Here is a 70,830-nt window from a genome sequence, read left to right as displayed (position 1 = left end):
GAGGCATTACATGCCACACACCCCAAAAGCGACGTATCACTGAAGTGTGGAATTTCTCAAAGTTTTGAAGAAATACACCACCACTAACCCTCTCTCTGTGAAAGCACGGGGAATGGTTGTTGTTGTTGTTTTTAAAACCCCAGGTTGATTTAAGCTGTAGGGCTGCCAGTTTAAATAAGAGTTTGCAGCTTAGTGATAGATCATCTGCTTGTCATGCAAAAGGAAATAGGTTCAATCCTGACATATCCAGTTAGAGCTTGGAGAGATCCCAGTTTTAAATCTTTTGAGAGCCATTGCCAGACAGTGTAGACTGCTGAGCTAGATAGACCAAAGATCTGACTGTGTAAGGCAGCTTCCAGCATTCCTGTTTAATTCAGCCTCTGTATTCAGAACCATGAGTAGTAGAATCTTGATTTATTTTTAAATGAAATGCAGCAACAGAGCACATGATTTGCACACAGAAGATCATAGATTCAATCCCTGGTATCTCAGGGTATGGCTAGGAGAGAACCCCATCTGACACCCTGGAGAGCTAATGACACTTAATGTAGACAATACAGAACTAGATGGACTTGTGGTTTGACACATTATACAGTGGTATCTCGGGTTAAGTACTTAATTTGTTGAAGAGGTCCGTTCTTAACCTGAAACTGTTCTTAACCTGAAGCACCACTTTAGCTAATGGGGCCTCCTGCTGCTGCCGCGCCCCCAGAGCACGATTTCTGTTCTTAACCCGAGGTTCTGTTCTTAACCTGAGGTACCCGAGCAAAGTTCTTAACCCGAGGTACTATTTCTGGGTTAGAGGAGTCTGTAACCTGAAGCGTATGTAACCCGAGGTACCACTGTAAAGGCAGCTTCCTTTGTTGTCATGTGTCAGATAAATTGGTTCTACAGGGCCAGATATAACGAGCTGGCTACCCTTCTCACAATGGATGAAGACTATCATGTGTGAAGACTATCTGGGACAGTTCTAGGGTAGAGAGAGCCCAGGCAAAGTACCCAGTGGTGGACCCTTCCTGCCTGAGCCACAGGTCAGCAACATCTGGAGGGCCAAAGGTTCCCCACACCTTAGACTGAATTCTAATCTACACTCAGCAGAACAAGTAAAAATATATATTTCTTAATCTTTTTTAAAAAATTCAAGAGTATTTTAAAATAACTAGATTTAATTTTTGCAAAACATGTTAAAAGTATATACTTGCAACATCTAAAAACTGAATCACATATGACTCTAAGGTCCAACAAATTCCTTCATTGACTCACTGACAATTTAATTTCCCTAAAGGTGGAAGTACCAACAAGGGGTTCATCTATCTTGGACCTGGTCCTCACTAACATAGAGGAACTGATTGATGAAGTGGAAGTACTTGGAAACTTGGGAGGAAGTGATCATGTCCTCGTGGGTTTCATGATACAGAGGCAAGGAAAAACTGAGTGTACTCAGACATGCACTCTGGACTTTAGGGAGGTCAATTTCAAAAGGCTTAAGGAGCCACTGAGTGAAATCCCATGGTCAGAAATACTCAATGAATAGGGAATCCAAGATGGATGGGATTTTCTTACGGATGAAATATTGAGGGCCCAAATGCAGACAATTCCAACAAAAAAGAAAAGTGGGAGACATCTAAAGAAACCAGTGTGGCTGCATAAGGAGCTTAAAGATGAGCTGAGATTTAAGAAGGGCATGTATAAGAAATGAAAGAAAGTAGAAATCACAACGGAAGAATATACAGAAGTAGTCAACAGCTGCTGGGAGGTCAGGCAGGCCCAAACTCAGAATGAACTGAGGCTTGCAAGACAGATTAAAAATAACTAAGTTTCCTTGACTATGTTCAAAGCAAGAGGAAGAACAAGCAAGTAGTAGGTCCTCTGTGTGGAAAGATGGAGAAATGCTATTGGGTGACAGAGAGAAGGCGGAACTGCTCAATACCTACTTTACCTCTGTCTTCACCCAAAAGGAAAGCAGTGCCCAATCTGATGATAACAGAATAAACAATACGAGAAAGAGCTGCAGCCCAAACAAGGAAAAGAGGTGGTAAGGGAACACCCAGCTACTTTCAAAGAATTCAAATCTCTAGGACCTGATTATCTGCACCCAAGGGTACTAAAGGAGCTTGCAGATGTAATATCAGAGCCTCTGTTTATAATCTTTGAGAATTTTTGGAGAACAGGGAAGGTTCCTGTAGACTGGAGGCAAGCAAATATTGTCCCCATCTTCAAAAAGGAGAGAAAAGAAGACTCAGGAAACTACCAACCATGAGATTGACATTGATATCAGGAAAGGTCCTAGAATAGATAATTCAAGAGTTGGTCTGTGAGCTCTTAGAAAAGGATGCTGTGATTACAAAAACCCAGCATGGGTTTCTCAAAAACAAGTCATGCCACACAAATCTCATTTCTTTTTTTGATGGGAGTTACAAGCTTGGTGGATCAGGGGAATTCTGTGGACACAGTGTATCTTGACTTTATTAAGGCTTTTGACAAAGAGTCCCATATATTCTTGCAAGGAAGCTGGTAAAATGAGGGTTAGACGAGATAACTGTTAGGTGGTTTTGTAGCTGGTTGTCTGACCAAACCCAATGAGTGCTCCCTAATGGTTCCTCGTCATCCTGGAAAAAAGTGTCAAGTGGGGTGTCACAGCCTACCTAGTGGCAGTGAAGGCAGCAAAGAAGGCATATATTGCTGCCTCCATTGCATCCTCATTATGTCATCTGGCAGAGTTTTTCCAGGTTGTACAGGGCCTTTTGTCTGGAGCACAATCTAGTCCTGTTGTGTTGGATTAGTTTTAGTTGGTAAGGCTTCAGGAGGTAGACAAGGTGCCTTCTCTGCAGTGGTTCCCCGTCTGTGGAATGCTCTCCCAAGCGAAGTTCGCCTGGCGCCTTCATTATACACCTTTAGGCGCCATTGTTGTTCAACATCTTTATAAATGACTTGGAATTGAGGTGGTGCTCATCAAACGACAACAAACTGGGAGGGGTAGTGCCCCGGAAGACAGAATCAAAATTCAAAATGGTTTTAACAGATTGGAGAACGAGGCCCAAAGTAACAAAATAAATTTGATTAGAGACAAATGTAAGGTTCTGTACTTAGGCAGGAAGAACCAGATGCACAAATATTCAATGGGGGACACCTGGCTTACACTGTTCGAAATTAACTAGTCGCCAGTCATTTTTTGTGACTCAAGAGAGCCATCTAGCAACCAAATTAAGATTTGCAGTCACCTTGTTTGCCAGTGAAATAAATCTCCCCTGCAGGTGAGCAACTAAGCTTTTCCATGCTACTCCCCTGAAGATTTTTGATGTGCTAAAGAGACTCCAATGTGGCACTGTTTGCATAAGTAAACAAACAACATGCAAGGCTCTCTTGGGGGTAGGGAGCAGGAGGGGAGATTAAAATCCTAAACAGGAGACAAAGCAAACTGCCATACAGCCCACCCACCCCCACTGCTCCCTCTGTCTCTTTTTGCTTTTGTTCCACTGTTAATGAGGCACCAGGTTTCAGCTTACTTTATTTGACAACAAGTTTACTTTGTTTGTTTGTTTGTAGACATTTCATTCTTGTTTACATAATGAGGTGCTGGAAGGCTCCTTGGGAGAGGTTTGGGACCTCCTTTCTTCCCCCAATATTTAGTAGAAATATTATGGCATTTTAAAACTTAAAACATTTAAACCCACTTGGTAAGTCTGGCATCTCGTTGTCCCATTGGCTGGGACAAGAAAACACTCTTGAGAGGACATGGGCACCCATCAAGGGAGAGGGGGAGGAAGGTGCTTACATTAATCTTTTAATGTTTTAAAAGATTCTCAGATTCTGGATATTAAAAGGAAGGCCTTCAAAATGCACTAATGTTTACACAGTTAGTTTGCCACAGTAAATGTGGCATCCCAGGTACCCAGAACCTTTCATGTAACAGAACTTTGAAGGCTCGGGTATACAGGCAGTCCTGCAAAAAAAGAAGTTTTTTTAAAAAGTTATCTTGTGAATGGAGACTACTGCTCAAAAATAATGAACCCCAATCTCATTTGCTTGGATCTATTTCAGGAAGATCTATTTCAGTGTAGAAATGGTTAGGATTGTGCTGTTAGGCCTGTTCTTCTAAGAAGTTTGGTTATAACAGACATATTTAACTGTGACTGCAGTACTTGCTGAAGCTGCGACACATATTGAGCGCTCTCTCTCTCTCTCACACACACACACATAAGTATTTATAAATGCTTACGGTTAGCCACTATTGCTGAGGCTGAGCCCCATTTATTTCTGTGGTGTCAAATTAAGAACTGCTATTAAAAATGTGTTATTAACAACCTGTCACTGATATAAATTGTGTATTGGTTTATGTGCTTCAAAAAAATAAATAGAAAGTGGTGCTGCAATGGGGGGGGGGACTAGCCATTCTGCTTTTACCCCTGTAACCCAGGTTCCAGGAGCCATTTGGCTCCTAGCTTTTCTATCTCAGTTTCTAACACTTCTGGCTTACTAGTACTACATGTGAATCAGATCTAGGAGTCTTAATGGACCACAAGCTTAAGTCAACAGTGTAATGCAGCAGCAAAAAATACTAATGCTATTCTAGACTGCATCAACAAAAGTATAGTGTCCAGATCAAGTGATAGTACCTCTCTATTCTGCTTTGGTCAGCCCAACCAGATGATCAAGGGTCTGGAAACAAAGCCTTATGATGAATGGTTGAAAGAATTGGTAAGTTTAGCCTGAATAAAAGGAGACGGAGGGGAGATATGATAACCATCTTCAAATATCTTAAGGGTTGTCACATGGAAGAGGGAACAAGCTTGTTTTATTCAGCTCCAGAGGGTAGGACATGAATCAATGGCTTCAAGTTACAAGTTACAAGAAAAAAGATTCCGATTAAACATCAGGAAGAACTTTCTGACAGTAAAAGCTGACTGACAATGGAACAGACACCCTCGGGAGATGGTGGGCTCTCCTTCCTTAGAGGTTTTTAAGCAGAGGTTGTATGGCCATCTGTCAGGAATGCTTTAGTTGAGATTCCTGCAATGCAAGGGGTTGGACTAGATGACCCTTGGGGTCCCTTCCAACTCTACAATTCTATAACTATTGCTCTACCATTGAGATTTTCCACACCACCAACATCCTATAATGCACTGCAGGTGAGCTACATGGCCAGAGGTTTAGGATTATGATCTTAGGCTGTACAAAAGCTCAATTAATTGCACATCAGGCAATATACAAATTTCAGAATGGGAAACCTGACCAGGTACAGAAAAACAGAGCCCAGTGTCTTAGGAAAACTCCAGAACACAGACCTGCCTGCATTCCCATGTAATTCACTGGGCAATCTGTTTTTTCACAACAGAATTCACAAGATGGCCTCTTGGAGTTCTGCTTGGGCCACATGTAAATGGGCCCAAACCTCAAAACTATAAATTGCACCTGCAAAACTACAGGAGGTTCAGCTCAGTTCTTGGGGCACCAGCACAGCACAGCTCCCAATAGTCATAATCTTAACAATTTTGCCCAAAGAGAATTTTCAACCTGACAGTGCTGGAAAACTGCTAGTAACATTACACAGCAAACACTTGAAAGAAAATAAGATGCAGAAACCCGAGCCACTTGTAGAATCAATAATGCCATCAAGCAGAGGTGGGTAAAGGAGCCAGAGAAGGAGAGTGGCAGCTAGGAATCCATGCAAAACATCTGCTTAATAATGAAACCTTCAAAAAGCATCTACTGCATTTTCCCCCACCCCATTGCTGCCTCCTCCTCCAGAGGAGTCAGTGTGTGCTCTCTCTCTCTCTCTCTCTCTCTCTCACACACACACACACACACACACAAACTCACCTGCAAACCCTTCGGGATTCCCTTTGCTTTCTACACCTTTGTGGATACACAGAGAGAGCATCCTGCTCAAATGGCGGTGGGGTGGGAGGGAACACAAACCTGCTACCTAAAGCTCTTCAGCTATGGCAGAGCACTCCAGGAATGCAAGGCAAGGTCTCTTGACAAATAGCAGAGACTAGGGGGGAGGGGGGTTGCAAACTTCTCAAGCCTTTCCACAGCATACACTGCCCAACAGACTTTCCTACCACAGTTCACAACAGCATGCATCACACACAATTTTTTCAGGTAATATTTTTCAGCCATTGCCCACAGTTGCCTCTCTTCTTCTTCTTTTGCAAAGCAATCCAGACACCAACAAAAAGGGCAAGTCTGTGAGTGCAGCCAGCCAGCAGACCAGCGTTCAGCAGAGAACTCACATAGGAAGTGTTGATTCACATGCATGCATGCATGCAAGGAGCTGATGTCATTTCAGTAACTGGGGTGGAAGGTATGTTTTTCCAGCAGTAGGTAAGGGGGGGAGGGAGGGAGACTCCAGAACACTCAAGAGTCTTACATGCCAGAGGCTGTTTACAACAGGTATTTTAAAGGGGGGGGGCAGATAAAACCTGTGGAATAAGCCCATTGCTACACACCAGGGAGTGATGCTTCGGTACAGAAATTAAAACCCTAGACTGAAGAATGGGAAGCCAACAGGAAGTGCAGCCAATATGACTGCAGTGTACATTTCCAGACAAGGCTCTTCTAAGTCAAAGAGAGATGCAGAAATGAGTGTACATAAACACTGAGAAACACACTCCCTTGTGTGTTTTCTTTTTTTTGGGGGGGGGGAAGCATACATCCAAGAAGATGGATTGTTCCCTCTTAAGAGATTCCTCCTCAAGATTTGAGGGGTGAGGCAATTAATTACCTTCCTGTAACTAGCACTAAGTAAAATCTCTCTCTGCAGTTACAACCCCGTTTAGAATTAAGAGCCAGTCAAGGGGTGCAGTTCCATCTTTATCTTCTCCAGGGCAACGGCAACAGGAAAATAAACAGAATCTGTTCACCTATCAGTTCAATTTTTCAAACCAATCCCAAACATCTTTTCTGTGCCCCTCCCCCCCAACCACACACACACACACACACACACACAAACAAACAAACAAACAAACACAGACACACACACACAAAGGCACTACTACAGTAACAGGGAAAGCAAGATCAATAGAGGCTACTGAATCTGTCAGCACTAAATTGGGGAAGGGTCTGGAGGATAGATACCCATCCTCTTACCTGCTTTTGCGTCTGCGATGGGGCTTCTCTGCCAGGCCTGTGGTTCTGGAGCGGGGGCAGGGAGAGAGAGAAGGCAGTGACAGAGGGCTGCGGGGACAAACAAGGACAGGACGACAACCCCACTCCACCCAAGACGAGCACACATCAACAGCCACCTCCATAATCACAGCTTACATACTTGCCTGCGTTTGACAGAACATTACATTCAAAGACATCTTAAGCATTGGAGAGCAATGGGGATCAATGGGTGCAAAGCAAAAGGCTTCTCTCCTTAGGAGATCATACGACTCCCACATGAGACAGGTGTCACCCTTATTTGGAGTCTTTTTTCCCCTATACACACAGAAGCAAAGAACAGATCACTTACACCTTTCCTAGCCCACAAGAACATTGCCCCTATTTTGTAGTGACTTTGCTCCAGGTGGCACTGGGTAACAGCCATGCCACCCCCTCTTGAGGACTCCAAGCTCTTTACCCGTCAGTGCCCATACCTATTCATAGGTCACTTCACCTTGCACCCAGTGCAACAATATCCCTCCACTCAATATATGTCACACACCTTTAACCCAAAGATGAGCTGTTCCTTGGCCAATGAGACTGACACCTAAAGCAGTATCCTCCACAGCTCAGCACCCATCCTACACCTATTCAAGGTCAACGACAGCCCACCAACCATACCTATGACCCAAATCTATCTCTTGACCATCACCTTACCAACACCACCAGCATCCACATGAAGCCTGTATCTTCAATGGTCCCATCCCAAGCCTCCTGTTCCCACAACATCCTACAAAGCAAACTGTCTATATCCTCTGCACCCCAAATTCAGGATAATTCATTGCATAAATTCCACCTGTCACATACAGTGCACCTACAAGCAACACCCAAACATTAAACTCTCAATCCAAATCCCTCACAGTACAGTTATTCCAACACCTCAAACACCTCTGCCCCCAACTTCCAACCCCACTCACCCATATCCAGAGTTCTCATACCACAAATCTCTGAAGTAACCTTACATTGCCCCACTCCCCCACACCTTTCTACCCCAATCCCCTAACTCTTCCCAGCACCCTCATGCTTCTCTAATTCCCAACATTACACAACCCAAACAAACCTCCAAGGCAGCCTCAACCCCTTAAAAATGTACTTCCCTTTCAACTCAGCCTCTACTCACCCTTTAGACCCCAAACCCATAAAACAACTCTATCCCTTCTGGTGCCTTCTCCCCTTCCTACCCCTGGCTCCTCAACCCCCAATTCTCTCTAGGCTCCAACCCATCACTTCTCTACCAACATCCCTTCATACCCCAAACCCTTCCTAATTCTGCAGACAGACTCCAAATGTGAGGGCCATATTCTCTCATAAGCCACCCTTTTGGGGCAATGTTCCTGTTATGCCTGGGGCCATAGGAAAAAGTGGAATGCAATCATCAACCTACCACACTCTTTTACTTCTAACTCGCACACAACCCCCCTCAAAGGAACCTCACCACCCCAAGTCATGCTCCCCCAAGTCATGCACATTTTTCCAGACACCCCACAACTCAGCCCCTCAAGGTGAAGGCCTCTCTTATTGCCCCTATCCTTCACTCCTCTACCCCTGTTCATGCCTAAGCCAAGTCCCTCCATACTTCAGCATATAAACCCTCAGCACAGCCCGCAAACCAACTCAACCCCTAATTCACACATCCCAAGACAACCCTCAATCCATCCAATAGCCCTTCGCCCCTCATGCATCTCGTACCCCAAAACTCCTCACTATACCCCTTTTCCCCCAACCCCCCACATCTCAGCCTTCAGTTGCAATTCACTCTATAGACCCCAAGCTTCCTTTCAGTAACCCTGGACCCCTCCCCATGCCCCCATGTTAGCATACAATCCCCTAACATAGTCCACAGCCGATGATAATGTTCCACTCCTTACTCTCACGTATCTAACCCCATCCCACTAGGCAACACCCCTCAAATCAGATGACCCTCCCATACCCCCAAAGCCCTCCCCATACCCACAATACCCCTCCCCATGCCCGCTCTCTCCTCCAGCCTCCTCATGCCCAACTCCGGCGCCCCAATCCCTGCCCAGACGACTCCCAGTCCATCCATGCTCACCCTTCTCATGCCCCGGACCCTTCGCCATCTCCCTTTCTCAGCCCCCCAACTTCCACACGCCCTGCGCCCCACAAGCTCCCAGCAGACCCTCAAGGCATCGGGAAGCCCTCCCCCCCCCGCACATCCTTTCCCCTCCTCAGCCCCACCACGTCCACACGACCGAGACGCCCCCAATGCACCAGAAATCCCACTGCCCCTCACCATCGCCCCCATCTTACACACGCCAAAAAAAAAACCTCGCTGGAAGGGACGCTTCCCACAACCAACCCCACACCCGCTCCACCTTCGGCCCCTCCCACGCGTCGCTTACCTGGAGGCCGGGCCGGTGCGGGGCTGGCGAGCCGCCCCTCTCACCATCCGCGCTCCCGAGCGAGGATGGAGCTGCGGCAGCGGCGGCGGCGGCGGCGGAGCCTCCTCGCTCCCTCCCTCGCTCGCTCGCTCTCGGCTGGAAGGGAGCGATTCCTCCACCTCAGCCTAACCTGGGCACGGCCTCGCTCGGCCCGCCCCCGCCGCGCCACTCCGGCGCCCTCATTGGCCTGGCGGCCCAGGAGGAAGCGTCCGATTGGCTGGGCTCGCCGCCGCTCTCGCCTCTGAGTCTCCAGGCACTCGCCTTCAGAAGGGAGAAGCGGGAGGGGGGACGGGGGGGTGAGGGGTGTCACAGAGCGCCATCTTGAGGGCAAAGCGAGGCGTTGCTCTGAAAGGAGAGGCAGGTTTAACGTATCCTGCTAATCTGTTTTAACGGGTGTGTTTTTTCTTTCAATTTTGATATCTAACTTTTGATATTTTAAAAAGTTGTTGTAACCCGCCCTGGGACAAGCTGGTGAAGGGCGGGTAATAAATGAATATGATGGAGGTGGTGGTGGTGATCATTCCTGCGAACAGCAGGGAGGAATGGCTGAGTGGGATGGGTGTGGGATTTTCCATATACAGTATAATCTGATATCTTTATAATCATGATATGCTAATATAGTGAACTCAGTTATCCCAAGTGTAAGTCCATTTGCAGCCGAAACGTAAACCACCATGCACAAGAACAGGCATGAGGGGGGACCCTCAAATTTTGCAGAAGTATAAAAAAATTATCTGGGGGTTGGGGGGGGCGAGAAACCCCAAAACAGCACAAAGAGGTGTGAGTATGCTCGGTGGCAGATAATGTTGAGGCATGCACACTTTGGTGGGGGGAAGAAAACCAAGGGGAAGTTGAATGGAGTACCCTGGACCCCTTAGCCAACCCAGAATGAAACCACTGGAAGAAGTAAGAAGCCAAGTTACTGACCGGCTACAGTATCACCAATTACATGATATGTTAAATTAGATAAGAAAAAATGTTTTTTGGACCAAAGCTCCTCAATCTGAAAAAGAGCTATTGATGAACATGGAAAAAATATTGTCCAAAATGTATAAACTAATGTTGTTGTTGTTTAGTTATGTCCGACTCTTCGTGACCCCATGGACCAGAGCACGCCAGGCACTCCTGTCTTCCATTGCCTCCCGCAGTTTGGTCAGACTCATGTTTGTAGCTTCGAGAACACTGTCCAGTCATCTCGTCCTCCGTCATCCCCTTGTCCTTGTGCCCTCCATCTTACCCAACATCAGGATCTTTTCCAGGGAGTCTTCTCTTCTCATGAGGTGGCCAAAGTATTGGAGCCTCAGCTTCAGGATCTGTCCTTCCAGTGAGCACTCAGGGCTGATTTCCTTCAGAATGGATAGGTTTGATCTTCTTGCAGTCCATGGGACTCTCAAGAGTCTCCTCCAGCACCATAATTCAAAAGCATCAATTCTTCGGCGATCAGCCTTCTTTATGGTCCAGCTCTCACTTCCATTCATCATTACTGGGAAAGCCATAGCTTAACAACTATTATAGTAATGGGAAACAAAAGATGAGCTGGTTAAAGTGTTGAATACCCACTGGGCAGTGGATATAGGATATAATATAGACTTAAACCTCTGGGAGAAACTTTGGAAGAATGATCTGAAATTTACTGCATGCCACACACTGAAAAAGAATTATATGAAAATTATCCATAGATGGTATTTAGCTCAGATTGGCTAAGGTGTATTATGTGGAATCGGACTTATGTTGGAAATGCAAAGAAGTAGAAGGAACTTTCTCCCAGGTGTGGTGGACATGCAAAAAAGTTAAAGTATATTGGGAAATGATATATAATGAGATGAAAAAAATGTTTAAAACAACTCCCCCCCAAAAAAAAAAACCCCAGAGGCATTTCTGTTAGGAATTGTTCAGACAGCTGTTCCCAGGAGTCAGAAGAACTTAATTCATGTTTGCTACAACAGCGGCTCAGAATTTGTTAGCCCAAAATTGGAAAGTGAGATTGGTCCCTAGTAAGGAAGATTGGCAACTTAAGATAATAGAATATGCAGAATTAGCAGATGTAACAAGTAGAACCAGAGAACAAGAAGAACAGGTATTTAAAGAGTATAAAAATTTTGTCGAGTATATTGAAAATAATTGTGCACAGTTAAAAACGCTGGCAGTATTAAAGTAATTCGACAGTATAAATATTTTGAACTGATGTAAGATAGAAAAATTAAATTAGAAGGATATATTTAAATGTGCAGGAATGGTGGATAAGTTAAATGAACCTTGGAAGGTGTGGGAAGTCAATGAACTCATGGTATAATAAAATATGTTTAATTTAAAATGTAAAATTTGAAAAATTAATAAACATTATTATAAATAAATAAATTCATAATGCATCTCCATGTCCAGAAGATTGTCCCAAACATTAAGAAAGGAGGGAAACAGAGAAAGAAAAAAACTAGGAACAGAGGAATGTAGAAAAAAATCCTTATATTGAGTCAGTCAAGCCATTGGCTCGTTTAGCTTAGTTTAGTGGTTAAAAGGTAAAGGACCCATGACAGTTAAGTCCAGTCGCGAACGACTCTGGGGTTGCGGTGCTCATCTCGCTTTATTGGCTGAGGGAGCCGACGTTTGTCTGCAGACAGTTTTTCCGGGTCATGTAGCCAGCATGACAAAGCCGCTTCTGGCAAAACCAGAGCAGTGCCCGGAAACACCGTTTCCCTTCATTTTGATGTGCTTTCGAACTGCTAGGTTGACAGGAGCTGGGACTGAGCAATAGGAGCTCACCCCATCGCGGGGATTCCGATTGGCAAGCCCAAGAGGCTCAGTGGTTTTGACCACAGCGCCACCCGGGTCCCTAGTTTAGTGGTTAGACACAGCCATTCTCAAACTTGGATTTGTATGTTGTTGAACTACAGCTCCCACCATTCCCAGCCAGTATGGCCAGGGATGATGGGAGTTGTAATTCAAGAACATACAGGGACCCAAGGTTGAGAAAGTCTGAGTTAAAGGATTGGACTAGGAGCTTGGAGATGAAATCCCCACCTGGCCAATATGAAGCTCACTGGGTACCCACTGGCCAGTCATCAACTCTTAGCCAAACCTACATCACAGGGTTGTTGTGAGCATATTTTACAGAGTGGAAGAGCTATGTATACACCTGGAGCTTCTTGAAGGAAAGGTGAGCTATAAATAAATAAGTAAACAATACATGTCCCTTACCCTGACTGGCAGCAGCTGTCCAGGGTTTCAGACAGGTTTATCTCCTAACCCTAACTGCAGATGCCAGGCATGATAATGATTCATTCAATTTCTTACCCTTGCTTCACCAAAAGGTCCCAGAGCAAGTTACAGCAATTGAAAAATACAATAATTAAAACTGTTTAAAACAAATCAGTCACCAGAATTTTACCTGGAATCTTCTGCATGCAAAGCTGATGCTGTATAGTCAAGCTGCAGCCCTTCCTCTAAAGTAGCCGTTTGTCCTGCTGTACAGAGGGTAGTCCTCTATTTGAAAGACTGGCAAGGAACAGTTCTCTATTTTCCAGGCTGCCCAGTGCAAGTCCAGTTTAAAGGATCATAAGAAAGGAATGCAGCATTGGTCTTTGTTTTAAATTTTTTGGGTCCACGCACATAGCAGACACACCACAGAAAACCAATCATTCACCCTTCAAATTTAAGAAAAATTAATTGAGGAGAATTACACATTATTTTAGCACACAGAACAATCCCAAAAGCCATCTTGGCTTTTCAAATTATGGTACTCTAAATATTTCCTATGAAGAAGGAGATATATTGGAGAAACCTTTCCCAGTACAGTAGTTATTTTCACTTAAGAATCCTTCAAATCCTGTCTTAAAGGCATATTTGTGTATGAACAGGGTGGGCTTGTGAACTGGATTCAAGAACTAAAGTATTTACAATCACAAAAGAATGGCCAGGCTGCCCAGGCATAGCTGTCAAAGTTTCCCATTTTTTAAGGGAAATTCCCTTATTCCGAATAGGATTCCTCGCAAGAAAACGGAAAAGTTGACAGCTATGTGCCCAGGTAATGCAATCAGCAAAACATTATCAGGTATCCTGGCAGCCAGGAGAGAAGTCGCACTCAAATTTCTGTTGCAGACTGCCTCCTGTGGTGTATGTCCCCTGGGGAGTTGGGCAGCAAAAGCCACCCCCCCCCCCATTTTCCTACAACACCTTGGTTACCCATTGACAGTGAGCACTAGCAGTGTTGCATTAATGCAGCCTAGAGATGCAGCCTCAGTGCAACATCTTGTGTGCATCCATGCCACAGTGTTGTCCACATCATAATGATCTTGCATTTCTATGTTGTAAACAGCCCTGAGAGCCTTTGATGAAGTGTGGAATATAAAGCTAACGAATAAAATTATAAATAAATGACTTATGATGTTATCCACAAGGATTGGGCTGTGAGAAAGCTCATGTAGTCTTCCTGTTAGAATCCTCAATGCTAAGCAAATTTGCTCAAGCAGAGGTGGAATTTATTTATTATTAAATTTCTTGACCGCCTGCCATCCAAGGATCACAGGGCATTTTACAATATAAAAACACAAAAATACATAATGTTACAGATTTGGGGGTATCAGGCTGTTCTTATGTTCTTAAGGTCATATTCCAGCCAGGCCAAATAACTCAATGAGGCTGGTAAGAGGTCCAGCCTGGTGAGAGCTGTGCTTTGAATAGGGTGTGTGGTCTGAGAGGCCTGAGGAGCAGAGAGAGAGGCCCAGAGGGCCACATTTCCCCACTCCATGCCTGAGGTCCCGTCCCCCCCCCCACATACCCATGTAAAGAGTAATGTTCAGGAGAACTCAATTCCAATGAAACAACACACACAGCATCAGACTCCACATTGCCATTTTAGATGTTCCTGCTAAGTATATCATAACCGATGCATGACAAATTCCCAAGGAGACAATGATCCCAAGATGCATGTCAACAGTTGCTAGTTGAAAAATGCTAAATCTTGGTTTCTGAAGATAATATTCATGACTGCATTGTATCATTGTGTTTTTTATGAGACCATCTCCAGAAGAGTAGCAGTACTGTAAAAGGTAAAGGTAAAGGGACCCCTGACCATTAGGTCCAGTCGGGGCCGACTCTGGGGTTGCGGCGCTCATCTCGCTTTTTTGGCCAAGGGAGCCGGCATACAGCTTCCAGGTCATGTGGCCAGCATGACTAAGCCGCTTCTGCCGAACCAGAGCAGCACACGGAAATGCTGTTTACCTTCCCGCCGGAGCGGTACCTATTTATCTACTTGCACTTTGACGTGCTTTCGAACTGCTAGGTTGGCAGGAGCAGGGACCAAGCAATGGGAGCTCACCAAATAACAGGGCCTTCTAGTACCTTGGAGCTCAGGATGAAGAACCTACCTGCCGATGAGGTAAGGTGAAGCAGAAGAGGAAAAGGTGGAGTCCTGCTTGCCGCACCACTTCTGCCACTGCCAGAATGCCCCCCTCTTGCGGGTGAGACCAAGGCGTTCTGGTGCGCATCATTGTCACTTGTCATACCCCCCCTGCCACCATGGGGCAAAGAAGATGAACAGCAACACCTTGAGGAGCACCCTAGTTCTCCCTGAGCTGAGTGAGAGGGGGAGATGGCCTTCCAGTGGCATTGGAAGTGGTGGGGGCAGCAGTGGGGGGCAGGGAGCAGCATATTCCCGTTTCACCAAAAGGCGAAATGGGATGGGCCGCCCCTGTCAGGATGGAAACGCCTGTGAAGAAGTGTGGTCAGCGTGGTTGGAGTTGTAGTCCAAAACATCTGGATGCAGCCCTACACATATCTTTTCAGAAGCTCCATTGAGTTCAATGGGCCTCACTCCCTGAAAATATGATATCAAAGCCCACTTTTTTAAGGTGCCACAACACTATTTGGTAGCAGTCCAAGTACCTGCTTGCCTGGGAGTAAACTCCATTCATCTCACTGGGACTTAGATAAAGGTAAAGGGACCCCTGACCATTAGGTCCAGTCGTGGCTGACTCTGGGGTTGCAGCGCTCATCTTGCTTTACTGGCCGAGGGAGCTTCCGGGTCACGTGGCCAGCATGACTAAGCCGCTTCTGGCGAACCAGAGCAGTGCACGGAAACGCCATTTACCTTCCCGCTGGAGCGGTACCTATTTATCTACTTGCACTTTGACGTACTTTCGAACTGCTAGGTTGGCAGGAGCTGGAACCGAGCAACAGGAGCTCACCCCGTCGAGGGGATTCGAACCGCCGAAAGGTTGGCAAATCCTAGGCTCTGTTGTTTAACCCACAGTGCCACCAGGATTGCACTAGTTTCTCTTTCTCTTTTTTGTGAGTAGTCTTGAGCATTTTCGTGCAATTGTTGGTATATAAATAATGTAAAGAAAACAATTAATCCTTGGTTGCATCCATTAATTGTGGAGATTACTCTTATCTGGTAAAAGACAGCAGTATGCTCTCTTTTTAAATAATGATTTATAATAATAAAAAATGTAAAAAAGCCCACATCACCAGATAGCAAATGTAACAAACCAACCACAACCATCAAAACCAACAATTTTTATTAATATGCCTCCGTTATCAGGAGGTTTTCATTTCATTTCATTTGCAATTAGTTGATTGAATTGCGCTGCTTTCTAATTGCTAAATAATTCGATTACTATATTGATCATCCCTTTAATGCTCTTTATATAAATGCTTAACATAAGCCCCAGGAGAGGGGAGCAGGCGAACAGAATTCACAAACTGCAGCTGAGCCACTCATCTGGTTACATAGGCTAAACCATTACGAGAGGGGGAGACGAGAATAAGACCTTTTACTCTCCTCCCAGTCCCCCCCGCGCACTATGCGTTCATTGGTTGAGTCCGCCTTACCGGCTTCCTGACCCTTGCAGGCTTCCGTTCTTTCTTTTCGCTTTGGTAGCCTGGGATCGTAGTGGACGCCATGGTGAGTGTGGGGCTGTGGGGGCCGTTTTAATCCGCTTGCATCAGTCCCTAGAATGAGGTTTTGGGCAACGGGGATGGATGGGACGGGACGAGGGAAAGCTGGAAGATTTAGGCGGCACGAAGAGCTCGGGTTTGGGTGGCTTTTAAGCGGAAGAAAAATGGCCGTTTGTCTTGGGTGGTTTTGTTGGGATTATTGCATTGTAGGGGGTTGGACTAGATGACCCTTGGATGCTTTTCCAATTTGTGATCCTACGAAATGGGGAGCTACGTCGGGGGCGGTATTGCGATACGGAGGTCCGGTTTGAGTAGGCGCGCCGAGTCAGGCTTAAGGGAAGAAAGAGCCCCGATGTGGGGAGGAAAATAATAGTTTACAGGGTATCGGACTGCGCAGCTTGTTTTCTTGATTGTCTGGGTGAAATGTCAGTGGATTATTATTTTATTGTTGGAAGCTGGAGAGCTCCTGGTTGGGTACGTGAAGTCTTTTCTCACGTTACATCGTGGCACATCTGGGTTTGTTGTGACAAGCATCCTTGTTAATGGTTCCCCAATAAACTTAACCCGCCTTTGCACGTGCACGTGATCCTTCTGATGTCTGTAGCATCAATTCAAAGCGTGTGTGGCCCAACACTGAGCGGTGGAACAGAGGTGCTGCTTGCAGGTGGTCTCAGGTTCAGTTACCCAACCTTTCCAGCTTTTCCAGGTCTCTGGTGTCTACCTGGTGTCTGTATAGACCCCTAACAAAAGAGATTCCATCACTTTCCAAGGATGTTACAAAGTTCTGCCACATCTGTGGGCTGATTTTTCACTCTGGCTGAGATGTAAGAGCAGGATGTGTTGTGTTATAGGTAGCCTAGAGTATATCTATGTTCTGCAGTTATTATTTTTAATGTTAATGCCTTTCGGTTTTTTGCACATCTCTTATCCAAACCTTGTTCCTCACTGAGTGTTACTAATGCATGTTAAGAGAATATTGTTTCAAATCTTATCTGGTGTCTTTAAGTGGGTGCTGTGCCAGTTATCCTAAGCTAGGCCTTCTAATGCAGATGTAGCCACTGTGATGCCCTGAAGATATTCTGGGGCAACTCCTGTAATGCCAGGCCATTGGGCATGTTTGGTAGGGTTGGTGGTAGTGAAACATTGGGAGGGCACCACAATGTGTAACTGGGAGCACAGAATGCTTCCTTTGGAAATGCATGTATTCCCCACCCCATATACAGGGGGGACCACAGAATTCATGTCCTGTATGCCTGAGACAGCAGAATGAGCTGCCTTGAAAGCCCCTCACTGATTTGGATGCCAGGGATCAGTAATACTAATGTGTAGTTTGGCCCCATATGCAGTACAGTGGTACCTCGGGTTAAGTACTTAATTTGTTCTGGAGGTCTGTTCTTAACCTGAAACTGTTCTTAACCTGAAGCACCACTTTAGCTAATGGGGCCTGCCGCTGCACGATTTCTGTTCTGATCCTGAAGCAAAGTTCTTAACCCAAGGTAATATTTCTGGGTTAGTGGAGTCTGTAACCTGAAGCGTATGTAACCCGAGGTACCACTGTACTGTATACTTTTAAAGCCACTTTAAACAGTCATGCCTTTCCCCAAAGAACCCTGGAAGCTGTAGTATGTTAAGTGTTCTTAGCGCTGTTAGGCCTGTTTCCTCTTGGAGCTACAATTCCCAAAGTGGTTTAACAGTCCCTCTTGCCCTGGGGAGCAGTGAGAGTTTTAACTCTGTGATGGGAATAGGCATTTTCTTACAACTCCATGGAAATAGCACCACTGATCTCAGATCATTCCCAACAACTTGAGGGTTAAAAAAAATAAAAAAATTGAAAGGGCTTTTAATATATTTTTTTTATTGTGGTATGCAGGTTAACTTTGGTCCTCAAGAAGATTTTATACAGTGGTATTTCAAGGACAAAACAGAGAGCGGCCTTAATTGACTGGGTTTTATCCAGCTGCATTCTACTTACAGTATACCATTGAAATGAATGGACCTTAGTTAATCACATCCTGATCTGAGTAGAACTGGGTACAACCCAGTGAATTCCTTTGTCTTGCTCTGATTCCATGTTCAATCTTGTTCCTAGGCCAAAATCAAAGCCCGTGACCTACGAGGGAAGAAAAAGGAAGAGCTGCTGAAGCAGCTAGATGACCTCAAGGTGGAACTCTCTCAGCTGCGGGTCGCCAAGGTGACCGGTGGAGCAGCCTCCAAACTTTCAAAGATGTGAGTTCACCACCACAGCTGTGCTACAAGCCCTGACATTTTGGGGACCTGAGTGCCTGATATTTGTAGGCAGAGCCTTTCACTGTTGGAAGCTTGCAGCCCTCCCTTTGTCGTTTTTACGCAGAGATTAAATTTGCTGCCTCCCCCCACCCCAAACTGCCAAGCTTTTAATGTTTCTATGCATAACTGGCAGCCTCTCAGAGCAGCAGGGAGAGTGCCTGTTTCAGACTGGTACAAATTGATGGGTCACATCCATACAATACATATAAATCACTCTTACACCGCTCCAAAGAATCCTGGGAACTGCAGTTCATTAAGGCTCTTTCAACAACTCTCAGAATCCATAACAGACTACTGTTCCCAGGATTATTGAGGGAAAGGGAAGCGACCATTAAAGTGGCATTATATGCACGATGTATCTGCATCTATGGAGACAGACCTCTGCTTAGTGAGTAACTCTGACTGCTAAATTTATCTTCTGTATTCAGGAGCAGTACACCTTTGATTACCAGACATTGAGGGCAAACACTCACCTTGCTTTTGATTTCTCTCTATGGAGATGGGTTGGTCACTGCTGAATAAAGGAGATTGCTAAATGGATCATTGGATTCACTCATTTCTTAAGCTGAATAGGGCGGGTTGGGCCACCCAAGTAACTGACACCACAGCTCATTAGTATAGCACTACTTTGTTCACTTGAAGCCATTTTACCCACTTACATTTTTAGCTGACAAGGCTAACACGGGCTTATAGAAGTTCCTGCCCTAGGCTTACAGTCTAAAAGACACAACACAAAAGAAAAATGGATGAGTTTGGAAAGAGGAAAAATAAGCAGATACACTCTTCTGACTGTGTGTTATCCTTCAGCAGTAATGAATTTTAAGTGTCCAGTATGTTGGAAAAACTAATGAATTCAAGTGCCGGCTTTTGGCTGCGCTTTGCACTGAACCGTAAGTCTCTCTTTCTGCCCCTTGCAGCCGGGTGGTTCGCAAATCCATTGCCAGAGTGCTGACAGTCATTAACCAGACCCAGAAGGAAAACCTCAGGAAGTTCTACAAAGTGAGTCTGGAGTTTCATTTAAAGTTTATTTTTCTGTGGCCCACCCTTTTTCTTTGCTTTTGGTGGATCAAGAGGGGGGTTGGCAGCATGTTCATAATGGGTTGCATCAAATGTTGGTAATACTCAAAAGAGCAAACCCATTGAAATGAGTGCACACGTCTTATGTTAGGCCCATTAATTCCAGTGGTTCTGTTATGAGTAGACCTTGGTTGGATGCAACCTATTAACTCTGGGAGGAGCCTTAAGTGGAAGGCAAGTTGGATAATCTCAATATTGGGGGGACGGGGACGTCTTTCCAAAGTGCCAGAGATTGCAAGGCTAACACCCAGCACTGCTCGAAACTCCATGGATGCAGTGTGAATCTGTACTTGCTAAAGCAGCCTCCTGCTGGATAACTTTGGCTGGGCCATGTGGTCTAAGCAGTTGTCTAGTAGGTACACAATGCACTGAGGGTGTCGTACTTCTGAGCAATGGTCTGGGCCTCTGGGTAACCTTTCTATGGGCCGATGGCCAGTGATGTAGCTCTTCTGGAAATCTTTCATCAAAACACATTTTGGGTGGTGCGGAGATACGATTTTTGTAAGCAAAATTTTAAAAACTAGACAAGCGTCATTAATTTTACTGTGTATGAGTATCTGAAGATTTTCAGGCCACAGCTCTTCAGATTATGCATGGAGAGCATCTACTCTGCCTGCATAAGGTCCCAGGTTCAATCCCCTGCATCTCCAGGTATGGTTGGTAATGTTCCCATTTGAAACCCTGGACATCCACTCAGTGTAAACAATGCTGAGCTAGAGGTATCATTGGACTGACTGAGTATAAGGCAACTCTCTCTGTGCCAGTTTGAGTTGACCAGGCATGAAGAACTTTTGGCTCTCCAGGTGCTGCTGAACTACAACTCCCGTCATTCCCAATGAGCACAGCCCAGTGGTCAGGTACGATGAGGGTTGTAGTTAAGCAACATTTGGAGGACCCAAGGTTCTCCATCCCTGGATTAGACATGCACTGTTCTTCAGCAGTTGGTATTGAGAGGCTTAGTGCCTCTGATCCTGGAGAGAGCATATAGCCATTACAATGGCTAGTCCTTTTGTAGTGTTTGTATTTGCCATAGGCAGCCAGGCAAGTAGCCTTCACCAAGCCTTACTGACACAAAAGTGGTCACATTTTTGTGTACCCAGAATTTCAAACTGCAGCTGCCTCTGTTTTTGTTCATGAGGTCTCCTGTGTCTCTTCTAAAAGTCCATTCTGAGCCTAGCTTCTCTGTTCTGCAAACAGGGCAAGAAATACAAGCCTCTAGACTTGCGGCCGAAGAAGACACGTGCCATGCGGCGCAGGCTAAACAAACACGAAGAAGGTCTGAAGACCAAAAAGCAGCAACGAAAAGAACGCCTGTACCCGCCTCGGAAATATGCTGTGAAGGCATGAGCCCTAACTGCAGCATTTTGATCCTCTGGCCAGCATTTTCCTATTAAAAGTGTTTTGGCTGTAATTGCATCTCGTTGACGTGGTTTCTTGCAGCTCTGGGAGGGTAACACAGGGTTTTTTGAAAGATGGTCAGATTTCAAAGATATGCTTTTGATGATAATACCATTCATGTAGAAAATCTTGACAGTGCGGGGGGGACGGGACACTTGGGAGCAGTGCTTCCTGCATTGTATGAAGTTACATCAAAAAATGATCAGAGTGCTATTTCTTCCCTTTCTCACGAGCCAAGGCTTGTCTGTTATAAGATCTAACTTGTGTGGAATTTCCACACAAGCAGCAAAGGACCTGCTTTGCATTCAGTAGGACCCAGGTTCAAACCCCAGCTTTTCTTGGTGAGGCTGGGAAACACTGTCTGCCTGAAACCTTGCGGAGACCCTGCCAATCAAAAAATAAGGTCACATCCTCTCCATACATTTAAAGCACGTGGCTTTCCCTAAAAACCCTCAGAACTGTAGTTTGCCCTTTCATGGAGCTACAATTCCCAGCACCCTTAGCAGACTACCATTCCCAATTTTAAGGCAAGCCATGTGTTTTCACTGCAGTGTGGATGTCTCTACAGCCACAGCAGGCACTTCAACCATCCAACAGTTTGACGTTGCCCCCAAAGGCACAACAAGGATGTGATCTAAGTCTAGGTAGACCAGTAACAGTGCTTAAGGATAACGTTTAATGAGTACCTAACAAGTCATGAATGAGACAAAGGGAGTAGAGAGAATTAAATATTCAAATCGACAATTGGTTTTCGGTCCTAGAGAACTACAGCAAGCCCACAGTAATTGAAGACATGACAATATTAAGTAGATGCATGGTTTAGAAGACAATATCAAGGCAATTTATATAGAGATGCTTAGAAGAATTTAAGCTTAATAGTATCTCCAGTGCAAAAAGCCTGATTTTTTACATGGGCGGTGAGGGAAGTAGGTTGGGAGGTGGGTATGCTCCCCCCCCTTTTTTTTTACCAAAACTCCCAAGGAAAAGAAAATGTTCAGGAAAAAGAATGAGATTCATGGACTGTTTCCTATCTCACCATCCAAACCCAAGAGAAGGGATAGTCCATTGAACCTAATGGCTAGTAAAGGGGTCTCAACTGAAACATTTAACACCCAAACTTGACACTTGAGCTGCAAACCCACCCACCCTGATGGGAAGAGAGACATAGGCTGTGGTGTGATGTCTCTTGTCCATTTACACCACTAGGTTTTTCTATTAACAAATTTATCTGTTGCCACAGGGAGGGTAAGTACTTTCCTGTGGAAGCAAATAATGCATATGAGGCAACCTTAGAGTGAGTCGCCCTATAGGCCCATATACCCTGGGGATGGACCAAGTATCTAAACAGCAGCTCTCATCGGCTGTGGCCATGGGCCATGCTGTCCTGGGCTGATTTTATAGTCCACAACATTTGGAGGTACCATGTTTACTGCTTGATCTGGGTCGCTTGGCATTGTCTCCTCTCCTCTGGTTGATGGTTGCTTGTGGAGGATCTTCCTCAGCTCCTTGAAACATTGTCACTGGAACCTGAATTGCTGGCACATGAATTTGTAGTTCATTTCCTTTATGTTATGAACTGCTGTGTGACTCCAGTCCTGTTTTATCAAACTTTTATCTTAAATTTCCAAAGGATTTGGTAAGGAACTCTACTTTTAAGTCAGGAGACTTGTCCTCCAGCTGTTGAGATACCCACCTAATGTGCATGGTCTGTAACATCTGGAGGCCAGAGGTTCCTTGTCACAACCTCTACCCTATTTACTATTCACCACAACAACTCACAACTGCACAGATATTTCTCATTTATAACCTCTATATTCCAACGTTCCTTTCAGGAACTTAACGTGACATACAGAAGTTTTCCCTTCATTTTACTTTCAGAACAACCCTGTGAGGTGGTTAAATTATATTAAATTTATTTGCTGCAATTACATCCCACCTTTTTCTCCAAGGAGCATACATGGTTCTCCCCTTCCTCATTTTATCCCCACAACAACCGTGTGAGGTAGGTCAGACCGGGAGCCCAAGTGACTGGCCCAAGGTCGTTGAGTGAGTTTCATGGCCGAGTGGGGATTTGAACCCTGGTCTCCCAGGTGGTAGTCCAGTACTCTTATCCACTGCAACAAACTTAACTTGAAACCCAAGAGTCCTTGCATCGTAAGTATCTACGCTTGTGGATGTTTTAAAAAAGGATGCCATTGAGTAGTGTTAAAAAGAGTTAAGAGCAAAAAGGGTGCCTGGTAGAGAGAAGACAACAGTGAGCCTGAGTGGGCGCAGGCACATGGCTGCATGCACACACACATAGTGATGTCAAATTCTCGAGAATAATGTTTTGGAGAATATTCTCGATTAATGAGAATATTAGAGAATTTTCATTTAAAATAGAGCATTCATTTTAATGCACTGAAAATGATATGATTTTAATGCATTGAAAATGATATAATTACGGTAGTTAATATACAGTACATGTTTATTCATGGGGAAACTTGTTCAGATGGCAACCAAAAACTATACAGGTACTTTTATTCAATGGGGCATTCTTTGATTTTTTTGCACCAAACTTGAAATTGAAAATTCAGCGTGAATGACTCAAGTTAATCACTAAGCCTGCTGTTTTGGTGACTAAAACACAGCTTGATAAACAAAACTATATGCATACATATAAGAAGGAAGCCATTAAATATATTATCATTATATGATAATATATTTCAGTATGTCAATCTCTGGTAAATGGCACGTTGTACCCCTGCAAAATCCATGTTACAGTACTGGCACTAAATAAAAATATAGAAATGTCAACTGTTTAAATCAAGGCCACCTCACATGCTGTTACACATAATTGTATAGGCCTAGGTACTTTAAGTGTATAATGCATTAAAGCTACTTTATGTTAAAAATATCATACTGTATGGCCAAGGGTATAGAATTGCTAAGAATAAGGTCACACCAAAATAGAAAAAAGGCTATTACATATACAGTGGTACCTTTGGTTACGCACTTAATTCATTCCAGAGGTCTGTTCTTAACCTGAAACTGTTATTAACCTGAAGCACCACTTTAGCTAATGGGTCCTCCTGCTGCTGCCTCGTGATTTCTGTTCTCATTCTGAAACAAAGTTCTTAACCCGAGGTATTTTTGGGTTACCAGAGACTGTAACCTGAAGCATATGTAACCCAAGGTACCACTGTACAGTGGTACCTCGGGTTACAGATGCTTCAGGTTACAGACTCTGCTAACCCAGAAATAGTACCTCGGATTAAGAACTTTGCTTCAGGATGAGAACAGAAATCGTGCAGCGGTGGTGCGGCGGCAGCAGGAGGCCCCATTAGGTTAAGAACAGTTTCAGGTTAAGAACGGACCTCCAGAATGAATTACCGGTAAGTTCTTAGCCCGAGGTACCACTGTAGTTGAAATACATACGAATTCAAATGTTCATCAAATTAAATGAATAGCATTTTTAAAACTTTAAAGAAAAAATTTTCTGTAGCTCACATTTCAGAACTGCCAATGGTGAATGACACAATGCCCAGTAATATAACTGGATAAAAAAAAAAAAACATTATTCATTACTTACACTGGCAATATAACAGTTTGACTCATTATTTACTAAATTTTTAAATGTGACTTGTAAAACTGGTTCTTACATTAGAATTTACAGTTTGTGGAGAATATTCTCTGGAGAATTTCCTATCAGAGAATATTCTCACCTCATCTCACTACGCCCACCCACACACCCTCTGTATTCATTGCTGCAGGTGCAGCTCTTTCCTGCTCCACCCTGAGCAAACTTTAGTTGGGTCACATCAACTTTTTGGCAGTGCCGCACATGGCAGCATGGGGTCAAAAGCGGGTGGGAGTGTGGCAGGAGGTAGCTGCTGGGCAGGTTAGGTCTGAGCATCCTGTTTATTCAGTTGCAACTGGGTTCCTACAGGTAGGCAGCAAAGAACCCAGGACAAAGAGATATTTTAACCTTGATGCTTTAGGTCAGTGGCTTCCAACCTTTTCGAGTCCATGGCTCCCTTGACCAACCACATTCTTTCTCTGGCTCCCCTGAGGGAGCTGCTTACACTGGGGTTCCATTATAGCGCTTAAGTGGAGTGTTCCTGTGTTCTTCTGCCCTGCTACATTCCGCCCCGCTCCTTTTCGGCACCATTTTTGGAATGCATGTAAGTAGTAGCTCATGTGCCGGCTCAATGAATGCCATTGCTCTTTAGGGCAAAGCTGACACACTACATGAGAGCTCCAGCCTGCCTTTTCCAAAATTAGTGTGCACATGGGGGTGGAAAGGGAAAACAAGATTAAGATCAGAAGCAGAAAAGCAAAATAATATTAAGATCAAGCTGCTTTGCTATTTTCTTGCATTTCTCGAGCCCTTTGTGCAAAACTAAGGAACTATTAGTTACTGAAGCTGGGGAGGATTTTTGTTTGTGTGTGTGGGGGGGAAGATTTAAAGAAGATAAATAGTGGTGCGAACACGTTGCCCCATTTCTTCTAATGCTGTTTTATTTCAGGTGTCATTTATGGCCTTATGAAAAAATGGAAGCAATTAACCATTCAAAAAAGATAGCTTCTCGAAGCTACCAGCATGAGTTTGACCAAACTGCGGGAGGCACTGGAAGACAGAAGTGCCTGGCGTGCTCTGGTCCAGGTGGTCATGAAGAGTTGGACACGACTGAACAACAACAACAAAATACCTTTGTATTTTGGGCAAATTAATCTAGACATTTCCTGATTCTGTACTAAACAACAACAATTAACATTTGTTATAGGCCTATGCAACTGATGGCAGAGATGTCTAATTTATTTATTTATTTATTTATTTATTTGAATGGGTGGTGGGAGAGAGAGATGCAGGAAGATAATGGGCTGCAATTAGTGAAAGGATCCTGTGTCTCCCCTGACTGTTCAGGGTGCCATGACACTTTGGTTAACAACCAATGCCTTAGCTTTTGGGGCAGTATGTAACGTCACAAACTGCCAAATTACACAGAAAGGAAGGAGGGATTTAGGTACAGTGGTCAGGGGTGCAGAGGTGCAAAGACTGTGGTGCTGGGTGCAGATATAGTTACATTTGATACAGTTACACAGGTATGGCAACTTTGGGTGATTCAGACAAAAGGCTTGCAATCAGAGTGGTACCATAGGTGTCGGAAGCAAGGCATTCAGATGCAGTGAGATCTCCTGTTGACATTTACCGGTAGGCTTTGCCTTTCTCCATAAGGGAAATAAATTACAAGTCAAAGCAAGTTCCTTTGGGACAAACAGGTTGCTGACAATTTCAGAGCTTTCAAGGTTAAAAAGGAATGTAGCCTCAGGGTGGAACAATAGAAGGGCCTTTGCCCCAGAAAAGAGTTTGCAACAGTTTTGTCTTTGTACCCCAATAAGGTTATTCTGATTCAAAGTCATTTGTCCTTGTTACATTATTTGTGACATTCATAAAGGTTACAATTTGTTTATATATTTGTTTCAGTTTCATGCAAGTATCATGTCAGAAAATAGTTTAAGAGTTGACAGGGTTTTCATTACAACCACAGGGTCATAGGAAAACAATTTCAGCTCAGAGGATTCAAGTACAGTGGTACCTTGGTTCCCAAACTTAATCTGTTCCAAAACCAAAGTGTTCTAAAACCAAGGCGTGCTTTCCCATAGAAAGTAATGCAAAATGGATTAATCTGTTCCAGGCATTTAAAAACAACCCCTGAACAGTGGGGGAGGAAGGGGGCGGTGGGGGTGGTGCGCCCTGGGTATCATCCCTGAAGGGGTGTGTGATATCGCCGTGCCCCCCCGGGACACGCCACTTGCCACAGGCGGCGCCCCCCTGGAATACTCTCCACTCTCCACGTCCCCATGGGCGGCTAGCCCAGCCCCGGGTGCACAGCACGTGCGCTGCTCCAAGTGCCAGAGCAGCTAGCTCTGCCTCTGCTCTTAAAACAGCAATTTAACAAAAAAAATTCTATCTAATGAGATCATTGATCCATAAAATGAAAGCAATAATCAATGTACTGTACTATAAAATAAAAGACAGTATTGTAGATGATAAAAATTAAAATTATTTTTTTTTTCCTTATGTGCACTGATGATAGTCAATGTTTGGATGGAGGGCTTTTATCCATTTCTCCAGTCACACAATCAATCAATCAGTAGCTGAACTGGGTTCCACACAGTCACAAAAACAAGTTACAAGCCACAGTCACAAGTCAGTCCCATAAAATGAAGAACAAGTCACAGTCAAAAAACTGAAAAAGCCACACAAACAAAAATGCAAAAAATAGCAAAAACAAAAGCTCCCAATATCACCTCTGTGTTGTGTGGGTGCTCAGGACTCAGCAGCCGACAGACTCAACAGGGAGCAGTGGGGGACTCAATTTACAAATGGAACACACTCAACAGTAAGCGGAACATGTTCCGCTTCCAAGGCAAACCTACTTCTGGGTTTGCAGTGCTCTATTTCCAAGTTGTTCATAAACTAAGCTGTTCTAAAACCAAAGTACCACTGCAAAAAGGTGGTTTCTGGTAGGTTTTACTGTATTATAAAAAACAATGAAAACCTGGTATAAATAGGACTTCTTTGTAAATTGGAGACTTCCTCTTTCAACTGACTCCCTGCTGTGCAGACTGACAGGCAAATTTAGCTTGTTAGCGCAGTTTTGGGTGCATTTATCTGAAGGCACCATTAGGTGAATGTGTTTGTGTGGGACACACTTATTTACATGCACCCCTATGCATGTGTGTTCTCTGTGTGTATGTTTTTCTTTTTTTTACAACAATACATGCATGCAAGCTCCCATTAGGGTTGCCACCTTTGGCTGGGCAAAATAAATAGCAAGATGGGGGGGGGGATAAAAATTACTTTACCTGGTACAGAATGAAATGACTATAAAGCAATCCATTACAATGGGTTGTTTCCAATGCTGGTCATAATCATAGAGTAGACTCAATGAAATTTATGGATTTAAGTTAGCAATGCACATTAATTTCAATGACTCACATCCTCTCCCCTTGTTGAATTTCTGTCTGCCCGAAGAAAACCCAGCCAAAAAGAAATAAAGAAAGAGGTGGAGATAGCAACAAATTCTGTTTCACTTCCTAACAGAGCTTTGCCTCCAACATCCCTTTCCATATAACTGCTAAGGTCAATTCACACACACACACCCCACACATCTTAGTCAGACAAGTTCATTCGACCACTAGGGTTACATCTTTTCTTGTCACATATTTGAGACATTTTAAAAAAGAATTGGAAAGGACCCTGAGGGTCATCTAGTCCAACCCCCTGCAATATTAACTGTAATAAATGAAAATCTGCCCTTATTCCCTTATGGGGGACACAAGAGCCCTTTCAGAGTCCTTTGCACGTTCTCCATCGGTCGGAGAAAATAACAGAGGCCAACCAGAGAATATTGAGAAGCAAAGCAGCTAGTAAGCCTGATCTTTATTGAACTGTTGCAACAGGGTGCCCCCTTCACACGCAGGAGAAAAAAGAGGACCCCGAACAAAGGAGTGCCCGCCCTTATATAGACATTTTAAATTGCCTGCCCTGGAGTCCAAAACCACCCCCAGAAACATCATACCTACATCACAGAAAGGGGTGTAGCTCAAGAGAAATCTGAATATGTTGTTTACCTCCTGTCATTGTTTATCTCCTGTCTGGCAGGTTACCTGTTAATGCTTATGGTATTTGTTTGGATGGACGCGGGTGGCGCTGTGGGTAAAAGCCTCAGCGCCTAGGGCTTGCCGATCGAAAGGTCGGCGGTTCGAATCCCCGCGGCGGGGTGCGCTCCCATTGTTAGGTCCCAGCGCCTGCCAACCTAGCAGTTTGAAAGCACCCCCGGGTGCAAGTAGATAAATAGGTACCGCTTACCAGCGGGAAGGTAAACGGCGTTCCGTGTGCTGCGCTGGCTCGCCAGATGCAGCTTTGTCACGCTGGCCACGTGACCCGGAAGTGTCTCCGGACAGCGCTGGTTCGGGCAGGGGTACTTTTACCTTTACCTTTATTTGTTTGGATACCCTGGGGAGTCTGGCCAGTCTTTTGTAATGATAAATACTTACCGTATTTTTTGCACCATAACACTCACTTTTTTCCTCCTAAAAAGTAAGGGGAAATGTCTGTGCGTGTTATGGAGGGAATGCCTACAGGTGGCATGCCTACGGATTTTCCTCCTCTAAAAACTATGTGCGTGTTATGGTTGGGTGCGTGTTATAGAGCGAAAAATACGGTAATTCCTGAGCCTAGTCAAGTTGTTGTTCAGTCGTGTCCTACTCTTCGTGACCCCATGGACCAGAGCACAACAGGCACTCCTGTCTTCCACTGCCTCCCGCAGTTTGGTCAAACTCATGCTGGTACCTTCGAGAACACTGTCCAACCATCTCATCCTCTGTCGTCCCCTTCTCCTTGTGCCCTCCATCTTTCCCAACATCGGGGTCTTTTCCAGGGAGCCTTCTCTTCTCATGAGGTGGCCAAAGTATTGGCACCTCAGCTTCAGGATCTGTCCTTCCAGTGAGCACTCAGGGCTGATTTCCTTCAGAATGGAGAGCCAGGTCACAGGCTCACCCTATTCATACACAGACATAACCTTAAGACAGGATTTGTGAATGAAAAGACAATGGGGAGACTTTTCCATTTTCCTTTGACCTTGCAGAAAAAAAACATTTGGTCAGTTTGGGAGTCAAAATGATTTCTGGGCTGTTTCCCTGTGCTGCTTCAGACATGTGGTTTATATATTTATGTATGTGTTTGCTTGGTACATTTATGAACATTTATTATATATATATAAGACCTTAATTTATTTATTTCATAACTAAAGCATCATTTAAAGTACTCTTATACCACTTTAGTAGTCATGGAGTCCCCCCCCCCACAAAGAATCCTAGTTTGTTTGGAGACCCCCAATTCCTCTCCCAAATATATAGTCCCTGGAGTCCTCTGTGAAGAAGGATTAATTGCTATACCACTGTTCTTCCTCAGGTAGCAAAATGTCTTGGGCCAACCTAGTTCTGCCTCTTTATACAGACAGGAATGGCTTCCTGTTCCTTCCAGCTAAATGAAACTAGGCTGCCCTTCTGAGCTAAAGTGGTTTGCCAGTTCCTCCTTCTTGTTCCTCCTGGGGACAGTGCCTTAAACTGCTTTTCAAAGTATTTTTTCCTTGTTTGCTGATTAAACTTGTTAACGGAAAAATCTGAGGGCTCCCTTGGACAAAAAGTAAAGACACCAACCAGGATAACTTGGAGCAAAACAGCAGCCTGTAGGCTTGGCCTTTATTGAACTGTTGCAACAGGGTGTTCTCCTCACTCGCAGGAGAGAGGAAGGACCCAGAAAGATGGTGTGCAAGACCTTATAAAAGCTTTTGAAATTCCCCTCCTCTAGGTCAAGCCCACCCCCAGAAACATCATGCATACATTACAGAAAGGAGGGGTTGACATCATGCATACATTACAGAAGGGGTTGACATCATGCATACATTACAGAAAGCAGGGGTTGAGGGAGGAGTTGTGGTGGTAACCTGAGTGTCCTGTCACCCAGCTGGTTCCTCCTTTCCCCCTCCCCATGAGTACTTTCCAGGTGACAAAGGGGAGTTTGCAGTTTCCTGCCCCCAGAGGGAAGATCTGATCATTGTCCTTTGTTTCAGTCTGTGGTGAATCCACTGTTCTTTGTGATTTTGATTGTCTTCTGTCTGGGATTATCAGGGTTGACATAGCAACTGGGCAGGGCTCCTGTGGATGTGCTGGGATGGTGAAGGGATTATGGCTGACCAGAAACCAAGCCACCCCCCTTTGATAGTCCTTGTCACATGGAGTAAAAAAATGGAACAGTGCAAATCCGATGTATGGTTGATTTTCTATGAATTTATAACAGAAATGTGGCGTATGTAGTGTGTGAGTGTGAGTGTGTGTGAAGTTTGTACAAACAGAATGATTGGGGTGGGGGGGTTCCTGCTACAAACTGAAGGTGGGGGGAAAGTCTGAATCACCATGTATTTCTGTTCAAGCTGCTGTTGTGGGTCACATTCCCAACTCCTACCTAGGTATCAGATCCTTTTAAGAGTGGGCAGCCCTGTTTTACTTATTTACACTTTTGCCCACCTCTTTCTCCAAGGAGCTCAAGTTGGTAAACATGATTCCTTTTCCTCCCCAGCAATCCTGTGAAGGAGGTTAGTCTGAGTGTGAGTGCCTGGCCCAGGGCCACTCAGTGAATTTCACAGCCACGCAGGGATTTGAACCTGTATCTGAAGCACCTTGGAAGCTGCTGTGAGTGCTTTTCTTGTCAATAAAGAGTTAACTATCAGAGGTGTGCCTTCCTTGGCTGGGGAGTCCAGGACACAAGGTCCCATGTTCAATCCCCTGCATCTGTAGGTAGGGCTGGGAACACGCCCCCCCCAATGATTGAAACCACGGAAACCCTCTGCTGGAAGGATCAGTGATCTGATTCAGTATAAGGCAAGCTTCCAGCACTGCTAGGAGTTCTCTCATTTTCTCACTTTTTCAGTCTTGATTTTGGTTCTTCACATTTCCACACCAGTTTGAAAACTTTATACAGTGGTACCTCTGGATGCGAATGGGATCTGTTCCAGAGCCCCGTTCACATCCAGAAGCAAATGCAACCTGCATCCATGTGTCTGCACGTCTGTGGGTCGTGATTCGCCACTTCTGCGCATGCGCATGGTGTCATTTTGACTGTCTGCGCATGCATGAGTGGTGAAACCTGGAAGTAATGCGCTCCGTTACTTCTGGGTCGCTGCAGCGAGCAACCCGAAAATACTTATCCCGAGGCTACTTCAACCTGAGGTATGACTGTTTTTGTTTCTTTTTAAATTCTCATGAGAAATCATCAGCATTTTAAACTGAATTTATACTAATAGCCACTCAATTTCGCTTAATATACACATTGGTTTTGCACAGCATTCCCCCCTAGCATAATGCATGTTATTTTAGCCCTTCAGGGCATCCTTATGCGTGCTTTGCTATAGCAGATGTATTTTCCTACATACGAGTTGGCTAAGAGAACTGCCCTGCAAAATCCAGGGAAGTGAGAGTTTTGAAAGATGGTGCATATTTTCCTTCTGGCCTTGTTTCGGAAATTGCGAGTTACGTACAGTATAGGTTTTCCTTTAACGGAACCTGATTCCTTCCCTCCATCTCTAGTATGAACACAAGAGGGATATGCTTCTCATCAGGGGAAGACAAGTCTCTCCTGCTAAGAAGCCAAAGCTTACAAAACAGAAATCTGTTACACAAGCCAAATGAACCACACCTAATCCTTACTCCAACTGCTGAAATCCTTGCCTAAACTGTGTGAGATAGATTTGTGTGACTCAGCTTGCATTTCTGCACAGAGTTGAGGTAGTTTACTTTAGGATTATTGTTATTGTGCAAGTAAGGAGTGCCAAGTTAAATAAAAATATTGGGGAGGGGGCAGATAAGCCCCAGCCCCAATCCTGTCCACCTTAGGCTTGGTTCTCTATAGTCCTCCTCAGGCAGGGATGTGAAACCCAGGCATCTTTCCATAAAGGCTGTCAGTCAATGACAGTAGAATCCCCCCCCCCCTTTTTTGGTAATTTTTTTTGTTTTGTTTTACAATTTCAACTTCAACAATTATTTTCCATCAAAAAAAGAATGAGAAATACAAAATATCCAACATGAAGTAAAAGAACTAAAATTTAATTTTTTTTTTTTAAAAACCATCTTTTCAGAGGTTCTCTTTAACCTCTTGACTTCCTTTACTGGTTCATTGAATATATATATTTTCTGCATAATTATACTTAAACCTCTTTTTTTATTATCCTTAATATTTTATCCTAATTACATATCATCAGTTTTTATTGTTTCAGTTCAAATTTCCTTCCATAAACTTTATCTTATTTTAACCACTTGCAAGTGTTTAGTCAAAGCCTGCCAATGTTTCTACTTGTTTACAATATTTTTGTACATATACAATAAATGCCTCCCATTCTTTTTTAAATTTCTCAATGTCATTGTCTCTGAGCTTTTCTGAAAGTTTTGCCATTTCTGCACTGTCCATCATTTTCAATTGCCATTCTTCTATTGTTGGTCTCTTATCTTATCTTCCTTCCACATTTGGGCTAGTAAGATCCGGACTGCTGCTGTTGTGTACATAAACAGTTTTTTGTTTTACTTTGGGATTTGATTTTCTGTTATTCCAGTAAAACGCTTCTGGTTTTTTGGTAAAAGTCATTTTAAACATTTTCTTCAGTTCATTATACTGTATATCATTTCCCAGTAATTTTTAACTATTTTACATTCCCACCACATATGGTAAAAAGTACCCTCTTTTTCTTTACATTCCCAACACTTATTAGAAGTTGTTCTATACATTTTTGCAAGTTTTACCAGTGTTATGTACCAACGACACATCATTTTCATATAGTTCTCTTTCAGTATTGTACATGCAGTAAATTTCAAATCCACCTTCCAAAGTAGAATTCCAAGTAGCTGTGGTAAAAGAACATCTTCATTAGGACCAGGACAAAATTAGTATTATTTAATTATTATTGTCATTGATTTAGCAACCGTGTTCTCAAACAATCTACACATAATGTGATTAAAAGTATTTCAAAAACAAAAGCAACAAATACATTTAAAACTAAATCAAAACCCTACCAAACAAACCCTAACTCGTGGTTCAGACCCATTTATCCACCTGAGAAAACTTGTTGGGACAAAAATGTATTCAGCTGTCTCTGGAAAGTGGGTCCTTGTCATCAGTACTGGATTTAGGGTGATGTAGGTGGTTCCCCCGTACAGGACACTGAGCTGAGGAGGCACAAAGTAACAACAACAACAACAGTAGCAGCAGCAGCAGCAACAACAACGCCTATATTTATACGGTTTCCTACTCTAGTTTGTCCTCGCTCAGGGCGCCATATTACCAAAGTCCTTCTCTGCTGTCATATTTCAGCAGGAATGCTGTTCCACAGAACAGGGGCAGCCACACTAAAAGCCCTGCTCCAAGTTACTGCAGATTCTCCAGGAGACCACAGTCATCTATTCTACAGGGTTTCTCAAGTATCACAAAGGAAAGTTGCAGCCTTTTGAGTAAAGCAGAACTCTAACTCAGAGTGGATGTTAAGTAAGCAAGCAAGCAAGCAAGCAAGCAAACAAACAAACAAACAAACAAACAAACGAATAAACCAACAAAAAGGGGGTGGAGGAAAAGGGGGTGGAGCAGCTCCCATTTGAAGAAACATTGCAGGATTTGGGGCTTTTTAGTTTGGACAAAGGGCAACTAAGAGTTGGAATGATAGAAGTTTAAAAAAATTACGCATGGCATGGAAACAGAGGGGTAGGGAAAAGCTTCTCTCCTCTCAAAACACTAAAACTTGTGGACATCCATTGATGCATAATTTTGAGAGATCTGGGACAGTTAAAAGAAAGTGACTTCTTCATACAGCACATACCGGTAGTTAACCTATGGAACTCACTCCCACAGGAGGCACTAGGCTAGATGGCTTTAAAAGAGGACTAGATGTATTCATGGAGAAGAGGGCTAACCATGATGCTACACTTTGCCTGCACAGCTGGAGCCAGCAATGATTCTGAATACTAGCTGCTGGTAAGGCAGCACGGTGGAACATGCTGTAGGCCGAGCCTAGCGGGTGCTGCAGGGCATCATAACTATGATGTAGTGAATTGAGCAGAATGGAAGGCGAGAGGCGGTGGTGGGGACCCAATTTTGGCCTTGCGCAGGGCACCACTGAAATTTGAAATTCAGAAAGTCCGCCCCTGAGGGGATAGCGCTCTTATGCTTGGGTTCTGTCTGCAGGTTTCCCTCAAGCATTTGGTTGTCCACTTTAAGAACAGGATTAAAAAGAAAAAAAGAAAAAAGTTAGTGTAGCTCCAGTCTGCAGTCTTTTAAAATGGGCTAGACGGAGTGTTTTAGGATTTAATCTGGATGGATTTATGCCTTGTTTAACCCTTTCCCTTCCACACTGATTCCATGATACAGTTCACACTGTAGCCCATAGCAGTTTGGAGTACAATGGAGGTCACATTGGAAAGCCTGCATGGGAGACAAAGCTAAACTTATGGCCCAGATCCAAATTTTGTATTGGTGACTGCTGCAGGCTCACTCAGCCAGCCCTCCTAGATACAGCACTCTGTTTTGTTCTGGGAGCTGGCTGTGAATTTGCCAGAGAGTTTTGACTCTCAGGAAGAGGGAGAGCAGAACAGTGATTTGGACCAGAATTTGCAGAGAGATCTAGGTTCTGGAGTTAGGGAGTGGTAAGTTTTCTGGGCTGGCTTCAGCTTAGATTTCCTTGTCTCCCTGGTTTCTGAAATGCTAGGAATGCAGACTCAGATAATCTTTACATCCGGTGGGAAGGAAGTACCAATCTCCAGCTTCCATCAAAATAAACCATCCACAGAAACAGCCCAGAATTCAGCTGAAATGAATTTCCTCTTCAAAATCTTTTGCAAGCAATCATGTTTCCTTCCAGTCATTTGATGTTTGGCTGTTGATATTTGATATTACAGTGTTCAGTATCTTGACATGCAATGGCACTGAGCATTGGTAATCAATTGTATTAAGCTACAGGCCTGATTGTATTTATTCAGAAGTAAGTGCTATTGAATACAGCAGATGATGTATTCCTTGGAGATTAGATCTGCTGCCCCTGTGGATCCTACTGCCTGAGGTGGTCACCCCACCTTGCCTCATGGGTGGGCCAGCTCTGTATTGAATTCAGTGGGGCTTACTCCCAAATGGGGTTATGAATGCAGTATTAGAATTTGATGCTTTACACACAATGATATTCTGGATTGTCTCCAACCAAGTTTAACTCAGAATAGACCCACCTTTCCTATTCAAATTCAAATATATCAATAGGCCTACACTGAGTGGGACTAACATTGGATACAACATTTAGTACTGAATACTTAAATATTAATGCTTTATTTTTTTATAATAATCTATAATGTTTGATAGATGGCTTATAATGGTTTTTAATCCCACTCAGTGACTAGTGTTGAAGCAATGATTCTTCAACATCAACTTCATTGGGCTGGTCATGTTGTGCGGATGCCTGATGATCGTCTTCCAAAACAACCACTATATTCCGAACTTAAAAATGGAAAGCGTAATGCTGGTGGTCAACAAAAGAGGTTTAAAGACTGTCAGGAGGCAAATCTTAGAAAAATGTAGTATAAACACTGGCAACTGGGAAACACTGGCCTGTGAGTGCTCCAATTGGAAAACAGCCTTTACCAAAGGTGTCATAGGCTTTGAAGACACTCGAAATCAGGATGCAAGGGAGAAACATGCTAAGAGGAAGGCACACTTGGTAAATCCACACTGTGATCAAATCCTGCCTAGAAACCAATGTCCCCACTGTGGAAGGATGTGTGGATCCAGAATTGGCCTCCACAGTCACTTACGGACTCATTGTTAAAACCGTGTTTATGGAAGACAATCTTACTCAGCTATGAGTGATCGCCAAAGGAGAAGAAGAATGGTTTTTAATGTGAAATATGTGACATGTAATATATTACAGTTGGCATGCGATGGTATTTAATATTTGATAAATTACATGAAATAGTACTCAGTATCACACAGTATATGAGAGGTTACATGCAGTAGTATTTAGAAGCTGATACCTGATATGACCACAGAGTTAAACCACAGAGTTAAACAGTTAAACCACAGAGCCTAGAACTTGCCGATCAGAAGGTCAGCGGTTCGAATCCCCGCGATGGCATGAGCTCCCATTGCTCGGTCCCTGCTCCTGCCAACCTAGCAGTTCGAAAGCACGTCAAAGTGCAAGTAGATAAATAGGTACTGCTCTGGCGGGAAGGTAAACAGTGTTTCTGTGCACTGCTCTGGTTTGCCAGAAGCGGCTTAGTTATGCTGGCCACATGACCCGGAAGCTGTACGCCGGCTCCCTCGACCAATAAAGCGAAATGAGCGCCGCAACCCCAGAGTCGGCCACGACTGGACCTAATGGTCAGGGGTCCCTTTACCTTTACGTACCTGATATGACAGATGGCATGCAACGATATGTAGTATTTTATATTTGACATGTAATGGTATTTGAAAATGGTGAATGAGAACTTATTACAGTTAATGGTTGATGTCTGCTGAAATTAAAACAACCGAGAGATACCAATGTTATAAGAAAAACTGTGCCCATTCCCTTATGGGGTATTCCAGAACCCCTATAGAGTACTTAAGTGGGTTCCATGTCAGTAGGAGAAGATAACAGAGGCCAACCAGAGTATACTGAGAAGCAAAGCGGCTGGTAAGTCTGACCTTTATTCAAGAAATTATTGCAACAGGGCCCCCACTCACCACACACAGGAGGCAGAGGAACCCCAAACTGTGGTGTGCAAACCCCTATAAAGACTTATATGAAGACCTATAGCCCAAGACCACCCACAGAACATCAACCTTAGAATTCTTATAACACCAATAAGCCCCAATAACTCACATTTTGTATTTAACCCACCACCCTCAGCTCAGGCATTGCTTTCCACCCTCTCTGTGATCATTACTCCTTTGTTTTCAGAACAGGGACAGGAGCTGAATCATAGTTTGTTTTCTTATTGCAGATAGTGAGATGATCCTCAATGAAAAAGAGGTAGAGGCTCCCTCTCAGAAAAATGATGAGCTGAAAAGGAGTTCCCCTGCAAGAGGCAAGAGGCAATGGCATCCTTTTCCAGAGTCATGACAGGGAGCAGGAGTATGCTCTGAGGTTATGGCAGCAAAAGATCTAGCCTCTTAAGCTGCCCATCATAACCCTTCAGCTGTCCATCATGACCCAGGGCACCCTCAGATTCAGGGCTCCAGCACTGCTGCAGGAGATAAGCCAAATGGTTAGATCTTTAGACCACCCCCAGAAACATCATACATACGGTACATCACAGAAGGGGTGGACTACAACAGAAATCTGAGTGTGTGTGTTTTTCCTCTTGACTGCTAGGTTGCTTGATTAGATTACCTGGGCATCCTGGTCACTCTTTTGTTACTCAGTTCCTGAATCCAGGTCACAGGTCACAGGCTCACACCCTATTCATATCTTAAATGTGCCCTTAAGCCAGGATTTGTGAAAGAGACAATGGGGAGATTTCCCATTTCCTTCAACCTTGCAGAGAAATATTTGAGGTCATTTTGGGAGAGAGAAAATGGTTCCAGGACTTTTCTGTGGGTTTTAGACATGTGGTTTACATATTTGTATGTGTTTGCTTGGTACATTTATGAACATCTATTTGTATATAAAAGACCTTAAAATTCTTATAACACCAGGATCTCAAGAGTCACGCTGCCTAGAATTTCTGCCCTCCCTTCCCTACAGGTGGGCGGGGTTTGTGGCACTGAGTGGGGGCTCACCTGGACAGGTGCCTCCCACCTGCTTGGGTTGGCCTTTGACCCGCCAAGTAAAAGAGGGTGGCCCTTTTGACCAAGCATCACTTGGTTTTCTTCCTTCCAGGATCATCTTCCAGTTTGCAGGACGTGTGAGCAACCAGATTGAGGTAAGTCTTTTGCGTTGTTTGTTACAGGCTGCTTGCCAGCCTTCCTTGATTGTTTTTCAGCGGCAGTGGCGCTGGGGTGTGGTGTGATGTGGTGTGGTTGCTGCTTGCTGTGGGGGCGCCTTACCAGGCCTGAGAGGGCGGCAGGCGCCCCAGCAGTAGGCCACATGGTTCAGCGGGCAGCAGCCTCTTTTTGGCATTTGCACCCTCTTTGCCCCTTTTCTCCTTGGGGTGGGGTGGGTGTGTGGGCCCATCTGCCCCACTGCTCGCCATGGGGGGGGGCAACTCCAGCTTTTTTTCTGCTGCCACTGCTTTCAACCATAAGCCGCATGGCGGCTGTTCTTTTAGGCAGCTCTGTGGGGGGCATGTTTAGGCCGCATTTGCAGTGCTTGATATTTTGCGATCGCTCTGGCTACAGGCTTCATGTGTGGTGCATTTTTAGGGTGGAAGTTGTCCCCCTCCTTGTTATGGGGGTGGCCCTATTCCATCCTTGGAGGGTCTACTCCACAGGATTCCAGAGCATATGGATGTGAGCTAACTTGTTACTTTCTTTTGCAGTTTCAGCGTGTGTGTGCAGTTAGGTTGGCTGGTTTTGTCTCTACCCCCCCCCCATCTTCTGATTTTAATCAAGATACTCTTGTAGGAAAATAACCAATATAGCAGTATAATAAGTATTAAAGAAAACACCACACCACCTGCCCATCTTACTCAGGTCTGTAGTGGCTCGCTTCAAGGTGCATTATGTCTCTAGCCACGGCTGCTGAACAAAGGGAAGGCTCTCCCCCTCACACACATGAAGCTGTAGTGGTGGGCACCCCTAAAGCCGCAGTGAAGGGCACCCCTAGCAATGCTGTAAAAGCAGCCAATAGGATTTAAAAAAGGGCCTTGTCTTCCGGCAGGAAGGTCCCACCTATGAAGCTCATAATAACTAAGAAAAAGGTGAGGGATGATCGGTTTGATGGCCCCTCCACATCTGATGGCAGGCCCTACAGGGCCCACCCCAAGAATAAAAAGCGTGTGTCCCCAGAGCAGCTCGCTGCTGAGAGCGTGGCTTCACAGTCCAGTGGGGACGATGTGCAGGAACTACTGCACCAGAACCGCAGCCTGCAGCGTCGCCTGGCCCGGGTTGAGGAGCGTTTAGATAGGTCTAAGTCCCCTTGTCGACGGTCTCGTGAGGGTAGGCATAGGCATAGGTCACCTGTTTCGAGTTCACCAGACAACTCCTCCAGCCCTGATTTGCGCAGAACACGACGCAGGAAGAAGAGGTCATACAGATCAAGGAAGCATGGGTGTAAGTGCAAGAGGGACACTTTGGATTCTTCGGATCTTTCAGGTACGTGTGATTCCTCCTGTGGCGAGTCGGAAGAACTCTTCAAGGGGTACTGGGTTACTACCCACAAGGCCCCTGGCCTTCCTAGTTGGAACGTCACACTCGGCGTCATCGCCGCGCCTTTGGGGCCAGGGAGCCATGTGGGGAGGATGGGCTGGATGCAAAAGGGAGGGTGCGGGCGTCAAACTTCAAGCGCACGGATCAGCCACCCGGAATCCAGCTTAAAAAGAATCTTCACAATCTGCCAAATCTTCCTGGTGCTCCTAAAGCGCAAGGGCCTTGCCATTAAAACTTTACAGTGGTACCTTGGGTTACATACGCTTCAGGTTACAGACGCTTCAGGTTACAGACTCCACTAACCCAGAAATAGTACCTCGGGTTAAGAACTTTGCTTCAGCATGAGAACAGAAATTGTGCGGCGGCAGCACGGCAGCAGCGGGAGGCCCCTTTAGCTAAAATGGCACTTCAGGTTAAGAACAGTTTCAGGTTAAGAACGGACCTCCGGAACGAATTAAGTACTTAACCCGAGGTACCACTGTAATGCTTTACAGGACAGCTATCTTATTCTTTTGTAAATTCCTTTGTTGGCCGGACCCCTGTGACAGCTTCCACGAGAAAAGCTACATTCGACCCAGCTCCTCCTTATTGTTTGCAATTTAATTTTCTTACAGGTTTGCCCACCATGAAGATCTGGGTTGTAGGGCATAGCATTGTCCATTGGGTGGCAGATTATGCCTGGTCACACAATGGAGGCCGTAACCTTAACACCCACCCCAAGGTATGCATTTATTGGATGGCCCAGCAGGGCATGCGTTGGCCAAGCTTGATGCCCATGCTGCGTAGTGCTGCAGTGGTGCACGGCCCTCCAAGGGTCTTGATTTTACACTTGGGAGAGAACGATCTAGTGGAACAAAAAGGCATTGCCCTGACCCTTGCTGCAAGGGCAGATATAGAAAGCTTGCATGCCTTGTATCCAACAAAGACTATCGGTTGGTCCAATCTCCTTCCCCGCCTGCGCTGGAGAGGGGCTTCCAATCCATCTCGCATCAGTTACGCTGTGGGGAAAATCAACAGGGCCATGCGCAATACCATGTGGCTAATTGGTGGATTCTCTATTCCACATCCCACCATCAGGGCAGATAAGGCCAGCCTATTCAGGGCGGATGGAGTACACCTGACCCCACTTGGTAGTGACCTCTGGCTGCATGACTTGCGACAAGTCCTCAAGGACTGGGTAGACAACGGTTTGATGGCAGAGCATGGGTGATTGGTCCTTGGTTGTGGGACTCGGGCTCACCTGGACGGGTGCCTCCCACCTGCTTGGGTTGGCCTTTGACCCGCCCTTGGCCAGGGAGGACAATGGACGGCCAGCCGGGGGTGGGGCTAAGGCCAAAGAAAAGAGGCTGACCCTTTTGACCAAGCCTCACTTGGTTTTCTTCCAGGATCACCCACCCACCCACCCTCCCTCAAATTAATAATTTCTTGCCTCCAAATAATTTCATCCTAGATCAGCGGTCATCAAGTTAACGATACTTTTTCCTTACAGACTAATATTTTGCGTTCCAGGTCAGCAGGCGCTGCTGCGGTCGTAAGATGGTTGCTGTATTCAGAACCGGGAAGGAATTTTCCCTGCATTGGCAGGTTTCGCTTCCCCGTAGCATTTTGTCACAACGTTGGCAGCTTTAGGCCTTGGCAAGGTATCCTTTTTAGTCTATCGTCAAGTTGTGGGAGATGCATTCATGCTCCCTTCCCAAGCGGTGGCATTTGCCTATTAAAGGGCAAAAACTGGGAGTCCCTGGCCTTAGAGCGGCGGCATGTAGGTCAAACTCCCAGGCTGAGGTTAGTGAAAGGGCATGCTGTGTAAGTTTGTGCTTTGCAGTCCCCTCTCACTACACCTCATCAGCCTGCACATCCTCAGCCAGACAGGCTGAGAGAGTTACCTGCCAAGGCTTGTGTCAAGTTCCCACTTCTGAAGCTCAATAAAGTTGTGGCCAATTTGAACCCATACTCTGGTCTCTTGTCTCATTCTTTGTGGGGAAGGGGTAGCCACCACAGACAGGGTTTAGCACCTGTGCCCGCAAACAGTACCAGTGCACTGAGTGCGAGATGTGCTTCCGGCAAAGCCAGGTCCTCACCAAACACCAGAGGATTTGCACAGGGGAGAAGCTGTACCATTGCCAGGAAAGACCTTCAGCCTGTGCTCGGATCTGTACAGGCACCGTTGGGGCCACTCTGGAGAGAAACTGCTCAAGCGCTAGGAGTATGGGAAAGGCTTCACACAGGACTCTAGGTAGCACTGACCCCAGAAACAATAGTGTTCGGAGAACAGACTGGAGTGAAACAACAGGGGATATGGCCTAGGAGATGGGTAGCCATCATGTCTCGTCCATTACTTCATGATGCAAAACACAGAAACCAACAGCAGGTGTGGAATTCAGCGTCCTGAGATTTTCATGCTCAAGTGTTCACTTACAATCCTCCCCAGGATGCTGGGAGCAGCCATGGGTGGCTGTGTGGCTTCAATCGCCAGCGCCTCCTCCTCTGCCTCCTGGTGCTGCCACCAGCAAGAGCCTGCTTCCACCCTCTTTCCCCTCCACAGCAGGAGGGGGTGGAGAAGGAGCTGGCCACTGGAGGCATGCTGCACTCAGCTCCATGCTTTGCTCCACATTCAGCCTCCTCAACATTGAGGCGGGGGGACTGGCTCCCTGCAAGAGATACTGAGGGGATCCGCAGGCCCCCAGGAGTTGACATACCTGCATACTGGGCTATGGAACTTCTGGCCCATGGGTGAAATGACACCTTCGAGACATCTTTCCAGCCCTTAGGACCTCCATAAGCCATGCCCCCTCCCCAGGCCACATTCCTTACTGCTCTGATGGTGAGTCTTGAGTGGAAGGAGGCAGAAAGAGGTATGTGTTAGAAACCTACTGTACAAGTCACACTGATTGCCTGTTTTTGCTACAGCCCTGTTCACCACTGCCTTGCAGACCCCAAGAAGCTCCCTACAGGGGAGTGTGGCCCCCAGCCTGAATAAAGGTCCCCCCAACTCTGTTATAAAACAAGAATCTGCAGCAGGTTAATATGAAACTGTGGTAAGCCCTCCCATCAAATCTCCAGGAAATAAACAACTATTGGCTATAAAAGAAGACATTGGAAGGCAGCCCTGTATCAGGAAATTTTTAACGTCTGATGTGCTACAATTTTTTATATATGCTGTAAGTTGCCCGCTGCCACTGCAGACCAAACAATTCTGACTTGAAAGCAGCTAGTTAAAATTTTAAGCAGTACAGGTGGAAAGGCAAAAATTCAGTTGCTTCCTTCTGTTTGTATTCATTTTGGAGGGTCTGTCTTTGTTCAGTTCCTCAGCTCCACATCCTCTCACTTCACCCCTTTCTGCACCCTGACTATCTGCCTTGGTAGCAGAAATGAGTCCAGACGCCGCAGCTGGAGCACATGGCCCAAGTGGAGCACCCAAAGATCCTGTTGCTGCTACCCATCCACCTCACCTCTGAAGGTGGAGGGATTCAGATTGGGGACTCCAATGATTATCTCAATGATCAGAGAGATGTGAATGGGACTTAGAGGTTCTTCAGATGCTGCCTCATTCCTAGGCTGTCTAGGGCAGGCGGGGGGCACCATTCAGCCTTGAGGGCTATATTCCATTCTGGGCAACCTTGGACAGTAGCCCAGTGGTTGAAAGAGCCGAGGTGAAATTGGGCAGAGCAATGAATGCAAATTTTATGCTTTGTAAATAAGCTAGTTTCTGCACATTCATCCACACACCCCTCTCCATCCTCCATCCAGGCATGCAAAATACATTATCAGAGTTCAAGGACACACTATAGTCAGGTAAAAGTACCCAAGATGTCTGCAAGCGCCAGTGGGAGGCAGTGTGGGGAAAACCCTGCGGGAGAACCTTGGAGGGCTGCATTTAACGTTCAGGCCCAAGGTCCTCCACCCCCTATTTAGGGGCTTTAACAATATTATCTTTAGTTAGCCAAAATGCAACTTCCAGCTTTTATTTAGAAATGTGGACCACATTGCAAAGAAGCATTACTGTTTGATCTGCTAGCCAGTACAGTAGTAGGAACCCTGTCAAAGGAAAAAAGTATCCAGCCTCTGCTTGGTTCTTTGACATTCTCTATGCTAATCAGCCACCAACAAACTTGAAAGCCACATTATTACCTAATTCAGTTGCTGGAACAAGGAAAATCTATAATTCCCCTGTGTGGTCCCATGCCATTCCCCTCCCCTCCCCTTTACACCACTAAACTCAATGTCGGATCCAGTTGGACAGCTCAAGCATCTTTTTGCTCTTGGGTGCAATTCTATCTTGTTCAGCATCTGACGGTTGGCCCCACCCAGCAGGCAATAGGGAAAACATGCAAAGCTTATGTTAGCACGTAGCTTGGGGAAAGCACCTCTTTCCTTGTACTTTGTGCCAGAGATTTCTCCCCCGGGTTTGTTTAGCTGAAGATGCTGCAATATGCAATATGGCATGCTCCAGACTGGAGAGCAGGTGTGGGGGACATGCCCTCCAGGTATTGTTTTGGAGATTACTGTATGTTGCCTTTCTTCCACAGCCGGAGTCTAAGGCAGTTTCCAAATGGATGGATATCTAGATAGATGATAGATAGATAGATAGATAGATAGATAGATAGATAGATAGATAGATATAGCAAGTGCCTCAGTGTGTGAAATGCCTCAGTGTATGAAACTCCCATACCAACCCCTCTTTAAATAGGGCCTGCATATACCTTACCTTTCACTGGGTTTTTAGCGATATTTAATTTTTAAAACAGCAATTCAAATTTAATTTTTTAAATGTGACAAAGTTACAGCATGGAATGCTCTCCTTCAAGGTGACAGCCAGCCAGGTGAGCTATGCCCTTTTCCAGGGTACACCATTACATCTCCTTCCCCTGTTTTTATTCTCTGCCTTCTAACAGTCAATCCACATTCTGGGCCAATGACCTGGGTTAGTCCTCACTGGTCAGTTTAGAAAATTTCTCCCCTTAGCATCCCATCCGCTAATGTTATTTGTACTTCTGCAAACTTGGAAGTTCCCCAAAGCCTGCCAGTTCCTCCCTCGTGCATGGCTGGTACTAGGCCCTGTCCACACTTTCCGCTGAACACCCGTACAAGCTTAGCCTACACACATCCAAGTCATTCCACACCAGTACACAGACTGCATTCTCATGGAATGTTACAGGTGAGTAACATGTAAGTACAAGCTTACAGTTCAACTATTTGTCCACACAGCTACACAAATTGTACACTTATTGAAAGTAATGTGTGAACACGCTCACACTTTTGATCACATAAGGACCTATGCTTACAGAGCTTGCTATTAGCATCAAAGTGTAGTATCTTCCTAATATGCACTTTAAAAAATCAAATAAATAAATAGAAATACTTAACTAACTGACCAATTGCGTCACAGATAGCTCAACACTAACATAAATCCTGTCTAAGCCCATGGCTATCACCATGTTGCAGCTGGTGGTTAGGCTGAGCTGTAAGGGTGTGGGCTGAGGTATAAAGAGATGGTGTGTTTTTTTAGTCAGGTGTAAAGGAATTAGAAGTCGGTCGGGTGTGGGGGAAATGTGATTGGCAAAGGACCCGGCAGATAGGCAGGGTTGGCAAGTGGAGTGAGCCCAGTAACAAGAAGCCGAAAGCACCAGCCTGAAGATGACGAGTGAGACCTCGTCGAAACGTCGCCCAGACACCCCGACTCTTACACGGGAAGACACCCAAAGACACCAAAACCTGCAGCCCTAGCAGGATGCATACACACATATTGTGCATCTTTGGCCGTTTTGTATTGATTTGCACATATTTTATTTGGCATTGTTTTACAACTGTATTCCCCCCACAACACACACACATGCATGCACACGCGAACGCGTGCGCACACATACACACACACTGGTCTGTATGACAATTATGCAAATTACAGAATACACCTGCCCATTGTTGCGTCTTTCAAAGGGATTTGCATACTCCTAACTCTAGGGCTCATTTCCCTGCGTAAAGTCAGAAGAGAAAAACAAAACCGTTCATTGAACATTGGGAAGTTTGGTCGAGGAAGCCAGAGCCTGAAAGGGGCAATGACATGGGACTGTTTTCAGCTGATGCAGCAAGAGACCCTTCCAGTGGTGAGTGACTGGCCTTAGGAACTGTAAATGAGGGGAGAAGAGCTTTTCAAGGCATACCTACAGCAGCCTTTAAAAGAAACAAAAACAAACGAACTGGCAACCCTGTAATTATTTGCCTGGTTTGATTTTGTTGTTGTGCTGGGTGGCTGCTTCAGCAGACAAAAAGCTGGGATGGGGAAGGTCTGTGGCTTATTTTATTATTATTATTATATTCATATCCTCTGCCTATCTGCCAAGCCTTTTGCCAACCCCAAGGTTACAAAGTGAGCTTCATGACCAAGTGGGGACTTGAACCCTGGCCTCCCAGGTCCTTGTCCGACAGACATCCTAACAACTACACCACCAGTTGCCATGAAGCTCACTTGGGTGACCTTGGGCCAGTTGCTGTCTCTCAGCCTTCCTACCTCGCAGGGTTGCTGTGAGGATAAAATTGGACAAAGAGAGAGAACACTGTACAACCACCTTGAGCCTTTTGGAGGAAAGGTGGGAGGCCGTAGCAGGGGCTGTAACTCTCCAACCGCTTGACTTTACCCCCGAAAGCATCCTCTTCCATTGTCTCTCAAGGCAGACCAGTGCCAGCAACAACCTATGTTCCAGGGCTTGGATGTTTGGTGTGATGGTTAGACCAGGGGCAGGCCACATTCATACCACACATTTAAAGCACTCTGATAACAGGTTATGGCTTTGCCCAAAGAATCCTGGGAACTGTCATTTGCTCTGGGTGCTGAGAGTTGTTGGGAGATCTCATTCCCCTCCCAGAGCTACAATTCCCCGAGTTCCCTGAGAAAAGGGATCAACTCTTATACCACTCTTGAGAGCTGTAGGTTCAAGATAGGTCTCCTAACAACTCTTGTAAACTGTAAAAGTTTACAGTTCCTGTAAACTAAAACCATTGACTGTCCACAGTGGTATCATGGTGCTTTTTATGCTGTGAATGTGGCCTTAGACAGGGATAGTCCAAATCCCTTCAAATAGAGGATTGTCCTCTGTAAAAGTTGGTCATGTGGCTCATGTAATGAAGGCCTCAGATGTCGCAGCTGGAGCGTGTGGCCCAAGTGGAGCACAGCAGCCTGTCTGAAGTCATCCACCTTAATTGGGGCCAAGTGAGAAGCTTCAGACTATCCTGTCGTGCAGGCCGGCTGGCCTACCTCCCCTTAACCTCTCTTTGACTCAAGAGACCCGTAGCGGAATGGGTGGCGACGGTGGCCTGATCTGCCTCACATAACCAGAGTCAGGTTTCCTGTCGCAACCCAGACACAGCCAATGAATGGGCTTTTTGCCTCTCTCCGTGTGTGTATGTGGTGTTTATGTTTCTGTGTGTGTGTGTGTGTCTGAACTCTTGCAACACAGAAAGGCCAGCAGCCAAACACAGCTGCACAGTGCTTTAGCGATAAGGCCTCATGAGGGTGTGAGGAGGAAGCTCAGGAGGGAGGAGGGCCCTGCTCCCATCTCTTGCTCTTTTCTCTCTCTCTCTGACACACACACATAGAGAGAGAGAGAGAGAAAGAGAGAGAGAGGCAAGGCCACATCAGCTTTGCACAAGTGGCTGCACTCTCAACTCTGCTGACGCGACTTCCAAAAAAAATGCCACATGGCTAACGCCGGCTCCTTGGGACTGGCCTGGCTCCTTCAGAGGAGGGAAGCAAGTTCCCTGCTGGTGCAGCTCCGAAGAAGGCCCAATGCTTGGTAATGCTTTCTGTCTGTCTGTGGTGGGGCTGGGTTGTATGGGTGGAGCGGAGAGTCCAGTATTTATTATTTTTTTGATGGGGTCAGTACAGGGTTGTAAAGTTGCCGGCTGCTCCAGAAGGAAGAAAACAACCTTCTGTGTAACTGTCTTTTAAGAGTATCTTAATTTGCAACAGCAGCAACAACTTGTCTTTGCAGTATTGGGAGTGGGGTGGGGATTATAATCGCCTGGTAGTGGTCTTCAGATCGAGTTGCAGAGGAGCAAAAGTCTACTGTATGAAGTTTGCAACCATGCAGAGAAATCAATGTCCCAAGCTGTGAGTAACTGGCTGGCATGCAGTTGGTTTAAGAGAATTAAGTTTTTACTGGTACAGAGCTGAAAAGGATGGCAGTGAAATGGCCTTTGCTGAATTTCTGTAACTGAAAAATGCTTTCAACTGTTAGGGGTTGTATGAGGTTGCTTTGGGTTGGCATCATCTTTTTCTTCTGTAATGGCCAGGGAAAGAGTGAGGGATGTGGGACTGGGTTTGCCAGCTGACCAGAAAAAAACGGACCTGGCCTGCGTTTCACAAGTCACTTGATCTGTCTGCTGGCAAAGCCTTTCAAAACAGCTTTGCCATCTGCTAATGTATGCCAGTTGAGGTGCAGCTAAAGGCAGATGAGCAGGGTTAGCTTAAAAGCTGGCAACTCTAAGGCTGTCATTAGTTTTGTTTTCTAGTTGGGCTCCTGCACTTTAGCCATATGAAAAGCAGGAAAGCTATAAGTGAAACTTTTTCCTGGTGTGGAAAGCGCATGTGCACAGACTTTCCCTTGCATGTACTGTGCCTGGGAGTGATATTGTGGCTTATCAGGACATCTTTCTTTGGAAGTAGTTTGCAACTTCAATGGCAAGTCATGAATCTCTGGAAATGAGTTCTCTAACTAGGAATGAGACGCACGTCGTGCAGCGCTCAAACATAAAAAGATGCACTTCCTGCTTTGGAACTTCAAGGGAAATGCACATGTCAAAACAGATTATTGAAAATTCTCTGGCAGTGCACACAGCATGACCACGTTGGCGATCAACTGGTCACCCATCTGATGAACCATTTCTCCACTTAGAGGGTTTCCGGCTAGTGTTGCCACCTTTCTGCCTATTCCTATGCTTTTAACAGCTGCCTGCAATGGGATAAATTGAGCAGCTGACGTTTTCTCCATTGCTTCAGCTCCATGCTAGGAAAAGCTTCAGTTGCTCAATTTGTGCCTACAAAGCAGGAGTAGTGCCTCCAGGCCTCTCTATGTGGCCCTCAAAACTCTTCCAAGACCATACCCCCTCTCCCTACTTAACGCTTTGCACTGACCCTGCTTCACACCTTTAGTGTTTTTGCCTGGGTGGCCAGTACCCTTAAACTCTGATAATGCCTCTTGCTTGTCCAGGATGGAAGATAGAGGTGTGTGTGTGTGAATAAGCTGACAGTACAAAGGTAAAATCCATTGCTCCAACCCACCTTTGCTCCTGGCCCTGCCTACCAACTGGTATGTGGCCCTCAGAAGGTTGTTTAGAGGGAATGTGGCCCTTCGGCTGAAAAGGTTCCCCTGCGGTTGCTGCAGTTAAAAGCCCATCAGTAAAACAAGTTGGTAGCCTTACTTCCAGAGTTTGTGTGTGTCAGATGAGGTGACTCAGCACATCCGACATCCACAAACCATATGAAGACTGCTGGTCGCTGTTTGCCCAGATATCAGTGGAGAAAATGGTGGTGAGATAATGTTCTGCAAAGCATTCCCTGACTAGTGTGGTTGCAATTTGATTGCAAAGACCAGATGTTTCCACATCCTGAAAAATGCTTGTGATCCTTACATGTGGAAATTTTGAAGCATTCTGCCCTACTAGTCCCAGGAAACATTAACCAGGAGCCTGCAAATACTTTTGCTCCCTTCCTGTTGCCAGCCCTGCTGGAGATTTACAGCAGCAAACAGGGTGGGGGGGTGAGCACCTTCCATCAGTACGGGCGTGAAGTGTTTCTGCTCAAGAATGAGGCCCAACAAGTTTTGCCTGCTCTTCCTGGGCCCTTGGAATGCCAGTGTTCATAAGCAGCTACTTGAGAGCTGCTAAACCCATTTCCTGAGCTATTTGTTCCATCCCCTCCAATCCCCATGCTGAGGGCTTAGGGTGGCGCTGTGGTCTAAACCACAGAGCTTAGGGCTTGCTGATCAGAAGGTTGGTGGTTTGAATCCCCGCAACGGGGTGAGCACCCGTTGCTCAGTCCCTGCTGCTGCTCACCTAGCAGTTCGAAAGAACATCAGAGTGCAAGTAGATAAATAGGTACCACTCTGGCGGGAAGGTAAACGGCGTTTCCGTGTGCTGCTCTGGTTCATCAGAAGCGGCTTAGTCATGCTGGCCACATGACCCAGAAGCTGTACTCTGGCTCCCTCGGCCAGTAAAGTGAGATGAGTGCCGCAAGCCCAGAGTCGGCCACAACTGGACCTAATGGTCAGAGGTCCTTTTATCCTTTACTTTTAAACCCATTTCCTAGCTATTTGTTTCATCCCTTCCAATCCCCACGCTGAGGGTTTAGGGTGATCCTGTTGGATCAGACCAATAGCCCATCTAGTCCAGAATTCTGTTCTCACAGTGGCCAATGTGAGAATGGTGGATACCAATAAAGTTAAAACCATAAAGCTTCAGTTACAGGGATTAAGCCCCCTCCTCATCTCACGCCATTCAGACCATTGGTCTATCTAGCGCAGTACTGTCCATGCTGACTGGCAGCAGCTCACCATGTTTTCAGACACAGGGTCCTTCACGGCTCTGCCTGGGACCTTGCATAGGCGCCGACTCCATGGGGCCTGAGGGGGCCCGAGCCCCCTCAAAAATTCGTTTGGGGGGCTCGGGCCCCCCCAATAATCTCAGGCGCCCCTCCAGCAGAGCGCCGCCGCCGGTGGCAGCGGCAAAGGCCACCACCTCCCCGAGACGCACCATCCCCGCCCGCGTCTGCTCTTGCTCTAACCGCCGCCGCCGCCTCAGAGTCCCCGCCGCTGTCTCGGGCGGAGTGGGGTGGGGGCAAGGGGCTGGGCACGCAAGGCAGAGGGAGCGAGCAGAGCAGCGCTGGTCTTTGTGGCGCCTTCAGCCCTCGGGACCTGCAGCCGCCCTTCTTTGACCTCCCGTAGCTGTTCAGGATCCTCACTTACTTTCAGTCTTGCTAAAGAAGGGCGAGGTTCCTGAGCTCGGGAGGTTCCCTGCAGCTATTGCTCATCTCATATCCTTCCCTTTAGGTGGTGGTGGGAAATCAAGATCTTGCAATTTTGCATTTAAGAGACCCAGTGAAGTACTGGCACTGTGGTAGGGGCATCTGCTTATTTTGTTTACGCACCGGTTTATTTTGAGAACGTTATACCCCCCGCCTCCTCCCCCCTGCTCCCTCGCCAGCCAGCCAGCCAGCCAGCCAGCCGCACGCCCTAGCCAGAGAGCCCCGGCCGTCCCCGTCGTGCAATCAGCTGTGCTCACAACTCGGCCCAGGGACCCCCCCAGCAGCGGATCTCCGGCCCAGCTGAAGAATCCGGCAACAAGCCCCCTCCTCCCCAATCGCTCCGGCTCCGCCGAAATACTTTAAAATTAATTTTCATCTAAAATTTAGAAAACTTCCCGGGGCAGGACCCCGGTATGGGCCCCCCCCATATTTTTTATAAGTCGGCGCCCCTGGGACCTTCTGTGTGCAAAGCAGGTGCTCTACCACTGAGCTATGGTCTTTCCCTTTAAACTTAGGAAGCTGCCTTTTATGAGGGAGTCAAACTATTGGTCCATCTAGCTCAGTGCTGCATGCCCTGACTGGAAGTGACTTTCAAGGGTTCTGGCACATGGAGTATACCTCTGAGCTAAGTCCCTTGAAGGGCATAAAGAGGAGACCTGTTGGATCAGACCAATAGCCCATCTAGTCCAGAATTCTGTTCTCACAGTGGCCAACTAGATGCCCCATGGGAAGCCTGCAAACAGGTCCCGAGTGCAAGAGCCCTCTCTTCTCCTACAGTTTTCAGCCACTGGCGTTCAGAAATACACTGCCTTCGACAATAGAGGCAGAACATAGCCACCATGGCTAGCAGCCATAGATAGCCTTCTCCTCCATGAATCCTCTTTTAAAGTAATCCAAGCTGAAGGTCTTCACCAGGGGCAGAGGCAGGGTGTGTGTGGTGGGGGCTGCCTGCCCAGGTGTCACCATTGAGGGGGGTGACAAAATGCTGGGTGGCACTCACTGTGGGGCCCCAAACGGCCCACCCGCTGCCTCCCCCCCCTGCAGCTGTAGGGTGGCTGAGTGGGAGGAGGCAGGCAGACTTTTTGGAGGCTCCGTGGAGCGTCCTGCCCCAGCTTGTCCTGCCCTGCCGGTGGCTGCCCCCCCCACTGCCCCAGGTGCCCAATCGGCTTGCTCTGCCACTGGTCATCACTGCCTCCTATGGCAGTTCCATAGTTTAACTGTACTGTGTAAAGAAGTTCCTCCTTTCACATGTCTTAAATCCTCCAGCGTTCAACCTCATCGGGTGTCCATGACTTCTAGGGTTATGAGAAAGGGAGGAGCACTTCTGTCTATCCACTTTCTCTGTGCCATGCATAATTTTAAACATTTCTATAATAATGTCGCCTCTGAGTGTCCTCCCCCCCCCCCGTTAAACGAAGAAAGCCCCAATTGCTGAAACCTTTCCTCACTGGGATTGTCTGTCCCAGAGAGCTTGGGTAAGTTTCAGAGTGATGCTTTCAAAACCCTTGAATAGCTGAGCTCTACTTATCAAAAGGAGGTGAGCTTGGGATGCTGAGAAAAAAATTGCTGTGCATTTGTTGCTAAACCATATGACATGGTGGGCCAGCCTGATGCTTCTGGGAAGCTGACCTCTTGGGAAGCCTGAAAAGGTCTAGATCTAGCCAGTAATCCACCATATGCTACCTTGAACATAAAAGATCCACTGTTAGCCCTTATTGCTAGCAGTGAATTGCATAGTGGCTGCTGTTCAAGGCGACACAGGTAAAACAGGGGCTTATCCACGGTTACCTTTTTGCCTGCTCTTTCCAGGCACAGATCTGTGCTTTAAAGCTCTGTATCTGAGTGCGCTCTCTCTCGCGCGCCGCAGAGGTTTGCCCGCAAAGCTGAAGCGCAACAAATGACGATTCAGGTTTTCCACAGGGTCAGTGGGTTTTCATGGGGAAAGCTCCAGAGCAGAGATAGAGCCCTCAGAAATGGAGCTTTAAAGTGTGGACTGTTCCTAGAAAAATATAGAGGAAAAATAATTTTAAAACTATTAAACATTAATAAAATTAAAAGTGTCTATCATCTACCTACCTACCTACCTGATCTATTAAAAACATACAAGCAACCACAACAAAAACAGCACAGCACCAGTCCTTTCATTAAAAGCACTCTGTTCCCAAAAGCCTGTTGGAAAAAGAAGGTCTTCTTCACCTGTGGGCAGAAGGACAATAAGGAGGGAGCCAGTCTAACTTCTCTTAGGTCAGGAGGGAATGCCAACGTCTGGGAACAAGAACAAGAGTTCCTCCAGTTAAGTATAGGTTGCAAGGAGGAATAACTCCCTTTTGCTTTCTCTGGAACATGCCACCAGTCATGGGATGACCTAGGCTCAGTGGAGGCGGTTCCATTAGAGTGCATGAGATGTTCCACCTACCTGCCTGCCATCTTATTGGCATCCACTGCAGGATGTGGTGGTAATGGCTGTCAGCTTCCTTCCCCTGAGTGTCAGTGTTTTCACTGAATGGGGAGAAGTCCCATTCAGTTCATAGCTATTGGCGACCTTAACCTAATTCACACTCTCATGGAACAATATGCAAAATGAAACGCAGCCCTCCTTCGAAATTTGAACGTCTCTGAATTTTGCAGTGCAATTTTATGGCCAAGGAATGTGTATAAAAATGCATATACTAGGGTAAAGTATGCATATATTAGTGAAAATAACATACGAAAGGCATTGTATTATGGGAAGTTGATTTCCAAAAATGTGTTCTCTTTTCTTTTCTTTTCAAGGGTTGCAAACTGATGTAGAAAATGAGAGGCACACCAACACCATACATTTAAAGCACTCTTATTCCACTTTAAGACACATGGCTTCCCACAAAGTGTCCTAGGAATTGCAGTTTGTTGAAGGTCTCCTAACAACTTTCAGCACCCTTAACAGACTACAATTCTGATGATGGGGTGAATGGGGGTTGTACAGGGTCATGGGGGATTGGAGAACCTTTCCTTTTTTGGGAGCAGGGTTCCTATGTCAACATCCTACACACCCAAGGTCCCGCAGACTGATTTGCATTGACTTATGCCTTGATGCCTGCAAAGTTCTGGTGTTAATTGGCTCTAGGCAGCTAATGAATGAGCCCACTATTTACAGTACTAAATATTTTTTGCTCAGGCAGTTTTGTGCCAGAACGTCCACTGCAAGGGGCGTTGCCAAGGATGTTCTGGGATACCTGGGGTCTCTGCTTTCTTCTTCTTCCTCCCACCCACCCGCCCTGCTCCATTCTTCAGAGAAGTGCTTGAAATGGCTTTCATTTGAAGGCAAATTGCTGTTACTTTGGTAAGGGACCAGGCATTTTGAAACTGGGGGCTTTTCATTTCTGTGCATTTATGTCTCTACACTGTAATTATTTTTTTTTAAAAAAAAACAATAATACATCCTGTGGGCTGCATTATTGAAACTTTTGAAAGCTGTTTCACTTTGCTTTGAAAAAAACAAAAAGAAACCCATTTCCTAAGTGTGTGCCTGATTTGCTCTCTGTGAGCTGTAATTTACTCTGTGAAAAAAAAACAACCATTTGCTCTCTCTATCATCGTCTTCTTCTTGTTGGATCTCAAAAGGACATAGGCCACATCCACACTATGCATTTAAAGCAGCATCGTACCACATTAAGCAGTGATGGCTTCCCACAAAGAATTATGGGAGCTGTGGGTTTGTTTTTTTTTAAAAAAAGTTGCTAAGAGTTGTTAGAAGACCCTAATTCCCCTCAGAGACTTACGATTCCCAGAGTTCCCTGTGAAAAGGGATTGACAGTAGAACCACTCTGTGAACTGTAGTTCCGTGAGGGGACTAGGGGGTCTTCTAACAGCAGTCTTAACATACTACATTTCCCAGAATTCTTCAGGGAAGCCATAGCTGTTTAAAGTAGTATCATAGTTTATTAAATGTATGGTAAGAATGTGACCTGGATGCGGGTGGCGCTGTGGTCTAAACCACAGAGCCTAGGACTTGCTGACCAGAAGGTTGGCGGTTTGAATCCCCGCAACAGGGTGAGCTCCCGTTGCTCAGTCCCAGCTCCTGCCAACCTAGCAGTTCGAAAGCACATCAAAGTGCAAGTGGATAAATAGGTACCACTCCGGCGGGAAGGTAAACGGCATTTCCGTGTGCTGCTCTGGCCTGCCAGAAGTGACTTAAGTCATGCTGACTACTTGACCTGGAAGCTGTACGCTGGCTCCCTCGGCCAATAAAGCGAGATGAGCACCGCAACCCCAGAGTCGGCCACAACTGGACCTAATGGTGAGGTGTCCCTTTACCTTTTAAGAATGTGACCACGCTGTCATCCTCAGCAGAACAATGAGACCTGAAAGGTCATTTTTATTGTACAATCTTAGGAGGAGTGGGGGCATGATGTGACTATCATGAAGGGACCCTTTGCTTCTGAATTTGCCACCAGGCAACTGCTGTTAATGTAGTATAAGAGTGCTTTAAATGCATGGTGTGGATTCTACCTGAGAGAAATCAGAACTGACAGGTTCACTCACACCTGAGCTCATGTAAAATTCCGCCGGATGGGGACACAACTAGATTTAGATGGCTGTGCCTGTCATTGGCTCTGGTGCCACCTATTTCTGGGCTCCCTGACTTCTGCCAATGGGCAGCAGCCTCCACAGCCGGGGCTTTCTAGTAATCTGAGAGAGAACTGGTTTATTTCCTCTGTTTGCCACTGGCTGGAACTCCTCTTCCTGGCTGCCATGACGGACCAAACGTGCAGAAAGTGCATCGCTGATTCTGTAGCATCTGACTCATGGTTTGGGTTTATGTGGTAAGAACAGAGCCCTTGCATGGATTCACTGGCTTCCTCAAAATATAACTACCAAGAACACTAGAAGCCCCTTTTGTTCCTTCCTGTGCAGTGTGTAACAGGAAGAAAATGATTAAAGGGGGTTAAACTTTAAGAACAGAGGAAGAACTCTGTAGCATTGAACCGAAAGGTCCATTGAGTAAAAGTATCCTGTTTCCACAAGCCTGGCATGGTAAGAGAAATGGTCCCTGGTTGTTATTATCCAGGTCCCCTCCCAGTATCCTCTGTATTGTATATTTATAATGATTTGTGCTCATGTTGTTATCAGCCACCCGCTTTTGATCCTATTTGAGCCTGCAAAAATTTTGGGGCAGATATCCTGCTTCGTTTCCTGCATGTTCCATAGCGTTCTGCTGAAATTCTGTAACTTTTCATACCACAATTGTTCTGGTTTAATTTTATGAGTGTCCTCCTTCTGTTCCCCCTGTAGAACAAGCGTGCCCACCCGCCCGGCAGCAATAATGTGGTACCATTTAGGGGGCATATCACAGAACAAGAAATAAAATAGAATGATGACCCGTCCAGTATAAACCCTCTACCAATGCACTGTTGTTGTTTCACATTGCAGTACATTGTTAAACTCTGGAACTCTCTCCCAAAGGAGTCACTGGTAGCCACTAACTTGGAAGGCTTTAAAAGAGGATAAGGCAAAATCATGGAGCATAGGACCATCAGTTGCTGTTAGTCATGATGGCTATGTTCTGTCTCCGTAATCATAAGTAGTAATGCTTCTAAATACCAGGTGTTTGAAGCTGAAGGAGGTGAAATAAATATTTAATTGCTTCCCCAAGGGCCCCCCGCCTCAGAAGGAGGACCAGGGTCTTGGAAGGAGTGCAAATGAAGGCTCTGTACCGGTCGGGAAAAGACAGAGACCACACCAGGATTTGGAAAAAGGAAAAGCCGATCTTTATTGGAAGAACAGAAAAAACAACACAAAAAACTGTTGCAAAAGGGTCCCTGCTCACGCAATGACACGGAGTCAGAGACTCTGAACAAAAGGACTGCCTTGATTCTTATACCTTTTGATTTTCATTCAGATCAATAGCAGGGAGGTGTTGAAAGACTTTCTGGAGGTGTCAATTTGCTGAAGGGCTCAGATGATATGTGTCGATCTTCGATCTTTGTGTTATTTAATTTTGGATCTGCTTAAAATGGCTTTTCCTTTATCTACAAGAAAACCTCCGCAACTGCTGATAATCAGCATGCAGATGTGAGGCTGGATGTTTGAGAAGATGTTCAGGAAATGACTTAAATGTTAATGTGAAATCCTATTCTGCATTGCTATCAATTTGGGTGTGATAGCCTGATGTTTGCATACTTTTTGGAAAATAAGACTGCTTTATTTTGAGCTCATATCTGTGTGTATTCATGGTATGGTTTGCAGACCCAGTAGGAGGCAGTGTGGTGGATTGAGTTTTGGCAGCCTTTTGGATACAATATTGAGTCAAGTATATGCATTTTGAAATATTTAGATTGTTACATTCTTTAAAAACTACATTTTGGATACATTCAGAAAAGTACAGCATAGTACGGCATATCATTAAAGATACATCCACGAATACATTTTAAAAGGATAGCTTCATGGAGAAAGAGGCACACAGGAATGGCAACAGGCACGTTATGTTAAGATGATGCATTAAAAAGGCACACATTATATTACATTCAATGATACGTGAAAAGACACAGTAATATGGCATATTCCCAACAATGCGTTCTTTAAGGCACAGTTTATTATTGTTGTGGGACTTTGGGGTAGGATGATATCATTAGGATCATTTTTCCTTTATTCCCCTCTCTGACCCTGATTCTCTTATGACAGAGGGGAGAGTGTTGCACTTAGGTCCGGCTTGCAGGATTCCCATTGTGTCATGAACTGGCTGGATGCAAATGAGTGGTGGGAGGCATCAGTTAGGGGTACCTCCAAGGGAACCCCCAGGGGAAGAAGGCTCAGAGCCAGGGGATTGGTGGTGGGACGGTGATGTGTGGTCAGAAGGAGAAGAGAGAGCAGATTGGGAGGAGGAGGTGCTGGAAGCTGAAGAGGCAACAGGGTTTAGTGAGCAGAAAATGCCAGGGACAGAGAGCGGTCCAGGCTCAGAGGCAGAAAAGGAGGCAGGACAAGGGGTGGGGTGGGACAAGAGGCAGCGATGAGGAAGACCTCTGAAGAATCCAGGGAGTCTCCCCTTCCTGCTGCTACCAGCTCCCCCGAACCGACCCGGTCCCCCAGAACACGCAGAGAGATTGGTTGTGCTCAGAGGCAGTCTCTGATTGCTTGGGGGAAAACCCTGGAGAGGATGGAACTTAGGCAGCTATGAGAAGGCGGGGACCTTCAGTCCTTGCAGCTGCCTCATTGGGGCAACACATACCGGGAAGAATTGGTAGGATTACTGGCCTGCACTGTTTTGGTTGCTTTGAATACAGTGGTACCTCGGGTTACATACGCTTCAGGTTACAGACTCCGCTAAGCCAGAAATATTACCTCTGGTTAAGAACTTTGCTTCAGGGTGAGAACAGAAATTGTGCTCCGGCGGTGTGGCGGCAGCGGGAGGCCCCATTAGCGAAAGTGGTGCTTCAGGTTAAGAACAGTTTCAGGTTAAGAACGGACCTCCAGAACGAATTAAGTACTTAACCCAAGGTACCACTGTAAAGAGTTAATTTTACTGACACCATCTGACCTACACTTGACTCTGGTTCCTGATACACTGGGACATCTGGTTGGCCAACATGACAATGGAATTATTATTATTATTATATTAATGTTTTTATACAGCTCTGCTTATGTTCTTAGGCTTCAAGGTGTGGGGCACTACAACTCCCACCATCCTTTGCTTCTGGCCATGTTTGATGGGGCTTATGAGAGTTGTAGTTCAACAACATCTGGTGGGCCAAAAGTTCCCCACTCCTGGACTGAGTTATATTCGGAGTAAGCCCTTTGTCCATTTGCTTCAGTGCGGCCCGTAATGAGTTTGTACAAAAGATCCCAGGTTCACTTCCTGAAATTTTCAGGTAACAGGAAAAGACCGCATATCTTAAAATTCTGGAGAGCCATTGCCATTCACCATAGACAATGCTGAGCTAGGTAGAGCGATGATCTGACTTGGCAAAGACAGTTTTCTATGTTACCTATATATACCACCCACTTTGCCTTCTTTCTTATAACCAATCAGGTGGTGGTTCCACCTGTCACTGGCTCTTTCTCCACCTAATGTTCATCTCCCTGCCTCCTGCCCTACAGTGGAGGCTGGTCTGTTAGGGTGAATGGGTAAGTGCCCCACCAACCTCAGTCAGCACTCACTCGCCAGCCTTCTTTCAGCCAGTCCAGAGGGCTGTCCTGCCTGTCACCTTCCTCTTCCTTACTGTCAGCATCGCCCTTGCAGAACTCAGCAGAGAGGAAGAGGACGGGGCCTAAGATAAAATGGCTTGGCCCTGCCTGTCATTGGCTCTGCCTCCACCTATCATGGGCTCTGGGCTCCACCTACTGTTCCCCCCTCCCCTGCCTCCTGCCCTACCAGCCCCAATGTGTACCAGCCACCACTGCTCTTTCCTCTGGAGATTGCAAGTGACTGGAAATGGCAGGGAAGCAGAGCTCAGGTGAACGTTAAGAGAACTGTCCTGACGGTAAGAGCTGCTTGACGATAGAACAGCCTCCCTCAGGAGGTGGTGGTTCCCCCTTTGCTGTAGGTGTTTGAAACAGCCGCTTGGACGGCTCACCTGTCAGGGATCCTGCAGTCGCCTCCTGCATTTCAGACCTTGTACTGAGTAGCTGGTTGGATCGGATGATTTCTAAGGTCCCTTCCACCAACTCGGTGACTTGCTGATCTCTAGAAGTTAATTACTGAGATTGAAAATGCATGCCTTCTTTTTGCTGCATGCTTGATCTAGGCAGCGCCCATCCTGCTGTTTTGCATCCTGCTCTCACTGGGTCAAACATATTTTTCTAGTAGAAGTTTAACCCAAAGAACAATTGGCCTCTTGGCACTGAAATCAGTGCTGATGAGTGAATGAATGCAGCCTGGTGGTGGGATGGGCGTGTCTGCTGCCCTCCTGATAGCTTCTCCCTGGGTCTGGCAGAGCTTCTCCCTATTGTCTATAGAGGCTTGTTTTCATATTCCCATCCTGCTTCTCGAGTTCAAAAGTGCCAATGGAATTTATAACAGTCCACAATCCAAACTGCCCATTATATATATGCACACAGTTCTAAAACTAGGAATGAATGCTGTGCTATGCATAGTCAGGACATTCGTCCATCTAACCAGTTTATTCTTATTATCATTAGTACTATTTCCACCCCACCCGCTCCACAAAGTCTTCATGGACCAGCTTTGCATTCAACATGCAGGATTTATTTACTCCTCCCCCCCCAATAAAATGGCAGGGTTTTGGCCAGTCAGCCTATATAGTTGAAATTGCACAAGTTAAATGTGCATAAGATGCAATCCCTACTGCTTGTGTCCATAGTTGTCTTTATTTACTGTACTGGATCTAATAAAGAGAAAGAAGTGGGGGGAGATAAATAAATAGGGGACAAACCAAGCCTAATAACTTGGGGGATGAGTGGTATTTTGAATAGGTGGCGGGTTTCTGAGCCAGCTGATCCTGGCCTTAGCTGGATGACGTCGCCCATCCCAGGTCAGCCAACTGAGCTGAGGCCAGGATAAGTCCCGAAACAGGGGTGTTCTACAGGTGTGATGGGGTGTGTTGTAGGTGCAGGAGGAGACATAGCCCTGTTCCAAACATGTTCAGATTGGTCATGTGACCTGGTAACCCAGTGGGAGTCCCCAGGTACAAAGGTGGTGTAAGTCAAAGTGTGTTTCCCTCCTTCCCTGGAGGGTTCAGGTGTCACCAGCCCTTCTTCTTAATGGAGTTTTGAATCAGGGTTAGTTACACTGGCATTATTTACCCCAGCATAGATTAAGTTGGCTTCCTTTAGTTTGGATTGCTCTACCCATCAACAAACCAATAGTTATTGAAGTGATTCATCACTGAACTTCATGAAGTTGTTAAAATTAATGGCATTGTTATTTGCTATCTGAGGAAGTGTGCATGCACATGAAAGCTTATACCAAGAACAAACTTAGTTGGTCTCTAAGGTGCTACTGGACAATTTTTTAAATTTTAAAAATATATTTCAGCATTGTTATTTGTTAGTCATTTAAATACAGTGAGTTTGCCATCTACTGATGCCCTTTATCTTCCTGTCTGCTACATGCTAATGCTTCAGGGTCAGGCTGAATACAAAAGGTTTTGTGGTTCAGCGGATCCATGCTTTTACATTGCAATATTATTATTATTATCATTATTAAAAATAAACAAATCTTATTTTGCAGTAGGCTGTTAAAAGCAGACAGGAGTATGTGTTTTGAAAGGCAGTAGCCTCTAGATGGCACTGCTCTCCAAGAAAAGGGGATTGCTTTTGACTTTAAAAAAAACAACAACCCAGAAAACTTACATGCTGGTTTTTCTGGTCTGGTCTTGTGAAACAGATACTTATGTCGAGATTGCGTACTTTTAAAAGGGGGTTTAGAGACACACAAAGTGTGGTGCTGATAATAACCAACTCTTCTGTTGGTGACCTCTTCCGTGCATTTCCCCAGATTCCTATGGTAAACCAACAAGCAGTGCCCCTCCCCCACCTGACATTTGGAAATAGACCAGGGGTCAGCAAACTTTTTCAGCTGGGGGGCCAGTCCACTGTCCCTCAGACTGTGTCAGGGGCTGGACTATATTTTTTTTTTGTGGGGGGGAATGAACAAATTCCTATGCCCCACAAATCCCAGAGATGCATTTTAAATAAAAGGGCACATTCTACTCATGTAAAAACACACTGATTCCCAGACCATCTGCAGGCTGGATTTAGAAGGCGATTGGGATGGATCCGGCCCCCGGCCCTTACCCGGGCCTTACCCATGAAGTAGACTGTCCCTGGACCTGAAGGTTCCAATTACTGTCATGCAGGGTCAGTGCCAGACGCTTTTGGGGAAGGGGGTTTGGCACAGTGCCACCTTCACCCACCCACAGACAGGACACAGTGCTGATTAAGAGGGCCACCACATGCCTTCTTATTTGCCCACTAATGAAAATAATTTGGGGCCCAGTGAATGGTGGTGCAGCTGGATTGGGCTGGTTAGGAGCTCTTCCAAGCCCCTGGAGCCCTTGACTAGTAAAGGTAAAGGGACCCCTGACCATTAGGTCCAGTCGTGACCGACTCTGGGGTTGCTCATCTTGCTTTACTGGCCGAGGGAGCCGGCATACAGCTTCCGGGTCATGTGGCCAGCATGACTAAGCCACTTCTGGCGAACCAGAGCAGCGCACGGAAACGCCGTTTACCTTCCTGCGGGAGCGGTACCTATTTATCTACTTGCACTTTGACATGCTTTCGAACTGCTAGGTTGGCAGGAGCAGGGACCGAGCAACGTGAGCTCACCCCATCGCAGGGATTCGAACTGCTGACCTTCTTATCGGCAAGTCCTAGGCTCAGTGGTTTAACCCACAGTGTCACCAGCATCCCTTTGGAGCCCTTGACTAGTGCCAAACTAGACCGACGGCTGGCACCAGGCCTGCCAGCATAGTTAACTTATATTTATATATGTAGAATTGTTTTTATGTGTTTGTGGGAACATAATTTGTTTTTAAATATGGAATTGTTTTTACTGGATTTATTCATGGAGCTGTTGTCTTGTCTGATGACTGTATTTGTTTTATAATTGTATATTCTGATGTTACAATGTGCCCTGGGACCTTATGGTACAGGTTGAGTAAAAAATCTAATAAAATAAATGAGATTTCTGCTGATAGGAGATCTCTCTTCCACAAATGTCTCCCACTCATCTCCCTCTCCTCTCACAACAACCCTGTGGCATTTTGATACAGGAAGCAAACCAATGTACCATGCTGCCTTTCCTGCTGTGTTCTTATGCTTCTTTTTCTTCTCCTGTAGAGAAGGCGGGAAAGCGAGACCCACAGCAAGAGCTCACAATGGAGGGCCGGAAGCAGGCCTTGAAAAGCCCCCAGAAGCTCTCTCTGCTCTCATCCCCAGTGCGGGCTGCCATTCGCCTGCGGAGGACAGCTCATGCCTTTAAGAAGAACTTCCTGCCTGGGGACTCCAAAGCAAAGCTTCTCCAGAGGCAGATCTCCGTGGGGAAGGCCAGACTGGGCAGTGCCTCCACCTCCCTCTTGAGCCAAGCGAGCTTTGAGAGTTCTCAGTACTTCACTTTTGATACCTCGGTGCAGGAGCCCTCAACCAGATCTAGCAAGCGAAGGAAGAGGTCCAAGAACCCCAGGGTACTGTACCCAGGAAACTCCAGGAAATACCTCCCTGCTGAGCACAAGAGCAAAGCCAAGAGGTGCCTCCTGTTGCTTGTAGGAATTGTCTGCTTCCAGATCCTGAACGCCATTGAGAATCTGGACGATAACCTCCTGAAATATGATCTGGATGGTCTGGAGAAGACAATGCACCGAGAGGTTTTTGGGCAGGCCATAGCAGTCGAGAGCATTGTGGCGTTGCTCAAGGACTACCTGGCAACCCACATACACAACAAACCACTGGTCATCTCCTTCAATGGCCCAAGCGGGGTTGGGAAGAGCCACGTCGGTTGGCTGCTAGCCAAACATTTCAGGTCAGTCATGGGGCACAGCTCTGTGCTCCATTACTTCGCCATGCACCACTGCCCAGTCAGCGCTTCCACATCAGCCTGCCAGCAAGATTTATCTAAGACGATCAGCGAGATGGTCACCCAAGCCGAAATTGAAGAGAAGATCCCCGTGTTTATCCTGGACGAGGTGGAGTTCATGTCTACGGCCTTGCTGGAAACACTGGGCGGGTTCTTCCAGATGAACCAAACCAACGAGTTCCTCAATGCCGTGTACATCCTGATAAGCAACCTGGGGGGCAACGAGGTCGCCAATGTTCTCCTTCAGAATGCTTCTGGCGACCTACTGCAGCCCCAGAAGAAGGTGGAGTTGCTGCAGGCTGCTCTCCGTCCTGTCCTTGACCAAGTCCACCCTCTTTGGATGTTGGCGGAGATCGTTCCCTTCGTCTTGCTGGAGAAGAGCCACATCCTGAGCTGCTTCTATGAGGAGATGATGAGCGAAGGCCTTTATCCCGATCCGAGCCACGTGGAGAGCTTAGCCAGCCAGATCAACTATTACACTCAAGGGGGCCAACAGTATGCCATCACCGGTTGTAAGCAAGTTATAGCCAAGGTGAATCTACTGTAAAGGACAAGTGGGAACTTCTGACAAAAGTGCTGCCTTCCCCCTCTTTTCATTATGGAAGGGTGAACTGCAGGGGTCGAGAACTTTCAGCCCAGGGGCCAAATGCGGCCTTCCAGGCTTCATTATCCCTCACGTGTACTGGGTTGACCAATGTCTAGACTTATTTGCAAATGTATAGGGATGAGAGCAACATGGCTTTTGGTCGCCAGAATGTACAGCTAGGAATATAGGAAGCGAAGGACTTACACTTGAGATTGCTTTTTTCCTTTTCCCTCCCCTTTCTTTTTTACCTCACGTGTCATGTCTTTTTAGATTGTGAGCCTGACGGCAAAGAACTGCCTTAGTACTGATTATTGTGAGCTGCTCTTTTTCTTTCTTTCTTTGGGGTGTGAATGCCGTGAATAAATAAATATGCCTTTGGGGAGAGGGATGATTTTTCAACCACTCTGAAAACTGTAGCTCTGGAAGGGGAATAGGGGGTTGTCTAGCAACTCTCAGCAGTCTTATCAAATGACACTCTCAGGATTCTTTGGAGGAAGCCATGACTGTTTAAAGTGATATAATACTGCTTGAAGTGTATAGTGTGGATGGAGCCCTAGGCATTACTGGAGTTGAAGGAAAGGCATAACTATCAGGGTGTTAATGTGAAGCAAGGCCAGTGAGAGGTGTGGCCAGGGGAGAGTTCTGAGGGCCAGATAGAGAGGACTTGAGGGCCACATTTGGTCCTCAGGTCCTGAGGTTCACCATCTCAGCTATAAATGCTTTTGAATTATGCTTTTTCCTTTGAAGGGGCACCAGTAAGTTTCCAATCTTGAACTGGTGGCTCCCAAGGGTTGAAATAGAAGAAAGCCTCTTTGAGTGATGGGTAAAAGAGAAAATCTTACTCAATTACAAGGAGAAACAAAGATTAGAATATAACTGCATTTACTTCTGATGGTTTTAAATAAAAGTTGCCTCTAGATGGAGGCTTAATATTGTAAACAGGTCATTCAGATATTGCAAATGAGTTGTTGGCAAAAAAAAATTATTTTATTTTTTTTAAAAAGACTTACTGGATTTGCAGCCTCTAAATCTGGATTAAATGGGATGGCAGGATACAAGCTGGCATTTTGATGCGGATGTTGTCATGTGGATGCTACATAAAGCCTGAATGGATGAGCAGCACCGAACCTGCCTGGAAGCCCCCAAGTTCTTTGCTGTTCCGTAACACTGTCACTTTAAAAAGCAGCAACGTTCTCTCGAAAACACAGTCAAAAATTAAATTAAAAAGTTGGAAAAAATGTCAATCTAATCATATTATCAGCACTGTATTGATTTTGGTTTATTAGTATTCTTTGATAAAGAAGCAGCAAAAATGGGCTATAGTCAATGCTATTCAGAGCAGACACATTGAAATGCATGAATGTGACTCATTAACACTTCCGCTTATTCCAGCACTTTCCCTGGGAAAACCCACTCTTTGCCACTGAACCAGAGTAAATGTCAATTGGAAAACTGCTTGGACCCATGCTTTCTAGGTATGGGACAAGTGGGACGAGCCCTAAGGCCATGTACACATTACTGCTTACAGTGATGACAAAACTGAGCTAGGTAGACCAATGGTCTGACTTAGTATAAGGCAGCTTCCTGTGTAAGTTGGCTGTTCATTCAGAGCCACGAGGACTAGAATCATACTTTATTTCTAGGGGAAGTGCCATAGCTCAGTAATAAAGCTTCTGCTTTGCATGCAGATGGTCCTAGGTTCAAATCCCCATTATCTTCAAGCAGGGCAGGGAGAGAACCCTATCTGAAACCCAGGGCCCATAAAAGCCACGGTTAAGCTGAGGTGTACTCATTTCAGAGAGCTGCTACACATATGCAGATAACAGCACACCACTTCACTGGATGGGAATTCAGTCCTGGGAACAAAACAGGTAATGGGCATTGGGTAAAGACATCCCCACCAGCTCTCCAGATGTTTTCAAGATCTCACATTGTCAGCTCTTTCTATTTCTGCCCCTGTGCCCTGAATTAGGAAGCGGCTTCAGGCTTTGCCCCATAGCACTGTAATTCTAAAGAAATGTTTCCCGCCACCCCAATCTCTGGGCAGTCAAATATTCCAGGGGTTCCCAGCGCTTACCCAAAGTCCATTTTTCCTTTTGGAATGAGGCACAGCGGAGACTGTAGTGTCTTTATGATATTTACACACATATACAACCTGAGCCTACAATGGAAGGGTTCACAGCATGAACACCCCAAAAGGGTCTTGTTTCTCTCATAGCTTTTGCCTTGGATTCAAACAGAAATCAAACATTGCTCTCAAACATTGTTCTGAGTCTCTCCAGCTTGCTGCTTTACCTCTAGGTCACATCACTCTTACTCTGCCTTTTTCTTCTAACCATGAGCTGGGGGAGCCTCACCCATGTGCCATCTCTCAGAGAGCCCCTTTCCTTTGCTCTCTTAATGGCCCATCACACAGGCAATCACCTTTACACAGGAAGCTAACCTGCCTTATATTTTAACAGTTGCTGGATCCAGGGGTTAGAAAGATCTCACATACAGCCTACTCCCCCCCCCCTTCGCTCAAATACCTTATTTCCAACCTACACCTACTTACGAAAATAATCTTGGGCACTGGGATAGTTGGCATGATAGAGCAGGTGTGTTGTTGACTCATATATATTCTTTTTTTTATGTGCAGAGTTTTCTGCTCAACCAGCAGTGGTCTATTAATAACTTCTCCCTAAAAATAGCAATGCATGTGTTTTAAGAACACGCACAAGGTATTTGTCTGGTCAAGCACAACAGTTTATATCCTATGGGAGGGCATCCATCTTTTGCAATTAACGGCAATAATTATCAAACAAATGAGTCAGAAGAGGCAAAGGGATTTTGCCAAGCAGATTGTGTGTGTGTGTTGATTTTTCTTACTGTTAACTCACCTTGCAAATAATTTCCAGCTTCATGGCAAGGAAAAAATGTTTGGGACCTCATGCAACCTAGCAGCCTTGGTGGATGGCTTGGAGGTAAGGTTGGATCAGCTCAGGTTTGTCGCTTAGAGGAAAAAGCCAGGCCATCAATAAGGCAGAACCTGATTTGGCCCACAGTGTCACCTGATAGCTGCCAGGTTGGTCACTGCGCACTCTGCCCATCAGCAGTGGGAGGCCTATGATTGGCTGGACCTGGAGTAAATACTCCTCCCACCTTTCTTTTAAAACAGGAAACTGTGGTACAGTCAAGTAATCTTATATTCTGGTCTTATGAAGGGTGGTGGTGGTCTTCATGGGATAGGGCTGTAGTTCACTGGTAGAGCATCTGTCTTGCCCAGAGGTCGGCAACCTAAGGCCCGTGGGCCAGAAGCGGCCCATGAGGGTCGCTTAACCAGCCCATGAGTTGCCCCCGAACTGAGCCGCCTGCTCGACCACTCCCCACACACTGCGCTAAACCAGCACAGCACAATGTAGGGACTCTTTTCCACAGCTCCGGAAATCGCTTCTGTGCATGTCCACAGTGCCGGAAAATGCTTCTGCGCATGCCTAGGTGCTGAAAATCACTTCTGCACAGGTGCGATTTTTGGCATCTGGGCATGTGCAGATGCAATTTCTGGTGTCACGCTGCGCTGGCCTGGCCCACAGAGAATCCCCATGGGAGTGATCCAGCCCATGCCCTGTAAGCCTTGCTGACCCCTGGACTTGCCTGTAGAATGTCCCAAGTTTAATCCCTGGCAACATCTCCAGGTAGGACTGGAAGAGACCCTTGTCTAAAACACACAGAACCAGCATTGAAGTCACTGAGTTAGATGGACCAATGGTCTGACTATAAATCAACTTCCTGTGTCTAAGGTGCATGCCATAACTCAGTGGACAGCATCTGCCTTGCCTGCAGGTCTCAGGTTCAATCTCCAGCAGCTTCTGCAGGTAGGACTGGGAAACTTGCTTGTCCGAAATACTGAGCTTGATGGAACAATGGTCTGACTCCCAGTATTACTAGATAACAATGTAATTTTATTCTCTTTAAATGGGTTTTGGACCCACCCCCCACTGATCTTGAATTCAGTCCCAAATCACTTTGCTTTTAATAGATAGATAGATAGATAGATAGATAGATAGATAGATAGATAGAGTCCTCCTAAAATTCATGAAGATTTTTGGGCACATTTCTCCTAATATATACATTATTGCATGCAGTTTTGTCTAACGTGCACATTTTTGCAAAGCATTTTCTCCTAATATAGACCATTTATGTCTGTTGTTTTCACAGATGCATGCAAGTATCTTCTATCTGTCCTGAGCCTTCCAACATTGGATGCCCCTAAGTTCTAGTGTTAATGGTGTTAAGGGGAGAGAAACTTTTTTCTATCCACTTTCATAATTTTATAAACTTTTACTGTATCACCTCTTTGGCTTTTCTCTAAACCGAAAATGTTGCAAACTTTTTCCATAAGGGAGTTGCTCTATCCCCTCAATCATTTCGGTAGAATCTTCCTTAGATTATGCAGTGAATCAGATTTCTCCCCTATTCTCGTTTGGGGTTGGGCTGAGAAGAAGGGGAACCCAAGTGAGCGGCTGCAATGAAGGGTTGTCAACAAAAGCCAGGCACCTGCTGGTATCAGTCACAGCTGGGGAATCACCCGGTCTGCCCCTGTTTGATAATAGCTGGCATCAGACAAAAGAGAAGAAAGAGATCGGTTTAATGGTTTAATGGCTCAGAGGTGTTCTGCTAAATTAAATTTCACCACTGAGACCTTGCTGGAGCTTGGAATGGGACGGGTGGAGTGCCTCAAAACGCCCTGGGGCCTCAGCAGGTCATAGCAGGCCGAACATGCTCTCCCTCCTCCTGCGACCCACACTAGCGTTGTTAACACACAAGCGTTGTTAGCAACAACATCTGAGTCCTTCACATCTGCTCCACCGCGCCCCCACCTTGGCCGCAGGCCTGAGAGATAGCTGTTGCTCTTATTTATTCCAAAACTGAAAACCCACCCCCGCCCCTGAGGCTCAGCAAAAATGATAACAAGACAAAACAGGAAAAAACATAGATACCCAACAAAACCAAGTCCCTGTTAGAATATACATATATAGGCATAACTAGCACCTCAAAGAATAATTGGATAATAAAAAGGAGCCCTGTGGGAATGCTGGAGCACTGTTGTAAGATTAAGGTTGCCAAATCCTTTTCTCCATCAGGGCTCCTGTGCCTTTTGACAGCGTGGGGTGGTTGGTTTTTTTGAACCAAAGGGCTGGTTGTTTATTTATTGACTTGCTGGCTTGTTTGAGAGATGTGCAATCCAGCAACATTTCTGCAAATCCTTGCAAGGAGCACAACGATACGCATCTTTAAAAATTCAACAATTCACATTATGTTAAGAAAACACAGAATTTTATTTAGATAAATGAAAAGCAGCATATATAAAAGCACAGGCACTGGAGGCTGGCAAATGGGGCGCTGCTCCACTAACCCCAGTCTGCCCCTAGACAGCCCCACCTGCCTGTCTTCTTAATTACAACAGTCCAGTGGGTGGCAACGACTGTCAGCTTCCTCCTTCTTAGCGTCAGTGTTGCCTTTGTAGAACACAGCAGGGGGGTGGGGCGGGGAAGATGGGAACAAAACTAGAATAAGTTGACCCCGCATGTCATTGGCTCTGGACCCGCCTGTTGTTGTCTCTCTGGCGCCACCTACTTTTGGTCTCCCTGCCTTCCATCCTACCAGTCCAAGTGGGCACCAGTTGCCACTGCATCACAGTAGTTCTCTAGGATCTTAGACAGGAAATAATGTTTCCCATCACCTATCAGCTAAGGCTTTACCTGGAGATGCTGAAGACTGGCCCTGGGACATTTTTGCATGCAAAACATGTCCTCTTTCATTGAGCAATAGATGCTGCTCATGAACACATTAAGCTGCTTTATACACCAGCACAAGTTCTGTGAGGAATGCATGAAAGGGTTTCATGTGCTTAGCTCAAATGACATGATAGTAAAAGTAAAGGGAACGCTGACCGTTAAGTCCAGTCGCGGATGACTATGGTGTTGCGGCACTCATCTCGCTTTACTGGCTGAGGGAACTGACGTTTGTCCGCAGACAATTTTTCTGGGTCATGTGGCCAGCATGACTAAGCCGCTTCTGGCAAAACCAGATCAGTGCACAGAAATGCCATTTACCTTCCCGCCATAGCGGTACCTATTTATCTACTTGCACTTTGACGTGCTTTTGAACTGCTAGGTTGGCAGGAGCTGGGACAGAGCAATGGGAGCTCACCCCGTCACGAGGATTCGAACTGCCGACCTTCTGATCGGCAAGCCCAAGGCTCAGTAGTTTACACCACAGCGCCACCCTGACATGATAGTAGTGGCCTTCAAATACTTGAAGGGTTACCACTCCTCAATGAGTAAAAGGTTCCAGGGTTCTTGTTGCATCTGTTAAAGTTGCCAAATGTCCATCGCTGTGTGTTTGTGTAAGTCTTTGCTGGAATTATATGTGATCAAATTCTGCCAGGTGGTGTAAAATGATTACAGTACAGTTGTTTTTTTTTGGGGGGGGGCATATCCCAGATTTCATGTGTAGTTTTCTTTGTTACTGCTAACATCCAAATTGTGTACCATGCTGGTATGTTTAAATTATTCAGATTTTACCACTACTGAATGATAGGATCACAGTTTGGTGGTGCCACACACTGATGGAAACAGGCAGTCTCCTCAGAGAAGATATATAGATGTTAAAGAG

The 70,830-nt window shown here is 45.7% G+C and overlaps 4 protein-coding genes across 13 annotated transcripts in view; 3 read left to right on the top strand and 1 right to left on the bottom strand.

The window, feature by feature from the left end:
- SCAI (suppressor of cancer cell invasion) overlaps window positions 1-9,669 on the bottom strand; it is an 83,527-nt gene extending 73,858 nt beyond the window's left edge. Inside the window, exons 1-2 of one of the 3 annotated variants that reach the window (XM_082207692.1) lie at window positions 9,513-9,668; window positions 7,093-7,137 (exon numbers count right to left, since the gene is read on the bottom strand). In XM_082207692.1, coding sequence (XP_082063818.1) covers window positions 7,093-7,137; window positions 9,513-9,559 — 92 coding nt within the window. In that variant the 5' untranslated portion in view covers window positions 9,560-9,668. Of the gene's footprint in view, window positions 1-7,092; window positions 7,138-9,512 lie in introns of all 3 variants that reach the window. The other 2 variants (XM_082207694.1, XM_082207693.1) reach the window with 2 other exon arrangements.
- Window positions 9,670-16,327: 6,658 nt separating this feature from the next.
- Window positions 16,328-21,219, top strand: RPL35 (ribosomal protein L35). The gene is made up of 4 exons (XM_082208009.1): window positions 16,328-16,452; window positions 18,535-18,671; window positions 19,649-19,730; window positions 21,006-21,219. Exons 1-4 carry the CDS (start codon window positions 16,450-16,452, stop codon window positions 21,153-21,155), a joined length of 372 nt encoding a protein of 123 aa, XP_082064135.1. The 5' UTR covers window positions 16,328-16,449; the 3' UTR covers window positions 21,156-21,219.
- An 18,371-nt stretch (window positions 21,220-39,590) lies between these two features.
- Window positions 39,591-41,694, top strand: LOC309523697 (uncharacterized protein; the record flags this gene model as incomplete). 2 transcript variants are annotated; one of them, XM_082207760.1, is made up of 3 exons in its annotated part: window positions 39,591-40,011; window positions 40,680-40,786; window positions 41,575-41,694. In XM_082207760.1, the coding sequence occupies 3 exons, from the start codon at window positions 39,591-39,593 to the stop codon at window positions 41,692-41,694; spliced, it is 648 nt and encodes a 215-aa protein (XP_082063886.1). The 2 variants fall into 2 exon arrangements, with proteins under 2 accessions (XP_082063886.1, XP_082063885.1); XM_082207759.1 differs by lacking the exon at window positions 41,575-41,694 and having other exon boundaries at window positions 40,680-41,275.
- Window positions 41,695-46,032: 4,338 nt separating this feature from the next.
- Window positions 46,033-65,417, top strand: TOR4A (torsin family 4 member A). 7 transcript variants are annotated; one of them, XM_082207731.1, is made up of 2 exons: window positions 46,033-46,166; window positions 62,855-65,417. In XM_082207731.1, exons 1-2 carry the CDS (start codon window positions 46,124-46,126, stop codon window positions 64,132-64,134), a joined length of 1,323 nt encoding a protein of 440 aa, XP_082063857.1. In that variant the 5' UTR covers window positions 46,033-46,123; the 3' UTR covers window positions 64,135-65,417. The 7 variants fall into 7 exon arrangements, with proteins under 7 accessions (XP_082063857.1, XP_082063861.1, XP_082063858.1 ...); XM_082207735.1 differs by lacking the exon at window positions 46,033-46,166 and adding an exon at window positions 47,517-47,852 and having other exon boundaries at window positions 62,860-65,417; XM_082207732.1 differs by lacking the exon at window positions 46,033-46,166 and adding an exon at window positions 47,517-47,852.
- Window positions 65,418-70,830: the final 5,413 nt, after the last annotated feature.

This window comes from Podarcis vaucheri (genome assembly GCF_965113315.1).
Source record: "Podarcis vaucheri genome assembly, chromosome: Z".
In the NCBI taxonomy this organism is placed as follows: Eukaryota; Metazoa; Chordata; class Lepidosauria; order Squamata; family Lacertidae; genus Podarcis; species Podarcis vaucheri.
Note: the sequence above shows the minus strand (reverse complement) of the source record. Positions and strands in the feature narration are given on the sequence as shown.

Excerpts from the sequence above, each read along its gene's own strand:
- TOR4A (XM_082207731.1), top strand. The coding sequence starts at position 46,124 with ATGGGACTGTTTTCAGCTGATGCAGCAAGAGACCCTTCCAGTG. Across the intron at positions 46,167-62,854 it reads AGCAAGAGACCCTTCCAGTG|AGAAGGCGGGAAAGCGAGAC; the intron begins GTGAGTGACTGG and ends CTTCTCCTGTAG.
- RPL35 (XM_082208009.1), top strand. Across the intron at positions 18,672-19,648 it reads GCCTCCAAACTTTCAAAGAT|CCGGGTGGTTCGCAAATCCA; the intron begins GTGAGTTCACCA and ends TGCCCCTTGCAG. Across the intron at positions 19,731-21,005 it reads ACCTCAGGAAGTTCTACAAA|GGCAAGAAATACAAGCCTCT; the intron begins GTGAGTCTGGAG and ends TTCTGCAAACAG.